General features: G+C 36.3%; 2 protein-coding genes, 6 non-coding genes and 2 pseudogenes across 8 annotated transcripts; all 10 read left to right on the forward strand.

Moving 5' to 3' along the window:
* The first annotated feature begins 8595 nt into the window (after positions 1-8595).
* LOC111787831 (cellulose synthase A catalytic subunit 2 [UDP-forming]) lies at positions 8596-14823 on the forward strand. Its single transcript, XM_023667890.2, has 14 exons — positions 8596-9292; positions 9742-9937; positions 10034-10254; positions 10345-10447; positions 10574-10751; positions 10972-11238; positions 11330-11675; positions 11760-11897; positions 11984-12109; positions 12186-12398; positions 12512-12779; positions 12854-13050; positions 13135-13485; positions 13587-14823. Exons 1-14 carry the CDS (start codon positions 9212-9214, stop codon positions 14169-14171), a joined length of 3270 nt encoding a protein of 1089 aa, XP_023523658.1. The 5' UTR covers positions 8596-9211; the 3' UTR covers positions 14172-14823.
* A 2450-nt stretch (positions 14824-17273) lies between these two features.
* Positions 17274-20090, forward strand: LOC111788820 (large ribosomal subunit protein uL3). Its single transcript, XM_023669352.2, has 6 exons — positions 17274-17386; positions 17913-18007; positions 18241-18351; positions 18477-18781; positions 19133-19542; positions 19634-20090. Exons 2-6 carry the CDS (start codon positions 17923-17925, stop codon positions 19890-19892), a joined length of 1170 nt encoding a protein of 389 aa, XP_023525120.1. The 5' UTR covers positions 17274-17386; positions 17913-17922; the 3' UTR covers positions 19893-20090.
* A 1222-nt stretch (positions 20091-21312) lies between these two features.
* On the forward strand, positions 21313-21384 carry TRNAE-UUC (transfer RNA glutamic acid (anticodon UUC)). Its single transcript has one exon. It is a non-coding gene; the product is annotated as a tRNA-Glu (tRNA).
* Positions 21385-21493: 109 nt separating this feature from the next.
* TRNAE-UUC (transfer RNA glutamic acid (anticodon UUC)) lies at positions 21494-21565 on the forward strand. Its single transcript has one exon. It is a non-coding gene; the product is annotated as a tRNA-Glu (tRNA).
* Positions 21566-21674: 109 nt separating this feature from the next.
* On the forward strand, positions 21675-21746 carry TRNAE-UUC (transfer RNA glutamic acid (anticodon UUC)). Its single transcript has one exon. It is a non-coding gene; the product is annotated as a tRNA-Glu (tRNA).
* A 110-nt stretch (positions 21747-21856) lies between these two features.
* TRNAE-UUC (transfer RNA glutamic acid (anticodon UUC)) lies at positions 21857-21928 on the forward strand. The gene has a single exon. It is a non-coding gene; the product is annotated as a tRNA-Glu (tRNA).
* Positions 21929-22035: 107 nt separating this feature from the next.
* Positions 22036-22107, forward strand: TRNAE-UUC (transfer RNA glutamic acid (anticodon UUC)). The gene has a single exon. It is a non-coding gene; the product is annotated as a tRNA-Glu (tRNA).
* A 291-nt stretch (positions 22108-22398) lies between these two features.
* TRNAE-UUC (transfer RNA glutamic acid (anticodon UUC)) lies at positions 22399-22470 on the forward strand. The gene has a single exon. It is a non-coding gene; the product is annotated as a tRNA-Glu (tRNA).
* Positions 22471-43271: 20801 nt separating this feature from the next.
* LOC111802107 (cationic amino acid transporter 1-like) lies at positions 43272-45532 on the forward strand (annotated as a pseudogene).
* Positions 45533-64361: 18829 nt separating this feature from the next.
* On the forward strand, positions 64362-66953 carry LOC147793616 (cationic amino acid transporter 1-like; annotated as a pseudogene).
* Positions 66954-72089: the final 5136 nt, after the last annotated feature.

Raw genomic sequence — 72089 nt, forward strand, 5'->3', positions numbered from 1 at the left:
CTTTTCACTAAAATATATTTAACAGGTTATTTATATGCACCATAGAATCAATATGAAAAATAAATGTAACGCCTCGACTTTTTTAAATCTTAGATCAATTTGAGTATATTATTAAATGCATCATTACGTTATTTAAAGGTGAAAGAAACGAAAAAACGTGCAAGCAAATTTATACCATTTTCAAAAAGTTCAGTCACACAAAAATTTCATAAATAAATAAATATCTTTGAAAAGTCTAAATAAATCAAATGATGTGAAAGTACAATTAAAAACATGAGAGTCGTCTCCTTGGCAATCCTTTTGGCAATCCTTTTTCATCATGACCCTTGTGCGGTCGGCCTCTTGCCTAAAATATATTTTAGAAATGTTGAATATTGGAATTAGATGTGCATACATACACTACAAACGTAAAGTCAAAAGACCTAAAACTGTTAAATTTTATCGACTTCAATTACACAAATGAGTAGTTGCCCCAAGTTAAAATTGAAAGCCGATGGTAGAATAGTAATTCCCATAAAGTGGTACGATTCACATGCATACAAATAAATAAGTACTACAATTTTTATGAACCGGTAACTCTAGAGTTTGAAGAATGCATTTCTCTTGAATTTGTAAGACCCTGTTTTTAGCTTTGAAATGAAGCTACTGCGAGCACTACTTAATTATGAAACATGCATAAAAACCTTTTAAAATAATGTCAAGACTTGGTCTATACTTTCAATCGGTGGAGAATTGAATGTGGAGTACTTCTCTACACACGCCCAAGTACCTGCACATGGACCCTCAAGCGAACTCGTATATATACCCCTAGATCTGGCCTTCGACTAGCGTACACTCATGCAGCCAAAATGCCATGGAGGGAAGCGAGCACATATAGTATTATGGTGTGCACAATACCGTAACGTAACATCATAGTATTCACATCTGTACTAATCATAGTGGGGAAGTATCTCGATGCAAGTGAATATACAAGATGCATGAGGTCCCCATAACTTAAAATCATGGCATGTATCTATGATACAAGTTATACCTTCGTTCATTCCATACATAACTTAATCGTTTCATGTCATCTCATAATGTAATGTATAACATAGAATAACACTTTCCATAACATAGAACAATTTCACATAGCATAACATAACCTATCAAGTTTCATTGCATAACATAGCATACTCACATCACAACAATACCATAATAAACAAGCATTAACAATCACAAAGTACGGTACGTGTAGGTCTCACAGGGAACACGACGTTCGTTCTTTAAACAATTGTTCCAACTAAGTCAATAGTAAAGCCACCTACCTTAGTAGTTTACCTATGTGAGTCCATGACACCGGGTTAGAACATGTTGAACTGTTTAATCTACCTAATGCTCATAGTGAAGCCCTGAATTTAGGTAGACACCTTAAATTATACATTTATTTATAAATATTAACTTATTTATTTAAAAAATTTAGGGTTTATAATAAATTATTTGTTTATATAAAATAGACATGTTCATAATTGCATTATCTAAATTTAGATTTTTGTGGGAAATATTTTTCCTATTATAAACTATTAGGCCAGACCAAACACACGATTAAATAATAGCACCTCCAAAGTAGATGTTCCATCACTTTCATTTTATAAAATATGCTCTCATAATCCATCCTAATTTCAAACGCAAATTACTTTTGGTTACACGTTGTGTCATCTCAAAATTAGATACATTTAATAATTTTAAAAGTAGATTAAGTTATAATTGTATTTTCGAGTTAGTGAGATTGATCGGACCGAAAACATGTAAACTCGCGAACCGATCTGAATTTTTTATTTTAAAAAATTTTATCTCAATTCAAAATGGAAAAAAACAACCGAGTTGAACTTTTATGATTTGAGTTGGAGGGTCTGATATGAATTTTAATATTCTTTTTATAAAAAAAAATTGGTTTAAATTATTGAAGTTGTAATAATAAAATAGCATAACAAAGGTTTTTCAAAAAAGAAAAAAAAAAGCAAACAAAAAAAGAAAAAGAAAGCATTTGTTGCAAATGCCTAACTTTTGGACATATTGGAAATAAATAAATAAATAAATAAATAAATAAATAAATATTTATTGAACTTCTTATTGTTTTTTGTTTGGTGAAAGTGAGTAAAGACAAATTAAAATATGGTTTCAATTTCTTCATCATTAAGAGATGGATCTAAATCCCTTTCCTCCTCAACATTACACCTTCATTTTACTTCCATACCTTTAACTATTTTAATTTTAAAATCATCTCTCGAAAATGACTTCTAACAATTTAAAGTTCGTCCTTTAATAGCGTTATCTTATGTATTAAAAACTCGTCTTAAAAGTACCATTCATTTAAAAATTCAAATTTCATTAACCAAATTTTTGTAATATTTTGTTGTTTCAAGACAAAGAATAAAAATTTTATTTTATTTTTTAATTGTTTCATCTAACACATCTATAAATTATTAGAAAATATTTAATATGTAAAACATATTATACGGTAGTGAATGTGTTAAAAATCCCATACGAGTATTCATATGACTCGATAACCTTACTAACTTAGACTATCCAACCGAAACCATAAAATTTGAATTGGTTTTAGATTGTTTTTTGTTTCGGTATAGATTAAATTTTTCATAAACTAAAAAATTCATTTGAATTTGTGAGTTAGACAATTTTTTATCAAGTCAACTCAACCAACCCAAAAATAAAGTTACAATCGAACTCAACACGAATATAGAGAGTTGGGTTGTGAACATTATTCAAATTACTCAAGTCACTAATCCAATCAACTCATTGGTATACACTTATTTTCCTTATTATTCATCCCCGCTTTTGGTCCCCTCCCTTCCTTTTTTTCTCGTGTTGAATATTAATGATTTTTTTTTTTTTTATAGAAAAATTTGGTTGACTTTTTTTTTTTTTATATATTTATATCTGAAAATGGAGAAAAAAACAATAAAATCGAAACATAAATAATCAAATGACATAAGTTACTTACGCAGTATTTCATATTGATCCACGCTACCTTAATTTTTTCAAATGAAAGTAGATAGCTCGGGTTAAGATCGGGTTAAGACTGAGGTATGATAATGTATGAAATTATTGAGTATGGAATGGGAAGCATTAAATTGGGTGTAAATTTTATTTTTGATTTTAGAAAGAAATTCCGTGCTAATTATGCAATGAAAAAGGCATTAAATAATATAATATAATATAATATTATGAAAGGGAAGGGAGGGATGCTCGGCTACTGCCCACTGCTAGGTGTCGGTAGCAGCTGTAACCCTCACTAACCTTTGTTTTTTCCAATCATTAATTCCAGTCAACTCACCTCCCTTTTCTTATAAATTTATTTTAAAAAATAAAACATTATTTAAAAATAAATAAAAAAAAGTAGCTGAATTTATTTATTTTTCTTTTATTTGGAATTTTGGAAAAAAGAGAAAAAAATTAAAAAATTAAAAAAAATTTTGATTTGTTTGGTAGTAAATAGACATATAGAATGAAATGTTTGGGTATGAGGACAGACTGTCAGTGAATACAGTGCGGCTTTGTTCTACGCAACTTAATTATATAATTTAATTTCATCTAAAAAAAATTAGTAATTTTAATGTTTTTTATTTTAGAGTTTTAATATTACATTTAAAAAATTAAATTTTACAATTAATTTCTTTTTAAAAAAATTAAGCAGATTGGGAATGATTGAACCAGGTTTACTTGATTTTATCTGTTTTATTTATTTATTTATTTATTTATTTATTATTATTATTATTATATTTTTATAATAATAAATTCAGAATCCATTAATGGAGAATTTTGACTATTTTTTTTATTAATCAAGTATCCAACGTGGCTGACAACTAATATGTTTACAGTTTGATTCCCCTCCCCAATTGTTGGGCATTTTGGTATTTTTCTTATATATAAAAATTTATTTAATATTATACCAATTTAAGTATATAATTCATTCAATATTAGTATTTTTGTATTTTATTTCTAAAATATATATATATTATTATAGGAAGTAATTAGAAGATGGGTTAGATGCCAAGAAAATTCCTTTTACTTCACACCCCCATGTGCTTCAATTTAATGATATTCAATCACATCTTCTCACACAATTCAACCAATAATAAATAAATATAATATTAATTAATCATACGTCTTTCACTAATATTTGCTAGAAAACTCTCGTATCTCCTGTCACGTCATCACGTCGTTGGTTTGCTCACGAATTGCTCAACTTCGAAGTAACGAACTACTACCTGTTATTGCATGTCGTGGATACTCTACTGATAGAAAGAACGACCCTCCACATTGATTTGATATTGTCAAATTTGAGCATAAACTCTCGTGGTCTTACTTTTGGTTTTTCCATAAGTCTTCGTACTAATGGAGAGAGTGTTTCGCACTTATATACTCATGATTTTTCGCGTGTAGGAGGAAATATCGTACCGATGAACGTTCAAAATTGTGAAGTAAAAAAAAATGACATCTCACTACAATGGGTCATATTATATAATTTTATTTTATTTTTTATATCCACGTGGAATTACTTTGACTCATTCTTTTTTTTTTTTTTTTTTTTTTTTATCTATTTAATTTTTCACATTTTTTTAAATTTAGATTTACATATCAAATCAATGCAATTGAATAAGATTTCATGTGTTTTTCAAATACTAAAATTTTTCATTTAATTAAATAAATAAATAATTTACTTTATAAATAATATACCTCAAAAATAAATGCACTAAACATCATTAATATAAACAAAAGACATTGCTACACACTAGCCTATTTACCTAACTCATGCGTTAATAAAAAAAAACTTTCATAAATAAAGTTAACTTAACGAATTGATTTCAACCAAGAGTTGGTTAGAAGATGAATAGCTCTTAGATCGACTATGGTAATCTGTATTTAATTAAGTTGGCATTGCATTGCATGCTTAAGTAATGAAAATGCATTTGTTAAGGATATTTAGTAATAAATTATACTTTCTCATATATATTATATTTGATATTTTATTATAAGGCAAATATCTAATATACGTATCTTTCCATTTATTGTTATTTCCATTTATTACTATTTACATATCCTTGTAATTTATTTGATTATAAATAAGATAACTTTCACACCATTTAGGTGTGGTGGATTAATCAATCATTCACCGCATTATTAATTAACACTAATTAATTATATGTTTATCATTGTGAAAACTCATGTTTGTGTCAAATAAAAGTGACTTTAAGAAATAATTATTGAAAAATAAAAAAGGAAAAAAGGGAACTCAATAAAAGCAAATCAACCATCCAAAAAAGAGACGAACTTGCATTATTGGTCACCAAAATAATAATAATATTTCATTTAAACTTTACTAATAATTGAGTAGCTTCACCATTATTTATATTTATAATATATATAATACCCGGTGTTCCGTATTTATATCAAGATTTGAAATTCAAATTCGGCACATGATGACTTTAACATTCTCCAGTAATATAATCATGTTAGCTACTTGTCTTGAAGTGGTTCTACGAGTGTTGCAGACTATCCTCGTATAGTCATTAGTTCTATCAGCATGTTTTGTCCTTACTCATGTTTTCTAGGAAAAACTCCAAAATGTCACTCAACATAAAATCGTTTCAATAAGATTGAACCATCGAAAAAAAAGTTTACCGTGTTAATATAGGTGGTAATTATCAATTTATTTAAGCATTTTTTAATTATCATATTCTCGGGATCACTCTCATTCGAATATGGTCTTGAGTCATTCATGTACCCTCTTCTTTACTTCGGGGTCACATGCCCACTAGCTTCTAGTTTTGTTCCTCCCCAAACTACATCCTATTAGGAGCGGTTTTGCCATAATATCCAATAAATCACTTTAATTTTAAAAGTCAAAATATTACTTGAGACATTTAAGCTTAGTGGGAGGGGTGGAGATCGAACAACGAGACATTTAGGCTTTAGTAGCTACATGGATTGATGGAAGAGAAGTTACTAGGTTGCACTCGGGAAGGGACGCCAACTATAGACTGCAAAGTTAAGAGTCTCGAGAAACAGTACGCAACAATTGTTGAGATGCTTCGACTAACATGTAATAGATTTGTCTGGAACGAAGAGTTCTAATGATCGAGACGGATAAGGAGGTGTTCAATTCATGTGTATGTAAGATTGCAAATTCATACCTAAATTATTATTCTAGTGCACTATACTAACATTTCCACCTGTTTGACAAAAATCGTGCTACAAGGTTGAGTGCAGAAGCCTCTACTTAGATGATATCAAATGCTTTTGAGCAGGTAAAAGAATTGTATCGTTGAACCACAATCACCGAGAGGTATCGGAAAATGAGACGTTGGAAACGGCTTAAAAGATAACCATTACAATTTCGTATAAGACTTGAGTATTTTTAAAAAATAATAAGTAAGTGACCCCATTATAGTATTGCGGAATGAAAACACATGCAGAATAATGGGACCTATCATTTAAAATCGTCTTCTCTTACGTGGCTTTCCAATCGAGACAAATTGAATGTGTAATACTTATTTACACACGACCCACACGTACAAGCCTGGGCTACTGATCGGCTTAACTCCTCTAGGCTGCAGCTGAACACCTGGAGGTAACAACGACTATTGTTGCACTATGCTAAGCACGATGATCATTTCTGTCTCATAGTGTACGTGTTCGTACTCATCATAAAAGGGAAGTACCTTGATGCACGTGAACATACAAATATATATGAAGTCTCATATTTTCATGGTGGCGTAACAAATCATGCAAGACAACTCCGGTTCTTTCATCACATATCACTCATTAATATGTATAAATAAACTTTCATAAATCATTCCATTCCTATTATAACTTTCAAATCATGACATTGAGTTGTGCCGTGTAGTTTTTTTTCCTTTATTTCAAAACATTTCATATATGGCTTAATACAACATATCATTGTACATCGTGATATTTTATACATAACATTTCATTAATACCATCATATCAGTTGGCATATTATATAATGGCACATTCATAAAATCACGTCATGTCACATCACATCACAAGGCATATCGTTTGACACGTTCAACTTACTTAGTTTGTCTAGGCTGGAATTACTAACTATTCTTTGTACCGGCCTGAATTTACTCATCAAGTTTCAATTCAATCTCATATCCATCGTCTCGATGACATTAATTAAAAAAAAATGACAGCAATAATTAGCCACCTTGTAGTCTAATTATTGAGGATAAATAAATATTTTGATATATATACTCTATCTTTTTTTTTTCTTTTCCAAATCGGTCTATTGTTTCGTATTTAAAATTATTGAAATTAGAGATCATGTGTAATTGGTTTCGTATAATTATTGATTAGTCTAGAAAATTAGATTCATATTTATAATTAGCCTAATAATTCATTCCCGATTTGAAGTAGATTATTAAATTTTATTAAGTATTTAATAAATTTTTTAATTTTCAATTTAGATTTAATGTTTCTCCAAATATAAATACAACTAACAAATACAATGCTTATTGACATCTCTCCTATCGAAAAATTTAAAACTTTTTTTTGTTTTTTTTTTTGCAGTAATTACTAATACAACTTACTAGGTTTGAGAAAGGGTTGGTCGAGGCATTGGGAAGGGGTAATGAGAGGTCGGTGTAAAGATGAGAAGTCAAATGTTTATTTAATTAATTAATTAATTAATTAAGTGATTTTGTTTTATTTTATCATTCTATTTGTTTTAACCGTTGTTACATGAACAAACTGACCCGAGAAAGGTTAACCCAATCGTTTAACCCATAGGAAATTCATTCCATACATGATTAGGGAAAGACCAAACTTGGCAAAGGAGGTAAGGCGAAGCTAACTCACTTATGGATCCCAAGGTGCGGTTAGTCTTTTTTGTTTGTGAGAATGACTTATAAGACGACCCACCGATAGACCTAGGCTCGAACCGATAGAATTATACTACCGTTTCTAGTTTCATATTTTGTTATACGGTAAAAGGATAAAAATGTGAAAAGAATTTAGATTTTGGTTTAAAATATGAAGAATTAATTAAGAACGAAGAGACAAAATAGTAAAAAATAGAAAAAGGGGTTAAAAAAGAATTAAATATTTGAGCTAATAAAGAACATCCTATATTCATTTAAATTATATTTCCAATTCTTAATTTTGTTTTAACATTAAAAATAAAATAAAACAAAATAAAAAAAGAGTCGACCGACAAAACGAAAAATAAAATAAAATAAAAAGAATATAAACGTTAAAAAGAGAAGGGTATTTATGTCATTTCGCAGGAAAGTGGCAGCAGTAGGGACATCCCATCTATTCCATTTAAGTCCAGTCAGTTTAAAGATTCAAAATCTCGCGATATATCGCACGACCGTCGGCAGACTCGTCGCACGTGCCCCCACGTGACCCTTGCCCTACTCTGCCCCCCCGAACTCTCAATCATCTCGAATTTTTTCTCCACTCTCTCTAATTTTGTATTAAGTTTTACCCCAAATCGGTACTGTTTTCGGCCGGAACAGGCAAAACCCACGACGGCGCCGCTTGTCCGCCGCCGGCAACGGCAGATCTGGGTCCCATCCCAAAGGGGTTGCTGATAATTGGATTGGTGGAGAGTGTATTTTTTTAATGAAGAGGATTGATGGGTTTGTTTTTGGGTATCGTCGTTTAGTGATTTACGCGTTGAAATTGTGGTTTTAAGAAACCCCCAATTAGATAATCTCTGTAACTGGGGATTCTGTGTGTAAAACTTGGAGTGTTTGTCACAGATCGAGAATCCACTATGTAATGCACAGACTCCAGCTGGGACGATACTGGGTCTCACAAGAAAAGAATCATTCATTGCACAAACATCCAATTTCTTTACCTTTTTCTTTCAAATTTTTATGGACTTTCTATTTTTCTTCAATTCATTATTTTTATTCCCTTTATTTCTTGTATATCTAAACCCCCCCCACCTCTTTCTCACTCTCTTCTTCTCTCATAAACACCTGTTTAGGGGTCTACTTCTTGTTCTTATTCCTTTTTTCCATTTGGGTTTTTGATGGCTATGCAAATGGGTGCTTGAGAAACTGAGTTGAAACTTCAAACTCTGTTGAAGTTTGGGGATTTTGTTGTGAGAGTGATGATAGAACTTGAAGGGTTTCTTTAAGATTCTGAGTTCTTTCATTCTTTTCTTTTGATTTCAACTCTAATGGATACCAAAGGCCGACTCATTGCTGGTTCTCACAACAGAAATGAGTTCGTTCTAATCAATGCTGATGAGGTTGCAAGAGTAAGTCATTTTCTTTTGATTTCTACTCAAAATGCTGCATTTTCCACTCAATTTGTGATGTTTCTCGCTTCTTTTGCCTCTGAATCTCTCCTTTTTATGCCCCTCATCTTGTTCATAATCCCAGTGTGGATCTTGATGTTTCAATTGCAGATTGTGGGTGATGAACATTTTTCTTTGATACCCTTTATCATCTGAAGTTTCAATCTTCTATTACATATTTTCTTTGATTATTTGGTGTCTACGTTCTAGGGAAATTCAGCTTCATAGAACAGATCTTGTCTAAGTTTATAGATTTCAGAGCTAGTCAATGCATCCGAGTTATGAAGTTTTGATTCTTATTTTGTGCTGATTTCTCATAGATCCTTCTCAAGTCAGTTAAATGAGTAACCAGTCTAGTTTGTGGAAGAAAGTTGTTCTTGTAAATCCCTTTAATTTTTTTTGGGTTGCAGGTGACATCTGTGAAAGAGTTGAGCGGGCAAATTTGTCAGATCTGTGGGGATGAGGTAGAAGTCACCGTTGATGGAGAGCCATTTGTTGCGTGTAATGAATGTGCCTTTCCAGTTTGTAGACCTTGCTATGAATATGAAAGAAGAGAGGGCAATCAAGCTTGTCCTCAGTGCAAAACTAGATACAAGCGTCTCAAAGGTGAACGAACGATCGAACGAACGAATATAAGTTAAAGTCCATTGATGATACTTCATTCTTTTGACTTACAAAGAATTTATATTGATTCAATTCCAGGTAGTCCTCGGGTTGAAGGCGATGAAGAAGAAGATGATATTGATGATCTTGAGAATGAGTTTGACATTGCAAACAAGGATCCCAACAGTTTATCTGAGGCAATGCTCTATCCTCACCTCGCTGTCGGTCGTGGTTCTCATGCTAATGGTTATGGAAATACGGGTTCCGACCTCGACTCATCCGTTCCGACTGATATCCCTCTCCTCACCTATGGCCAAGAGGTGAATCTCTTCTTCTTTACAGTTATACCATCAACCATTTTCGTTCTCTTTAAATTTTATTAATCTTTGATTGTGCTATTTGATCTGAAGGATGCTGGAATTTCCTCCGATAAGCACGCTCTAATTATTCCTCCTTTTATTAGCCGTGGGAAAAAGGTCCATCCAGTGCCATTCACTGATTCACCCATGTCCGGTAAGCTCGGTGAATTCTTACGCGTAATGAAGTCTGTTAGGAGTGAATCTAGCATCTATCATTGTTTCTTCTGGGTATGTTTATGTTTACTTTGTAGTGACTGATATTTAAACCGTGATGTTGCAGCCAATCCAAGGCCTATGGATCCGAAAAAGGATTTAGCTGTGTATGGATATGGAACTGTTGCGTGGAAGGAACGAATGGAGGACTGGCGGAAGAAACAAAATGAAAGGCTTCAAGTAATTAAGCATGAAGGTGGAGGTGGAAAAGGCGACGACGAGTTCGACGATACAGATTTGCCTATGTATGTCCCTTTCTTAGGCTTATATATATATATTTTAAGATGTGTATGTCTATCTGCTGAAGTATAATTGATTCGAATATCTGCTGAAGTATAGTTTTTAGTCATTGCTAAACGTGCCATTATAAGGGTTCGCAATTTGGAACTCTAGCTACTACTTAAGGCATAATGTCATCGAAATAGTTTGCTTTAGCTTATGGATTTTTTAATATTGTTTGTGTAGGATGGATGAAGGGAGGCAACCACTTTCTCGAAAACTGCCTATCTCCTCGAGCAAGATAAATCCATACAGAATGATAATTGTACTTCGTATTGTCATCCTTTGCCTCTTTTTCCACTATCGTATCCTCCACCCTGTCTACGAGGCGTATGGTCTGTGGTTAACATCAGTAATATGTGAGATATGGTTTGCTGCATCATGGATATTGGATCAGTTTCCGAAATGGTGCCCCATTGTCCGAGAAACTTACCTTGATCGTTTATCGTTAAGGTACATCCCCTGTCTCCTTCTGCTCCGTCCTCGATCTCCCCTTCCCTTTCTCTCCCATATCTTAGTTTTCTTTTGTTACATGTTGGTTCAGATATGAAAAAGATGGCAAGCCATCTGAGTTGGCTTCTATAGACATTTACGTCAGTACGGTGGATCCATTGAAGGAGCCTCCTCTCATCACAGCGAACACCGTCCTGTCTATCCTTGCTGTCGATTATCCGGTAGACAAGGTTTCATGCTACGTTTCAGATGATGGTGCTGCCATGCTTACTTTTGAAGCCCTTTCGGAAACTTCTGAGTTTGCAAGAAAATGGGTTCCTTTCTGCAAGAAGTTCAATATCGAACCTCGAGCCCCAGAGTGGTATTTTGCCCAGAAGGTCGACTATCTGAAAAACAAAGTTGATCCGACGTTCGTCAGGGAACGACGTGCAATGAAGGTTTGAAAATTTTACAAATGCGTGCATGATTGACTTAGTATTGAAATAGTTTCTGGACCTTAAGTTCGACATGGCTTTATGCAGAGGGACTATGAAGAATTTAAAGTTCGAATCAATGGGCTTGTTGCCATGGCTCAAAAAGTTCCCGAAGATGGATGGACAATGCAGGATGGAACTCCATGGCCCGGGAACAACGTCAGGGATCATCCTGGAATGATTCAGGTAAGAGGATGTTTCTTGATCCGATCAGCCATTATACATACTCGGCGTATTGTTTTGTAAGCAATTTCTGTAATTATCTTCTGCAGGTATTTCTTGGTCAAAACGGGGTTCGTGACTTGGAGGGAAATGAATTACCTCGTCTTGTATATGTATCTCGTGAGAAGAGGCCGGGATTCGATCACCACAAGAAAGCCGGTGCCATGAATGCTCTGGTTTATATCTGTCTCTATCTCTCTGTATATAACATTCATTCACCATTTACTAATACATACCATTTGGTTCTTCAAGGTGCGTGTCTCGGCAATCATCTCCAACGCTCCATACATTTTGAATGTCGATTGTGATCACTACATCAACAACAGCAAGGCACTTAGAGAAGCTATGTGCTTCATGATGGACCCAATTTCTGGAAAAAGAATATGCTATGTGCAGTTTCCACAAAGATTTGATGGGATTGATAGGCACGATCGATACTCAAATCGCAACGTTGTATTCTTCGATGTAAGTAAACATTACATATTCTTGGACTCGTATATTCTCGAGAAGATATTCTATCCCCCATCATAACAACCAATGAAATGCTAAGCTCTCTTACGTTATGAACGCGATTTCAGATCAACATGAAAGGATTAGATGGCATTCAAGGGCCGATTTATGTCGGAACTGGGTGTGTCTTCAGGAGGCAAGCTCTTTATGGGTATGATGCCCCTGCCAAGAAGAAAGCACCAAGAAGGACTTGTAATTGTCTGCCAAAATGGTGCTGCTGTTGCTGTGGAACTAGAAAGAAGACTAAACCAAAGACCAGTGATAAAAAGAAGTTAAAGACCAAAGATACGTCGAAGCAGATTCACGCACTTGAAAATATCGAGGAAGGTATTGAAGGTATGTACACGTTTCGAAACTTGAACACGAGCATATTTCAAAAACTTTGCTCACAACATGTGGGTCCAATGCAGGAATAGATAATGAGAAATCATCACTGATGCCCCAAGTTAAGTTTGAGAAGAAGTTTGGGCAATCACCAGCATTCATTGCTTCCACCCTTATGGAAGACGGTGGCGTGCCTGGAGGCGGGACATCTGCTTCGTTGTTGAAAGAAGCCATCCACGTAATCAGTTGTGGTTATGAAGATAAATCCGAGTGGGGTAAAGAGGTATGAAGCCAACTCTCCCGAACTTGAGAAGTGTATCGGTTTTTGAACACGCCTTTAATATTGTTATTTCCTGTATCATTGCAGGTAGGGTGGATCTATGGGTCTGTTACAGAGGATATTTTAACAGGTTTCAAGATGCATTGTCATGGATGGAGATCAGTTTATTGCATTCCTAAAAGGCCAGCATTCAAGGGTTCAGCTCCTATTAACTTGTCCGATCGTCTACACCAAGTTCTTCGGTGGGCTCTTGGATCTGTCGAAATTCTTTTAAGCAGGCACTGCCCAATATGGTACGGATACGGATGTGGTTTGAAATGGCTCGAGCGTTTCTCGTACATAAACTCCGTTGTTTATCCATTGACATCGATTCCATTGATCGCTTATTGTACCCTGCCCGCTGTCTGTCTGCTTACCGGGCAATTTATCGTCCCTGAGGTAACATACTGAGTTTTTGAAAGCGTTCAATTGTTCGTTCCTTTTGTTGGGTTCGTTCTTCGTTCACATGAGTGAGACGTGTTTTTTTGTTTGATGTGCAGCTAAGCAACTATGCGAGTATCATTTTCATGGCCCTTTTCATATCTATAGCAGCAACCGGTATACTAGAAATGCAGTGGGGAGGTGTTGGGATTCACGATTGGTGGAGAAACGAGCAGTTCTGGGTTATCGGTGGTGCATCGTCCCATCTTTTTGCGCTTTTCCAGGGTCTGCTAAAGGTTTTGGCTGGTGTTAACACAAATTTCACGGTCACGTCGAAGGGAGGAGACGATGGGGAGTTTTCGGAGCTTTACCTCTTCAAATGGACATCGTTGTTGGTCCCTCCCTTGACCTTATTGATCATAAACATCATCGGAGTAGTCGTCGGAATTTCAGATGCCATCAACAATGGTTACGACTCATGGGGTCCGCTCATCGGTAAGCTTTTCTTTGCATTCTGGGTTATTGTCCATCTGTATCCATTCCTCAAGGGTTTGATGGGGAAGCAAGACAAGGTACCAACCATTATCATTGTGTGGTCAATTCTTCTATCATCCATCCTGTCACTTTTATGGGTCCGAATCAACCCGTTCCTCGACAAGGGTGGCATTGTATTGGAAGTCTGTGGGTTAAACTGTGACGACTAAGATAATGCCAAAACATACACGAAAATGAACGGTTGAGCGTGGGGACTATAAACTGGTCTCGAACATGCGTCGAATAGAATACGGTAATGGTACTCGTACTGGTACTGGGGCCGAGATTGTGAAGTATGAGTGTGGAGTGAAGAAAGATGAGTTGCAAAAGGGTGCCTGCTTGTCCTGGATTATTATTGTAGATATGGAGGGGATTCGCATATCACACATCATCAAAATATTTGTTGTCTCTGCAAACTTTTTTTTGTCATTCATTCTTTTTTTGTTCTATACAAGGGTTTTTTTTTTTTTTTTTTTTTTTTTTTTTTTTTTTTTTTTTTTTTTTTTGTGTGGAAGAGACTGTAATTTATATATCTTTGTGTCTGTGAAATCCAAGAGAGCACATAAACATAAGAACAAGGGACTTCTTCCTGTTCATCATAAATTTTATCCCTTTCCCAATAAGGGACTTTTCGTTCCCTTTTTGCTGGTTTTCTCGAAGATTATTGTTGTTGTCGTTGTTGTATCCTTTGTTGTTTGTAAATCTCTCTTAGGGTTCTGTTCTTTCTTTGTGGTTTCATTTTTAAGCTCTCCAATTCTGCGTTCTTGTAATCACAATAATTTTGGTTGCCATTTTAATGCAATAATGAAGGACTTCCTTGCACATCCTTTCTTGCACATCCTTTCTCCACTTTTCTTGTTTTATTATTGGTTGAATTAGGAACTCCTCAATTAAAAAATTAACATCTCATACAAAATTTTGATCAATAAGAGATAAGAATAACCCCTCCACTTTCAAACAAAACAAACTTGATCAAAGCTTGATTATAAAATAAGTTTTGATTGAATGGGTCAAGTGTAATATATTTCAACAATAGTTATAGAACAAGTTGGTCGTTTTGTGGGATAACTTTGCCCTCGAGCTCGAGGTTTTAATTGTTTCACATATTTGGTTGACTTTTGCTTTACATGCTCGATAAGGAATGAGTTTGAGTATAACACAAGAATTGCTTGAAAAGTTAGAAATGATGCTCAAATTTTCAAGAGGGAAAGTCTCGACTCAATTTAATTCATAAAAAATCTGCCTTTTATAGTGATTAATGTAACTTTGTTTCTTGAATGTAACTTTGTTTTCCTTTAAGACGAGGATCACTCATTGTAAAAATGTATCCAAATTCAGTCATCGAGTTGAAAAACGAGTTCCTCCCATCCCTTGTTAATGCTTGAAACAAGTTTAAAATTTTATTGTCTACCTTGTCTCTTTATGCATGGACTTGATCAAGTCTACCTTACTTGTCTCTTTATGCATGAACTTGTCAAGTCTACTTTACTTGTCTCTTTATGCATGAATTTGATCAAGTCTACCAAATAGAAAGCAAATCAAGAGGGGTTAGTAGATTAAATCTATAAACAACTTAAAAATGGAAAACAATGAAACTACGGTGAATTACTCTACTATTATATATGCAAACTCTACCAATGACAAATATTCACCCCACGATCTCAATGTTCTATTAACCACTTCAATTTATTCCACAATATTTTCCAATATAGGAATTCCATGTAATCATCTTAAAATACATTAATGAATAGACCCTAATGCTAGAGTATCGTACACCAAAAATCTAAAAAAGACATAAATTGAAATTTAAGTTTATATTAAAAGGTAATTTGAACAACATTTTTTTCAATGTTTACTCAAGTTCATTATTGAGATATACTCAAGTTGATTATTGAGATATCTTTGTTCATATCTATATCTCAAAATTAATTTTGAAGTATATAAGAACCAAATATTCCTATCAAGAATCTCAGTCTAATACTAAATCTCTAGATTTTAGATTAGACAAATACCCTGTTATAACATTAAACTTTAATTTAATTGTTAAAAATTATATATAATATTAAAATTTAAATTTTAGAAATATATATATATATATATTTGTTTTATATAATTTATTATGATTTTTTAAATAATTTTTAATAAAAATTATATTGAAAAATAAATACTTTAAATTGAGGAGGAATCGCCTCAATTCTCCATCATAATTTAACCTAAAATTCTCATTAGAAATCCCACAAAATAAACGAATTATTTACTTTTTGAAGAGAATAGGTGGCCCATCTTCAACCGTGGATATCTCTAATTGAGACATGAAATAGTATTTGGATTCTCCCTCTGGGCTTATGGGCTTCATACTGTTCACTTATGTGAGTATGTATCTTTGACGTGTTCGTAGAACTGCTTCCAACATAGTATGTGAGTATGGGTCTTTCATGTGTTCGAGTCCGTCAACAACATTAGAGTGAGGAGGATATTTGTTATTTGTGTCATTGAGGGTTGGTTCAACAACACGAACTTCCTCGGCAATTAATGTTCATTTCTTTTCATGTTGGATTCTAATTCAAAATTTATAACTATTTTATAAAATTCAAACTTTGGCTTGGGATTCCTTGCTAGCTTAAACTAATTTCTTTCCCTAAGATCGATAAGTTTGATGTTAAAAAATAGGAGTTTTTGCTCCTAAAAAGTTCTTCATTCTTCGTAGAGTGCAACTCTTCTTAACAGGGCATTGTGCCATCTAAATCGAGTTTAGATCCAACAAATGCTGGAAAAGCTTTAACGAAAACAAATTCGAAGAGAAACACATGCTGGAAAAGTTCAATAATCAAACTAGAATTCTTACCAGAAAAATCCAAAAACAAGCACTAAATTTCAAGCTTAAACGCCATTTTCTCACCTCGATTCCAAGCATCCAAACAGATTCCACAGAAGAAAATCATGAACAGAACAAAAACAAAGAACTAAAAAGTTTAAAGAGAAGAGAGTCAGAAATCTCGTGTGGAATAGGTGCAGGCACATCGCAACCAAATCATTCAGCTGCTTTGCTCTCGCACTGAGAATTTCTCATCATTCCCTCGGAAGAAAAATTGACCCAAAACTCTAAAAACCCTAACCCTAAAACAATATCAATTCTACGGACAACGCTCCGAGTCAAGTCCTTTTATATTCGCGCTGCCCTAAAATCACGGTTCGGGTGGGCTTTTATAATGGGCCGCCATTTAGGCCCATTAAAGCTTATTTTGCCAAATAGGCCCAACAAACTTTTTAAAGCTTAGTTGTGGGGCTGGTCACACATTTTGTTTATCTATATATTACAATATCTAGGGTTTCTCATCCGCCTAGTGCAGTTGCAGTAGCCGCAGTTGGAGTAGCACCAGTTGGGGTACGGGTTCCTTCCTTCCTTCTTCCCCTTCTTCTTCGCTCTTTGTTTCTCTCCTTCAACCCTAATTACTGTCTTTGCTTCGGAGATTTGTTATATTGAACTAGTTTGGACTTTGTTCTATGTCGTTGTCTGATTCTCTCGTATCTGGGTTTTTGTGAGAGTGAAGTTATTTGTTTATTTATGTGAAGAACACGTCTCTTTGTTTCTAGCCATTTTCAAATTTTGTTTCTGTCAAGGTTTCTAGGACTCATCTATGTTCCTTTTCTGAACAATCTATAGTTCCATTATTTTGTGCTATCAAGTTTTTGTTTTCTTTTTCTGAAAATGGTGATTTTGTTACCCTTTGGATTTTAAGCGCTGGTTTTAACTTCTATTTCGTTTTCAGCTTACAATAAATTTACTTTGGATTGTTTTGAAGTAATTGTTCCTGTTTGTTTAGGATTTTAACCGGTGGTTTTTACATATTGTTTGTCGTTGATGAAATATAATTCGTATTATTGATTAAATGGTTGTTTCTTATGTGAAGGAAGAAGAGAATGTCTCACAGGAAATTTGAGCATCCAAGGCACGGCTCCCTTGGATTTCTTCCAAGGAAAAGAGCAGCTCGTCACCGCGGAAAAGGTATTATTATTGGGTTTTGACTAGGTTATAACATTCTTAGTGAACATAAGTCTCTCTTGGTAAGAACAACTAATGAGCCATATAACCACACCTTAGCGCTTTGTTCTGTTTAGTTTTTCCATATCTCATCGGTCATTTGTGTTGAGAATTACTCAACATTTGTGTTGTTTTGTTTCAGTTTTCTTTTTGTAATCCGTAGCTGAGTTAACTGTGTTTTGTTTTCCAACCTGCAGTGAAGGCTTTTCCCAAGGATGACGCCAGCAAGCCATGCAGGTTGACTGCCTTTTTGGGTTACAAGGCTGGAATGACACACATTGTCAGAGAGGTCGAGAAGCCAGGATCTAGTATGTATTGCTTTGAATTTACTAATCTATTGAGAGTAGTTCCTTCTTTGCATGAATTTCATTAACTCGTGTTAAGGTTACATCAAGGTCTTACTTTGTGCTTGTTTTCTGTATTTACTCTGTAGAACTTCACAAGAAGGAAACATGTGAGCCTGTGACCATCATTGAGACTCCTCCAATGGTAATTGTTGGTGTTGTTGGATATGTGAAGACCCCACGTGGTCTCCGCACTCTGGGCACTGTATGGGCACAGCATTTGAGTGAGGAATTAAGGAGGAGATTCTATAAGAACTGGTGCAAGTCAAAGAAGAAGGCTTTCACTAAATACTCGAAGCAATATGAAACTGATGAGGGAAAGAAGAGCATCCAGGAGAAGCTTGAGAAGCTTAAGAAATATGCATCTGTGATCCGTGTCTTGGCCCATACTCAGGTAATGTCATGGAAGTGAAAAGAGCTATTATGCTGTATTTATGTACGTTAATGAAACAAAAAGTCAATATTTTTAGAGTCAGTATGTTCATTTATTTTCTCCATTGTTGGTAAATATCAATTCTTATGTTTTTGAATTTGTTGGTTAACTCAAATAGTTCTGCTCATGGGCACCTGATTTCCGTTGAATTGTCAGACTATTGATGAACTATTTCTCTTGCCTTTGTAAATGAACCTGTTTGCTCCTTTTGTTCTCATTTTATTTATCAATTGCAACTGACTGTACTTTGTGATGTTTTATGGTTTATTACTACTTATTTATCAATGTTAATTGGAATTCCTTGTATTGTAGATTACCAAGATGAAGGGATTGAAGCAAAAGAAAGCACACATGATGGAGATCCAGGTCAATGGTGGTACAATTGCTCAGAAGGTGGACTATGCATATGGGTTCTTTGAGAAGCAAGTTCCAGTAGAAGCTGTATTCCAGAAGGATGAGATGATTGACCTTATCGGTGTGACCAAGGGTAAAGGTTATGAAGGTGTTGTCACTCGTTGGGGTGTTACCCGTTTGCCCCGTAAGACTCACAGGGGTCTTAGGAAGGTGGCTTGTATCGGTGCATGGCATCCTGCTAGAGTGTCGTTCACTGTTGCCAGGGCTGGTCAGAATGGATATCACCACCGAACTGAAATGAACAAAAAGATCTACAGAGTTGGAAAGACAGGACAGGAAACACATACCGCTATCACTGAATTTGACAGGTTAAATCTAGTGGAGTCCAAATTTTAATTTAAAATTGTATCTTCCATCTAAAAATGTGGTCTCTTATCCGCTGCACTGTGTTTGAAACAGGACTGAGAAGGAAATTACTCCTATGGGTGGCTTCCCTCACTACGGTATTGTTAAGAGTGACTACTTGATGATCAAGGGAGGCTGTGTTGGACCCAAGAAGAGGGTGATTACCCTTCGTCAATCTCTTCTCAAACAAACTTCCCGTGTGGCTCTTGAAGAGATCAAACTTAAGTTCATTGATACATCCTCCAAGTTTGGTCATGGACGTTTCCAGACTACCCAGGAGAAACAGAAGTTCTATGGTCGTGTCAAGGCCTAAGTTTATTATATCTATCATCCTGGTTCTGGTCATTTATATCGTCCGTGGATTTTTGTTCTTTATTTCTGTTGTTCAAGGATTTCGAGTAGCTGAGGTGTTTTGTTACTGAAACTTAAATTTTGAACTATAGCTTGCTAGTAATCGAACATGATTTCTCTTGCTACCGTGTTGAAATTTCATTTATTATTGTTCTTGTTATTTGAGCTTCTAGCTACTTGCACTCACTGCTGTGGTCTTTTTAAAATTCCAACAATACAACCAATGGAGCTTCTTTTATTTAATTGTCTTTAAAACTGAATTTGAAGTAGATTGTGCTTGTTATATTTGATGCGTTTGAACCCGAAATTGAATTTTCAGTTTTTGGGAAATTGATTTTTCATTTCTAAAACATACAGTATATTAGCTGACCTGAAAATTGGGCACCGATTTGATAGTGATTTCATTGGGCACCGATTTGATAGTGATTTCAAGTGAACTTCGGTCTCACCATCCAAACTGCTCGCTTGTTGTGTAAGGTCGGTCCATTTAGAAAGGGAACAAAGAAGACAGAGGACATTGCAATGCAATTGGTATGGTTCACCAATTTGATTCAACCATGTCAATTCGTTGGATTTGTTTCATTAAAAATGTACATGTGCTTGCTCTCACTCAGGACACATAGGTTTGTAGGGTATTTTGATTTTATCCTTAATAAGTTGAGAGGCTTTGATGATAAAAAAAACATCTATGGAAAACCCAATAGCCATCTTGTTTGTATTTGGTTCAATTTTCCGGCAATCGAAAACTTGGTACCATCTTGAATGATATCATTAATCCATATCCTTTGTATTTTGGATATCTATATAACCATCGACAATTTTAGAGGCGTTGAGGATAAATAAATATTCGTTGTCGTCCAACAGTTAGGATATGTTGCTTTTGCCCAAGAGATTTGGGTTCAATTCTTGGATATGGAAAACATGGTATATTTTTGTACGATATTTAGATTTTATCCTTAATCGTTTGTATTTTATATATATTTATAACCATTGAAAAGTTTAGAGGTGTTGAAGACAAATAAATATCCATTGTCAGTCCAATGGTTAGGATATATGGTTTTCACCCAGGAGGCTCGGGTTTAGTTCTCGACAATGGTAAATTTTTTTACTTTTTTGTAGAGTATTTAGATTTGTCCTTAATCCATATCGTGTGTATTTTAGATATCGAACATCGAGAAGTCTAGAGGCGTTTAGGACAAAGAAATATCCATTGTCGTCCATCGGTTGGATATCTGGCTTTCACCCGAAGAATCGATTTAAATTCCCGGCAATGGAAAACTTGTTATCTTTTTGTAGATATTTAGATTTATCCTTAATACATATCGTGTGTATTTTAGATATCGACCATTGAGAAGTTTAGAGGCGTTGAGGACAAAGAAATATCCATTGTCGTCCAGTGGTTAGGATATTTGGCTTTCACCCAGGAGACCCGGGTTCAATTCCCGGCAATGGAAAACTTTGTAACCTTTTTTGTTGAGTATTTAGATTTATCCTTAATCCATATCGTGTGTATTTTGGATATCGACCATCGAGAAGTTTAGAGGCGTTGAGGACAAAGAAATATCCATTGTCGTCCAGTGGTTAGGATATCTGGCTTTCACCCAGGAGACCCGGGTTCAATTCCCGGCAATGGAAAACTTTGTAACCTTTTTTGTTGAGTATTTAGATTTATCCTTAATCCATATCGTGTGTATTTTGGATATCGACCATCGAGAAGTTTAGAGGCGTTGAGGACAAAGAAATATCCATTGTCGTCTAGTGGTTAGGATATCTGGCTTTCACCCAGGAGACCCGGGTTCAATTCCCGGCAATGGAAAACTTTGTAACCTTTTTTTGTTGAGTATTTAGATTTATCCTTAATTCATATCGTGTATATTTTGGATATCGATCATCGAGAAGTTTAAAGGCGTTAAGGACAAAGAAATATCCATTGTCGTCCAGCGGTTAGGATATCTGGCTTTCACCCAGGAGACCCGGGTTCAATTCCCGGCAATGGAAAACTTGTTATCTTTTTGTATAGTATTTAAATTTATCCTTAATACATATCGTGTGTATTTTAGATATCGACCATTGAGAAGTTTAGAGGCGTTGAGTACAAAGAAATATCCATTGTCGTCCAGTGGTTAGGATATTTGGCTTTCACCCAGGAGACCCGGGTTTAATTCCCGGCAATGGAAAACTTTGTAACCTTTTTTGTTGAGTATTTAGATTTATCCTTAATCCATATCGTGTGTATTTTGGATATCGACCATCGAGAAGTTTAGAGGCGTTGAGGACAAAGAAATATCCATTGTCGTCTAGTGGTTAGGATATCTGGCTTTCACCTAGGAGACCCAGGTTCAATTCCCGGCAATGGAAAACTTTGTAACCTTTTTTTGTTGAGTATTTAGATTTATCCTTAATCCATATCGTGTATATTTTGGATATCGACCATCGAGAAGTTTAAAGGCGTTAAGGACAAAGAAATATCCATTGTCGTCCAGCGGTTAGGATATCTGGCTTTCACCCAGGAGACCCGGGTTCAATTCTCGGCAATGGAAAACTTGTTATCTTTTTGTATAGTATTTAGATTTATCCTTAGTTCTCATTTGTATTTTGGATATCGAGAAGTTTGGAGGTATTGAGGATGACTTTCACCTAGGAGACTCGGATTTAGTTGATATAAAGTGGAATTGATTTCCAACACTAAGCTTAATACAATTAGGAGAAAATAAGACTATATTAAATATAATCATATATTAAAAAAAGAAAAAAAAAAAAGAAAAAAAAAAGAAAAAGAAAAGAGAATTGTATGTCATTAGTGAACTCTTGTTAGGATATGTCATAGGGATTACATAGTGAACATGATTGTATTCAAAATTGTCTATGAGACAATTTTTGTGATTTTGGTGTTGGATCGGTATGGCAACCCTACGGGGTGAATTAGAGTTTTAATGATAAAAGTATTTAAACGTGATTAATTTTTCTAATTATGAAACTTTTTACAAATGAATAGAAGATGATAATTACTCGAACAAAATAATCAAAGTCAAAACGATAATCAGATAAATTACAATAATAATTTTGAAATTAAATAGGGAAGAGTTAGAAAATATGACACCGTAGTTTTATAGTAGTTCGGTCAAACTTAACCTACTCCACTCCCCAAGCGCTTCTTGAGAATTTGAATAAAGAACTTTCTCGACTCTTTCCACGGATTAGAGCCAAACTGTTACACTGCTTTTTTTACGAGTTCAAGAGCAAACTCAATCCTTCAACGGTGCAGGATCAAACCGGTACAAGTATTTATGGTAGTAACACACCACAACTCTCTCAATGAGTAGATTTAAATTTGGAGCGCTCGCAACTATTTCTTCACAATACAATAAAAAATCATAAAATAAAATTGGAAGCTTGGAGAGAGCAACCATAGAGCTTTAGAAAATTGAAGAGGAAGAATATGGAAGTTGTGTGTGAAAAATGTGGGGAAGTAATGGATTTAAATAGAGAAAAGGTGACAAAAGGTAAGAATTAATATTGATCATTGAATTGTGTTAAAAGAGAAATGGAAGGTGGAGATTAAAAATAAATAATAAGAAAGTTTTTCAAATTTATTATTATTATTATTATTTTAAAATATGATAATATAATAATAATATAATATAAAAATGATAAAAATCGATAAAGTAACGATCGAATGACAAATTTAAAATTTATTATATATATAATCATATAATAATATAATAATAATAAAGAGTAATGTGAGTAATGGATAAGTTAAAATTTCAAAATTTATTATAAATATAATAATATAATAATATAATATAGTAATAATAAAAATGGATGTGAGTAACGGTTAGATTGAAATTTATATTATGTATAAATAATTTCATTATTTTAATTTAGGTACTACATCATCACGTCAGGTATGTTGTCTCGACTGTAATTTCTTCGTTTTAGCTCTGATTTGAGTGATTGAAAAGTCGTTGAAATCGTTATTCCCAATTGTGGACAATTAAAAATACTGAAAATGGTTAATAATTAGAAGTTTTTTATCATCCAAACATCACTCAATTAATTAATTAAAATTAATTAATATGGTATTAAGGACCAAAAAGTCAACATTTGGAAGTGTAGCAAACTTAGTTTACAAACACTTCAATAATTGGAATTAAGCATATATGCTGAGACATATTTAGATTTATCCTTAATCCATATCATTTGTATTTTGGATATGGACCATAGAAAAGTTTAGAGGCTTTAAACATAAAGAAATATTCATAGTTGTCAGCTGCTAGGATATTTGGCTTTCACCTAAGAGATCTAGATTCTATTTTTAGCGTGGAAAACTTAGTATCTTTTTGTTGGATGATATTTAGATTTTATCCTTAAATATGTTTGTTTGTTTTGTTTTTTTTTTTTTTTTGAGATATTTGTATAACTATCCAAAAGTTTAGTGGCATTGAGGACAAAAACAAATATTCATTGTCGTCTAGATATTCACTGTCTTCTAGTGTTAGGATATCTAGCTTTCACCAAGGAGACCTAGGTTCAATTTTCGACCATGGAAATCTTGTTATCTTTTTGTAGGATATTTAGATTTTATCCATAATCCATATTGTTTATATTTTGGATATTGAGAAGTTTAGAGGTGTTGAGGATTCAAATTAAAGAAATATCCATTGTCATTATGTGGTTATGTCATTTGGTTTTCACCTACTATACTCTAGTTCAATTCTTGGTAATTGAAAACTTGGTACCATCCGTCTAGTATAGATGCCCCTTCACCCTACTTAGTTCATCATCCCAAGAAATCCCAAGTAATACAAAGCAGTGGTTTCGACTCGATTGGTCTTAATAAAATATGCGTGACAATCTGGTATCTCATCTTTTGGAATTCTCAGTCTGCTCTGTGGTTATTTGGTACAACATGTATGATGTCCTATTTACAAGGACTGATCTTTTGGAATTCTTAGTATGCTCTGTAGTTGTTTGGTACAACACGTGGGCATGGGCTGCAAGAGATGGAGATGGAGGAGGAATGGGATGTAGAGCTATATGCCATAGAAGAAGATGAGCTAGCACTCATGGCGATGATGGGAGATCATATCGATTATGAGAATGATTGGATCGTTGATTCAGGATACTCAAACCACATGACTGGCGATCAGAGGAAATTGCAAGATAAGAAAGAGTACAAAGGAAGTTGTATGGTATGCACAACAAATAACACACAGTTGTCAATTGCTCATTTCGGCAATACGACAATTATGTCTGGCAATAAATCTGATGTAGTGTCACTACATAATGTCTATCATGTACCAGGAATAAAGAAGAATTTGTTGGCTAGCACTCATGGCGATGATGGGAGATCATTCGATTATGAGAATGATTGGATCGTTGATTCAGGATACTCAAACCACATGACTGGCAATCAGAGGAAATTACAAGATAAGAAAGATTACAAAGGAAGTTGTATGGTATGCACAACAAATAACACACAATTGTCAATTGCTCATTTCGGCAATACGACAATCATGCCTGACAATAAATCTGATGTAGTGTCATTACATAATGTCTATCATATGCCAGGAATAAAGAAGAATTTGTTGTCAGTATCACAACTAACAACATCAGGAAACTATGTCTTGTTTGGGCCAGAAGATGTAAAAGTCTGTGAAGATATTAAGATAACAGGAAAGCTGACAATAGAAGAACGAAGAGTGGATTCCGTTTACGTTCTATCTGCAGAGTCTGCCTATGTTGACAAGACTCGGAAGAATGAGACAACAGATCTATGACATGCAAGATTGGGACATGTTGACTACCACAAGTTGAAGTTGATTATGGAAAAATCCATGCTCAAGGGTCTACCTCAACTTGAAGTCAAAACAGATGTTGTTTGTGCTGGATGTCAATATGGTAAAGCTCATCAATTACCATACAAAGAGTCCGGTTTCAAAGTAAAGAAACCATTAGAGTTAATTCACTCTGATTTGTTTGGTCCAGTCAAACAAGCATCGATCAGCAGAATGCCGTATATGGTGACGTTCATTGGCGATTACTTAAGATATGTGTGGATTTTCTTTATGAAAGAAAAGTCTGACATGTCCTCAAAATTTCAAGAATTCAAGATGATGATCGAAAGAGAAGTAGGAGTGAAGATCTGTTGCCTACGTTTAAACAACGGCGGAGAATACACGTCAAATGAGTTCGATCAATATTTACACGAGTGTTGGATACGACGTCAGTTTACATGTGCCAACACGCCACAACAAAATGGTGTAGCAGAAAGAAAGAATCGACATCTTGCAGAAATCTGTCGAAGCATGTTACATGCAAATAATGTTCCAAGAAGATTTTGGGCTGAAGCTATGCGAACAGCTGCCCATGCGATCGACAAGCTTCTCCAGCCAAGGCTAGGGTTTGTCTCACCATTTGAGATACTATGAGACATGAAACCTACAGTTAGCTACTTCCGAGTATTTGGTTGTGTTTGCTATGTATTTGTGCCTGACCATCTACGTAGCAAGTTTGACAAGAAAGCAGTCAAGTGCATATTTGTTGGATATGACAATCAATGGAAAGGGTGGAAGTGTTGTGATCCAACAAGTGGAAAGTACTATACATCAAAAGATGTAGTTTTCGATGAAGCATCTTCATGGTGGTCCTTAGAGAAGAAAGACTTACCCAATTCAAACAAAATCGAAGAAATTTTACAGCAGAAGATGGGGAGCAAACTACGTACATTCATTTAAATGTTGATGTGCCTGAAGATCCAAGTGACATTGATGTTGACGAACAAAAAGTGATTCAATCAAGAGAATCTGATAAAAATGAAACGACACATCAACAACTTAAGCGATCAAATAGAATCCAAAGGTCAAATCCTAAGTATGCAAACACAACTATTGTAGAAGATGGAGATAATAAGTCAGAGACATGAAGAAGCTTGGCAGAAAGCGATGAAGGAAGAATACGAATGACCAAGTAGCAAATGTGTTTACAAAAGAGCTAACATGAGAGCTTTCGTTGTTAGCTCAACATGGTGTAACGAATGAGGACTAGTGCTGAGGGGGAGTGTTAAAATATCATCACTAGCCCAATAGAGTTAAACGCAACCTTGTATGTTACGAAAATGATTTAGAAATTTTAGGAATAAATTTAGGAAGATGATTTAGGAATTTTAGGAATAAATTTAGGAAAATGATTTACATACTTTAGGAAACACGTTGAGAAATTTTAAAGTAGTGGTTATCTCTTCACCCTACGTTCATCATCCCAAGAAATCCCAAGCAATACAAAGCAGTGGGTTTGACAGAGTTTAAATCTCTTCTCGATTGGTCTTAATAAAGTGTGCGAGTGTTTCCCACAGAGAGTTGTGTTCAACATTGAGGACAAAGAAATATAGACGCGTTGAGGACAAAGCAATATCCATTTTTGTCTAGCGGTTAGGATATTTGGCTTTCACTCAAAATGCTCGGGTTCAATTCTTGGTAATGAAAAACCTAGTATCAATATTTTGATTTTTTTCCTTAATCAATCTCGTTTGTATTTTGGATATCTATATAACCACCGAGAAAGAAGTTTAGAGGCATTGAGAATAAAGAAATATCCATTGTTGTTGTCCAGCGAGTTCTCTGCAATAAAACTGTATAATCATCCAGAAGTTTAGAGGTGTTAAGGACAAAGAAATATCGTTCTCTGCAATGGAACTGTATAATCATCAAGAAGTTTAGAGGTGTTAAGGACAAAGAAATATCCATTGTCGTTCTACAGTCAGGATATCCCAAGAGACCCGAGTTTAATTCTCGACAATGGATATTTAGTTAGAGGTGTTTACAGGCGTTGAGGATAAAGAACTGTATAATAGGCGTTGTTCTATAATCATCAAGAAGTTTAGTTAGAGGTGTTTACCGGCGTTGAGGATAAAGAAATATCCAGTTCTCTATAATGGAATTGTATAATCATCCAGAAGTTTAGAGGTGTTAGGACAAACAAATATCCTGTGGTATTCACTGAAGAGACCTGAGTTCAATTCTCGGCAATGGGAAACTCGTATCATTTTCTAAGTATAAGCAGTACTTAGAAGAAGATACCATTTTGTAGGATTTTTTATTTCTATTTCATTCTTAATACATGTCGTTTGTATTTTGGACATCTGTATAACCATCGAGAAGTTTAGAGGCGTAGGACAAAGAAACATTCATTGTTGTTCAATTGTTCTTCAGCGATTAGGATATTTGGCTTTCGCTCAAGAGGAGTTCAATTCATGGCCATGGAAAATTTAGTATTAATATTTGGACTTTATCCTTAATAATCTCGTTTTTATTCGGTATATTTGTATAATCATTAAGAAGTTTAGAAGCATTACCTAGTACCTAGGAGATACCATTTTGTAGGATTTTTTTATTTTATCCTTAATCCAGATCGTTTGTATTTTGGATATTTGTATTAACCATCGAGAAGTTTAAAGGCGTTGAAGACAAAAAAATATCCATTCTAGTCCAGCGGTTAGGATATCTGGCAAGAGACTCGAGTTCCATTCCCGATAATGGAAAATTTGGACATTTGTATAACCATCGCCATCGAGAAGTTTAGAGGTGTTGATGACAAAGAAATATCCATTGTCGTCCAACGAGACAAAGAAATATCCATTGTCGTCCAACGATGAGGATATCTAGCTTTCACCTAGGAGAGATTTGGGTTCAATTCTTGGCAATGGAAAACTTGGTTAGGATATTTATATTTTATCCTTAATCCATATCGTTTGTATTTTGGATATTTGAATAACCATCGAGAAGTTTAGAGGTGTTAATGATAAAGAAATATCCATTGTTGTCCAACGGTTAGAATATTTGGTTCTCACCCAGGAGGCTTTGGTTCAATTCTCGGTAATGGAAAACTTGGTACTGTTGTGTACCATTTTATAGGATATTTACATTTTATCTTTAGTCCATATCGTTTATATTTTGGATATCTGTCTAACAATTTGGAAGTTTAGAGGCATTATTAACAAACAAATATCCATTGTCGTGGTTAGGATATTTGGCTTTCAGTTAGGAGACTCAAGTTTAATTCCCAGCAATGGGAAAAGAGGATATTTAGATTTTATCCTTAATCCTATTTTTCACCTAGGAGACCCGGTTCAATTCCTGGCAATAGAATACTTGGTTAGAATATTCATATTTTATCCTTCATCCATATAGTTGATATTTTGGATCTCTCTCTATAGAAGTTTAGAGGGTTGAAGACAAAGAAACAACAATAATTGTTGCCATTTGTGGTACCTAGGAGATACCATTTTGTAGGATTTTTTTATTTTATTTTATCCTTACTCCACTTCGTTTGTATTTTAGACATTTGTATAATCATCGAAAAGTTTAGAGGCATTTATGAAAAAGAAATATCCATTGTTGTCTAATGGTTAGGATATTTGGATTTCACTCGGGAGACCCAGGTTCAATTCTTGGCAATGGAAAACTAGGTTATAGGTATTTTGGATATTGGAAAACGTGCCTCCTTAATTTAATTCATCTTGTTTGTGTTTTGGATATTTGTATAAGTATTTTGGATATTTGAATAACCATCGAGAAGTTTAGAGGTGCTGAGGACAAAAAAATATCCATTGTCATCCAGGATATGGATTTTATCTGAGTCTTCTTGGTCTGTCATTGCCTAAAATTCTAGGAATTTGTTGATAGTTAGAATAGATTGGGAGACCAAGTTTACTGATCCCTTTTAAATTTAAAATCGTTTTATATGGTCCTTTCCTACTTCTTCTATGTTGTAGGGTTAAAACCCAAAAATCCTTGTTGCTTTCCCTATGTTTCCTTATGTTTTCAATAAAACCTTCTTGTAAAAGTATTTTAACAATGAGGACAATAACTTGGTGCCATTTTGTAATACTTTTTTGATTTTATCCTTAATCAATCTCGTTCGTATTTTAGATATATGTATAACCATCGGATTAGTTTAGAGGTGTTGAGGACAAAGAAACATCCATTGTTGTTCCGTGGTTAAGATATTTGGCTTTCACCGAAGAGATTTGTGTTCAATTCATGGCCATGAAAAACTTAGTATCAATATGCAAACTTTATCCTTAATCATCTCGTTTGTATTGTGTATATTTGTATAACCATTAAGAAGTTTATAAGTGGTATCTAGGAGATACCATTTTGTAGGATTTTATGATTTTATCCTTAATCCATCTTATTTGTATTTTGGACATCTGTATAACCATTGAGAAGTTTAGCGTGTTGATGACAAAAAAATATTCATTGTCGTCCAGCAGTTAGGATATCTGGCTTTCACCCAGAGACTCGGGTTCAATTCTCATCAATGGAAAACTTGGTTAGGATATTTAGATTTTATCTTTAATCCATATTGTTTGTATCTTGGATATTGGTATAACCATCAATAAGTTTAGAGGCATTGAGGACAAAAAAATGTTCATTGTCTTCTAGCAGTTAGGATATCTGGCTTTCACCGAGGAGACCTAAACTAGGCTTTGAGGACAATGAAACATCCATTCTTGTTGAGGCTTTGAGGACAATGAAACATCCATTCTTGTTCGGTGATTAGGATATTTGGCTTTCACCCAAGAGACCTGAGTTTAATTCATGACCATGGAAAACTTAGTATCAATATTTGGACTTTATCCTTAATCATCTCATCTCATTTGTATTTTATATATTTGTATAAGAAGCAAGAAACCATTTTGTAGGATTTTAAACTTAATCCATAGAGAAGTTAAGAGGCGTTGATGTAAAAAAAATATCGATTCACTTGGAAGGCCTAGGTTCAATTCCTAACCATGGAAAACTTGGTTAGGTTATTTACATTTTATCCTTAATCCATATGGTTTTTTTTTTGATATCTATATAACCATCAAGAAGTTTAGAGGCGTTAATGACAGAAATATCCATTGTTTGGTTAGGATATCTGGCTTTCACCTAGGAGACGGAAAACTTGGTTAGGTTATTTACATTTTATCCTTAATCCATATGGTTTTTTTTCTTGGATATCTATATAACCATCGAGAAGTTTAGAGGCGTTAATAACAGAAATATCCATTGTTTGGTTAGGATATCTGGCTTTCACCTAGGAGACTGCCATTTTGTAAGATTTTTTGATTTTATCCTTAATCCATCTCGATATTTGGCTTTTACCCAAGAGACTTGAAGCCAATTCATGGCCATGAAAAACTGAGTATCAATATTTGGACTTTATCCTTAATCCATCTCGTTTATATTTCGGATATTTGTATAACCATCGAGAAGTTTAGAGGCGTTAATGAGAAAGAAATATCCATTATCATCCAACGATTAGGATATCTGGCTTTCACCCAGGAGACTCGGTTGGATCGATGTATAAATTTAGAAGCTAGTGGAAAAGTGAAAGGCCAAGAGTTGTTATAGGAGATAATGATGTTTTTATGGCTATAATTACAGAGAAGTAATAGGAAAGTGGTATCAGAGCCAATGGCGAATGTGACGGGTCAAATGCCGCTATCGCGACTAACAAAGACAACTACGAGAATTGGAGCATTGAAATGAAAGCTCTTCTCGGTTCTCAAGATGCATGGGAGGTGGTCTAAGAAGGTTTTGAAGAACCAAAAGATATCATGGGTTATACGGTGGCACAAAACAAGACGTTGAAAGAGGTGCGATCAAAGGATAAGGCGACACTATACATGTTGTGTTCCGAGCCGTTGATGAGTCGAGCTTTAAGAAGATTGCCAGTGCAACTACTTCAAAAGAAGCATGAGACATTTTAGGAAAAGTGTTCAAAGGAGCCAACCGAGTCAAGTAAGTGCGTCTCCAAACTCTTTGTTGTGAGTTGGAGAGCATGAAGATAAAGGAGTTGGAAAGTATATCTGACTACATCACGCGTGTACAGACTTTAGTAAACCAACTCAACTGAAACAGAGAAATGTTAATCGAGACGCGCGTTGTGGAGAATATTTTGAGATCATTAACCAAGAATTTTGAGAACGCTGTATGCGCGATAGAAGAGTCAAAGGACCTAGCGACGTTCACATTCAACGAGCTCGCCGGTTCTCTCAAGGCATACGAGCAACGTAAGAAGAAGAAGGAGGAAACACTCGATCAGGCACTTCAAACCAAGGCGTCATTCAAAGATGAAAAGGTACTCTATTCTCAAAATTTTCAAGGTAGAGGTCGTGGTCGTGGAAGTCGTGGAAATGGTCATGGTGGTCAAGGTAGCAGTCATGAAGGATACTATAAGGAGAAGAGACAGTTGAGCCAAGAAAATTGGCGTGGAAGAGGACGTGGTCGAGGAAGCGGCGGCCAATCAAATTATTCCAACATTAAGTGCTCCAAATGTCACAATTTTGGTCACTACGTGAATGATTGTAACTCCGACAAATGTTATAATTGTGGTAAAGTGGGGCATTTTGCAAAAGATTGTCGAGCCGATAAAAAGGTGGAAGAAACAACCAACCTAGCATTGGAAGACGTAACAAATGAAAGTCTTCTCTTGATGTCTCAAAATGAAGACAACATCAACAATGACACTCTGTGGTACCTCGACTCAGGGCAAGCAACTATATGTGTGGTCACGAGTACCTAGACAAAGAGATGCAAAAGTTTGAAAATGCTCATGTGTCATTTGGAGATGCTTTAAAGGTGGAGGTCAAAGGTCGAGGTATGGTTCATTACTTGCCAAAAGATAGCTTAATAGGGTCAATCCAAGATGTTTATTACATACCAGATCTCAAGACCAACATATTGAGTATGGGGCAACTCACAGAGAAAGGTTACTAAATATTCTTAAAAGACTGGCTGCTACACTTGAAGGACAAGCAAAGGCGTTTGGTTGCTCGAGTTGAGAGAAAGAAATCGGATGTACAAACTGAATTTAAGAAGCATACGAGAAAAATGTTTGCGAGTCGATGTAGAAACAAGGCATCGCTGTGGCATCTCCACTTTGGTCACCTACATCATGGCGGCCTAAAAGAGTTAGCAAAGAAGAATATGGTGCACGGGCTACCCAACATGGACTACGATGGAAAATTTTGTGAAGAATGTGTTCTCAGCAAGCATGTGAGAACCTCATTTCAAAAGAATGCTGAATTTTGGGCTAAACAACCTCTCGAGTTGATTCATACAGACATACGTGGACCAATCACCCCCGAATCTTTCAATGGTAAAAGGTATTTCATTCCTTTATCGATGATTACTTGCGAAAACCTTGGGTTTATTTTCTGAAAGAAAAATTTGAGGCATTCGAGGTGTTCAAAAAGTTCAAAGTGATGGTGGAGAAGGCAACTGGTAGACACATCAAAGCTGTACAATTCGATAGAGGTGGCGAGTATACTTCGACTACTTTCATGGAGTATTGCAAGGAGCAAGGCATAAGGCATTTTCTAATCGCACCGTACACTCTTCAACAAAATGGTGTGGTCGAGAGAAAAAATCGGATCATTCTTGATATGGTTCGGTCACTGCTCAAGAGCAAAAGGTTGCCAAAGGAATTTTGGGTAGAAGCCCTGCAATGCGCCATCTATGTGCAAAATCGATGTCCAAATGCGAAGTTAGATGATCAAACACCACAAGAGGCATGGAGCGGACAAAAGCCTACAATTTCTCATCTCAAAGTGTTCGGTAGTATGACTAATGCTCACATACCAGATCAACGAAGAACGGAGCTCAAAAACAAAAACAAAAGGTCTATTTTTATTGGGTATGATGAGAAGACAAAAGGATACAAGCTACTTGACCCAATAAACAAGAAGGTGATGGTGAGTCGTGATGTGCGAGTAAATGAAGTAAGCGAATGAGACTGGAACAATCCGACAGAAGTTAATATCAAAGTTGGAGAATCATCAGTCGTTGCACCAACAAGTATACTAACAAACTTAGGAATTTTCGATGATGAAGATGAACCACAACAACTCAAAATGCGAAATTTGCAAGATTTGTATGATTCAACAAATGAGGTACACCTTGTATGTCTTATTGCAGATGCTGAAAATAACATCTTTGAAGAGGCGGTGCGAGACCAGAAGTGGCAAACTGCCATGGATGTGGAGATTAAAATGATTGTTCGCAACAATACATGGGAGTTAACAGAATTACTGGAAGGAAGTCAGCCCATTGGTGTCAAGAAAAAGATGAATGCTCAAGGCAAAATAGAGCGGTACAAGGTGCGACTTGTTGCGAAGGGATACAAGCAAAAGGCGCAAATCGACTATGAAGAAGTTTTGCTCTCGTTGCAAGAATGGAGACAATCCGATTGCTCATTTCCCAAGCGGCTCAATTCAAATGGCCAATTTTTCAAATGGATGTCAAGTCGGCATTCTTGAATGGTGTGCTTGAAGAAGAAGTCTACATCGAACAACCACTCGGGTACATGAAAATTGGAGAAGAGAAGAAGGTACTAAAATTGAAGAATGCACTTTACGGGTTGAAGTAGGCACCGCGAGCATGAAATACTCGTATCAATACATATTTCAAGGAGAACGGGTACAAGCAATGTCCCTACGTGCATGCACTTTACATAAAGAAGAGTGGAGGTAATGTGATATTTGTTGCTCTTTATGCGGTGACCTCATTTTTTTGGGTAACAATGATGAGATGATAGAAGAGTTTAAGGGCACAATGACACGAGAATTTGAGATGACAGATTTGAGCTTGTTGAAGTTTTTCCTTGGTTTGGAGGTTAAACAAGGAGAGACGGGTATTTTTATATCACAGTAGACATATGCAAAAGAGATTTTGAAGAAGTACAAGATGACAAATTGCAACTCGGTATCAATACTAATGGAACCAGGTGCAAAACTCTCGAACTACGATGAAGGAGAACGAGTAGATGCAAATAGGTACCAAAGTTTGGTAAGAAGCCTTCGCTATCTTACATGCACAATGCCAGATCTTTCATTAAGTGTCTACATTATAAGTTGGTTCATGGAGGAGCCGATTTATTCACATTGGAGGGTGTTGAAGCGAGTCATATGGTACATCCAAGGAACGGTGTCACTTGGGTTGTTCTACTCGAAAGTAGAAGATTACAAGTTGGTTGGTTGGTTATTCTAACAGCGATTTGTGCGGAGACATGTAATGGATCCGGCTTTAGTCGGTTAAAAAGAGGAGAGGTGTGTGTGGCCGGGCTTCTTTCTTTATAGTGGTGCTGCCCGCCCCCTTATTAATCCATTTGACTAGGAACACGTGGATCCAGGGAACCAGGCTCGGGAACTCTTTCTTAATAGTAGGGTCCTTACTTAATAGTAGGGGAAGAGAGTCCAATCTCTGAAATAGAGCTTAGTCTCTCCATAGTAGTATACTAGTCTCAGGCGGAGGTTATGACTTAATCCAATAAATAGAGTCAGGTTGAGAGATCAAAGAAAATGGTGCTCGATGAAAGGATCCTTCACACTATGCTGTGGGCTTCATCTTTCCTTTCGTCTTTACTTGATGAATAAGGAGGTAATCAAATAAAGCCTATTTACCGAGTTCTCAATCAGGTTCAGGAGCCGGACCATTTCTTATTAAATGGATGTTTTCCCGGGATTTTAGTCTATTTTTGAGGTAATTCCATTGGAAGGAAAGAGACTGAACTCCGTAACCTATCCCACTAATAGCCTTTACAGTTCAAGAATCAATGAATTAGCAGCCAAGACTCAAAGACAAAAGATTAATTCGACTTAACTACTGAACTTATCCCTTCTTTCTTTAACTGTCTGTAAACTGGGAATCTTAGCTCAAATCTTGATCCTTACTTAATTCTTGTTATGTATGGTTTGTTATTCAACAAAGGCTATTCTTTCACTCTTGGGCTCTCCTGTAAGTAAGATAGACGATCGGAAAAGTACATCGGGTTATGTATTCTTTATGGGCAACACACATTTACTTGACTTTCAAAGAAACAACCGATCGTGAAGCTCTCGACGTGTGAAGTTGAATATGTGGAAACATCTTGGTGTGTATGTCACATGATATGACTTAGAACTTTGTTGAGCAAGATGAGATAAAGAAACTAGGTGCAATTGTGATTCAAGTTGACAACAGATCAACAACTGAGTTGGCAAAAAACCAAGTGAACCATAAAAGAAGCAAACACATTGATGTTCGTTTTCACATTATCCGAGATCATGTGAAGAAGGAAGTGTGAAATTTCTGCATATGGTAAGTTAGGATCAAGTTGCGGATATTTTTACAAAACCGCTACCAAAAGTACTTTTCGACAAATATAAAAAGATGATTGACATGACGGATAACAGAAACAGTTAAGTTTATGGGGGAGTTTTGTTAACCTTATATGTTATTTTGGGTTTTCAATTTAGAAGTTAGTGGAAATGTGAAGTCCAACCGTCTTGTAGATGAAAGGCAAGAGTTGTATATGATACAACTAGATTTTTATGGCTATAATTAGTTTTTTAGTTGTCACATGAGAAAATGAAGTTTTTATGGCTATAATGAGTTTTTTTTTATTATTTTAGCTTCCGAAGAACATGTGAATTCTTATAAAGAGATGTAGAGAAAATGACATAAAACAGAGGAGTAATAGAAGAGTGTTTTTTTTTTTTTTCAAAAAAAAAAAATAGTGTTTTGTCTCTCCATTCACAATTTTTTTTTTTTTTTTTTTTGCTTTTTTACAAGTTATAGGTATTTTGGATATTGGTATAACTATCGAGAAGTTTAGAGGCGTTCAACATAAAGAAATATTCATTGTCGTCCAGCGGTTAGGATATTTGGCTTTCATCCTAAGAGACTTGGGTTCAATTCTCGCCACTTGTGAAAACTTGCATTTTGGATATTGGTATAACTATCGAGAAGTTTAGAGGCGTTGAGCATAAAGAAATATTCATTGTCGTCCAGCGCGGTTAGGATATTTGGGTTTCATCCTAAGAGACTTGGGTTCAATTCTCACCAATTGTGAAAACTTGCATCCTTAATCCATCTCGTTTGTATAGAGTGTTGAGGACAAAGAAAACTTGCATCTTGCATCCTTAATCCATCTCGTTTGTAAGATTTTTTTAAATCTTATTTTGAATATTTGCATAACCATCGAGAAGTTTAGAGATGAGTTGTTCAGTGGTTAGGATAAGGCTTGCACACAACAAACCTGAGTTCAATTCATGGTCATGAAAAACTTACTATCGGTGTTTGTAAGGACTTTATCCTTTATCATCTCATTTGTATTCTGTATATGGAAAACTTGGTACCATTTTGTATATTTAATTCATATCCTTTGTATTTACTATTGAGAAGTTTAGAAGCGTTTTGGACAAAAAAACAACAATAACTTGGTGCCATTTTGTAAGATTTTTGTATTTTGGACATTTGTATAACGATCGAAAAATTTAGAGGCGTTGATGATAAAGAAATATCAATTGCGGTCTGATTAAGATATTTGGCTTTCATCCAATTGCCCCAGGTTCAATGTTGGAAAATACTTGGTTTCACTCATTATTCAACAAACTTGTTCCTTCCCTCACCCTAAAGTTTTCTCCACCAAAAGTAGTGTGTACATGATCTTCAGGTTGGGTTTGGGTTGTTAAAAAAAAAAACAAACACTCGGTGCACGTTAAAATAGTTATATGTTAATTTAATATATTTAATTGGCATCGAAATCAAGTTAGTGTGAGAGTTTTAAGTTAGGACACATACCACACCCTCGCAAACCATCATTAATGTAAATCTCTTTGTATATTTTATATATTTTTATTTGGCTCAAGTCAATCGGAAGGTTTTGTCCCATGAACCCAAACCAACCTGAAAAGCTAATCCGACCCAACTCAACCCTTATAGTTCAAGTTGGGTTGGTCCGGGTTGTCGGGTTGAATGTTCTTATAAACTTTCGAGCCTTTTACCAAAAATGCTACTTACACTTTCAAAAGCGCGATGGAATAAGTCTTAGTTAAATGAATTAAGGTTTAAGGCTCGAATGGAAAATCTAAACTTTTGTTCAAAACTTACCTTTGAGAACTCGATTGGGCACGGTGTTCCAAGCACTTTCAAACTTGGAGCCCTTCTCCAAAAGTGTAGTCGTAGGCAATCGAGCCATTTTATCCAAACTCTTTTCTAGAATATTTTATTTTTTTTTATTTTATAATTTTTTTTTCTTATTTTGGAGAATTTTCCTTTTAATAACTGGTGGAAATTCTTGTACTATAATTAATTAAGAACAAAACAACTTCATTAAAATTACAAAATTATATTTTTGCCATTTTTTTTTTAAAATTCATCTCGGGTGTTAAGAATTCTATAGCCAACTCGGAAACTTTTGTTCCGCCAACTTAACTAGTCTTGAAAATGTTTGAGGTACAACTCTCTCATCTCTTTCTTTTTGTTTTTTTTTTTCGCTTCCTTGGCTTGATGATTCTTCCATGGGACCTTGACTAGAGTGATAACCTTCGTACTTAGTTCCTTAACATCTATTTGGAGTATTTTTATGAGTTTCTCTTCATAGGTTAAGTTTCTCACGGGGGAAGTTCTCATGCTTTATGACATGTGAGGGGTCCAGGGTGTACTTGGTCAACATCGAAAATGAAATACGTTTACCCACGGTAGCAAGGTTGGGTGGTTCATGCCAATTTGTTGGCTGCAATGTCGATCGGCTCCAATATCTCAAACAAACGATAAATCTTGAGTTCATTTTGTGGACTTGACAAAATAGGGAGCTGGGACCGTAAATTCACAAGAGAAATACTTTCTATCTCCTCATAAAGAAAAAAAAAAAAAAGTAAATGAGTGGTTTCTTGTTAACTTCAAGACTTAAACAATGGGGTCTCACCCTTTCACTAGCCGGAGAGAGATTTAGCATGGTTAGATTATAAACTAATTATTCATTAAAGTATTAACTTTACTTAAAAAACAAGATATAATTATAGGCATAACAAAAACTTTTGACTCAAATGAAATTACAAATAATTTATATATGATGAAGTTGCATGTAATAGTTACATCCATAGACGTAACTAGTCCTATAGAACATACAATTGTAACTCAATGTTAATAGTGAAGTGACTTCAAATTATTGTTTAATATATCTAAATTTAAAATAAAAAAATATATAAATGTTGAACGTTCAAATTAATAATTAATATATTAATTATATTAATATAAAATGAGTAAATTATGTTTAAGGTAAAGTATTTCTCCTATTTTGAAAATTATATCCTGGAGACTAATTCCATGTTTACTTCAAATTTTGATTTCATTTTTAATGACACATTTACTACCCAACTACTTTATTATTATTTTTATTTAATAACAAAATAACAAAATATATAATAAATCAAATGTGAAATAAAAATACTTTTAATTTTAATAAAAAAGAGCCATTGAAAATGGTTTGAAATGAAATTGAAACTATTTTCAATTGTTTATTAAAAAAAAATTATTAAGGGTTTAGATAGAAAAACTAGAAAAAATAAAATGGTGTTGTACTAAGCAGCTTTGTCCAAAGGGTATATTCATATATTCGGATAAATCGATTAACTTAAACTACTCAATTCAAATTATTAAGATTGAGTTGGGTTAAAAGAATTTAGATCCGTTGTAAGTTAACATTTTTTTTTTGTTGGATCAATATGAGTCCAACCAACTAAAAATAGGTTACAATTCAATCATATCCTATCTTGAGGTTGTAGGTATTAGCGGCAATGAGTCATCTTCTCGTAATGTAATTACACCATCTCTTTTTTAAATTTGAACAGTCGAAGCAGATATTGTCCTCTTTGAATTTTTTCGGACTCCCCCTTTAGGCTTTAACATGGTTAAGGAAAGGTTTTCATACCTTATAAAGAATGTTTTGTTCTCCACCCCAGTCAATGTGAGGTTCTCACATCGACATGGTTGAAAAGGTAGGCTTTTGCACAGAATTACAGACTTTCATTTACATTGCTGAGTGACATGGTTGAAAATGTAGGTTTTTGCAAAGAAATACAGACTTCCATTTACATTGCTAAGTGATGAGGGTAACAAAGTGAGGAAAGAATGGGGAATTCCTGCCGATCTTTTGGGAACATTGCCTGGACGACAGACTTATGTTCTTGATAAGAATGGGATTGTACAGCTCATTTAGAGCCTTTAAATCTATATATTCCTCTATGTATTCCGGGTAGAATTAGGAAGGTGCTATTTGTTGGCATCAGATAATTATCTGGTTCTAGTTGATATCAAGCGGTTATGTGTATCAAAAAACCATAAATAAATTTGAAGAACTCTATTGTTTTAGGTAGAAGAGTTTAGGTAAAAGCCATCACATCGAGTTCTTTTTTACCAAGTCTCATTTAGGTACGAACAACCCATTTATCTTAATCGAAATAAATATATAAGCGACTATAAATATTCACTTTTTGTTCGAGACCTTGTGTTGGGTAATATAGGGAGTAAGCACAACTTTGTAATATGTATCCTTGTCCAACACTTCATATTGTTTGCTTTCTTTAAACTTAAATTTAATTGTCAATCTAAAGTTGTTACAATAGCTTACTAAAAATAATGATATCGCATACTTTTTATAGTATTTTTCACGAGTCTTAACAGCTCATGCTATAATAGAATATGAATAGATGACTTGTATATGATTCTATAAAAACATTTATTAGTGTTTTTTTTTTAAAATTAAAGTTATGATATGTTAATTCAAGCTACTTGAAGACTCATGCTTGCACATGCGTAGGAAAGTGCTACACATCCAATTTTGTCCTGAAGTCATCCAATTTTATCATATCTTTCATGCGTTTATTAGAGTTGTATTTCATGCTAGTTTGTCGTTTTGCATGTCAATCACATCATATCAATCATTTTACATACATATGCCATATCATAACGTTTCCATATTTCCAAACATAAAAATTTTCATCATATACATATCATACCATAACATATCGTATCACAATATACCATAACATAAACATATCAATTTATTACATACATCGTACCAGAACATATATCATATCATTTTCATATCGTATTATATATATATATATATATATATATATATATATATATTCGTCATTCATATGTCATATCATAATCGTATCATTTCGTAAACATTTCATAGGCATATTGTTTCCATATGCATATCTAGTCATATCGTATTTTTAATCTTGTCATAACCTTATTGTCCTTATACATCTCATAGTCGTATCATTTCATGGACATACCTTAGTCATATTGTTTTCCAAATGTACCCTAACCATATAGTTTTATCAATCTATCATAATCATATCATTTTCTATACATAACCTAACCGTGTCGTTATATTAATAATATTTTAGTCATATCATTACATTACATTCAACGCATCATTCTCGTATTCTATATCATAATGTAAGAGTTATCATACCATTCATATATTATAACATATCATATCATAGTCATATCGATTCATAAACAATTCACACATATCAAATATATGACTATGAATATTGAGGGAAAAGTGGGCGTGTGAGAGGTTCGAGAAGAGATGAGATTAGTTGATTTGTTTAATTATTATTTTTTTTATTGGCATGCCCTAACATAAATTTTATGTGGAAACCTTCTTTAAAATAATAAATAATGTTATGAACTTATACGTCTTCATTAAGAGTCTTAAAACAAAAACAACGAAAAATATTCAATATGAAATATAAATAAAATCAAAGAAAAAATTAAAACGATGCCCTAATCTAACCTAATATCTAAGAAGTGAAAATGCAACTACACTAACACAGGTTCCATAATCGTCAACCACACATGAATGTGTTGCCTTTACTTGAAATTTAAGAATAACACAAGACCTCAGTATTTTAAGAAATACTCATCAAGTGATCTCACTATTGGTGTTGGTGAATGCAAACACATGCATAACGGTGAGACCTATCATTTTAAATCGTATTCTCTAAATCTACATTCCAGACTTGCAAGTGGGATATATGGTACTTCTCTGCACACTACACACATGTGCGAGCATGGGCTCACTAGGCAGGCTCGCGCACCCTCTAGATTGATTGGTCGGGCTAGCTCCTCTAGACTATTGTCGAACACCCAGAGGGAATAGCGAATATCGTTGAACTATGGTAAGCATGATAATCATTTTTGTCTCATAGTGTACGCGTCCGTACTCGTCATACGGAGAAGTATCCCGATGCACGTAAATATACAAATATGCATGAGGTTCCCTTATTCTTCTTTGTGGCATAATAAATCATGCAGGACAACCCACATTCTCTCATCACATATCACACTCTTAATGTAACGCCCTTAATATTCTTGCTTAAATTAGAAGCATCACCACATGAATTCCATAAATAACATAGGTGGTAGTTTGAATACAATATTTGCAAATGAAGTCATGAACTTACACGTTTAATTTAAGACAAGAGAATAGAAATAACATATCTCAAACATATCGTTAAACACATGGTACCATAACATATATTATATCATTCACGTAACACATTTCAAACATATCGTCAAACGCATCACATCATTTCATAAACATTTCACACATATCAAGCACATGACACGTGCGAACTATGGGGCATGTGTCATCATACAACATCAGTTTTTAACCATGCAGATAGTACAACCACTTACCTGATTAGCTTAGATTGGTGTCACCAATTTATCCTTAATAAAAGTTCGATTTTGTTCTATGTATCCAAGTCAACTATGGGAACCCATGACAACAATTTCAAGTTCAATTCTCTACATTGTACAATATCCATGTGTTAGACTTCATGCAAGTAGAGTATTAGAATATTAGAATATTATAAAATCCTCACGATTAATATTGACCGTAGAGACTATTTTGTAGAGTTTTATTAAACTACATACTAATTATAATATTTAAATGACTGAGTAAAGTAATTATAAAGTTAAATAAATATTTTTATATATAATTGTACCCTAAGTAAAACGGTATTGTTTGAAATTAACCCTCGGTCCATTTAACCAAATCTAGTTTTAGGAGAATAGTTTTAAAATTCAGCTTTAATTGAAATATAATTACGATTCTTCTGATGGGACAACACTAAATCAGCAAAATGATTGAGGATCCAATTGAGAATGATTTGGAGTTAAGAAGTGTGTATAAGCCTTTAGCAGTTTGAGATGATTAAATTTAGAAACCACATCTTGGTTGAGATGATTAAATTTAGAAACCACATCTTGATACCACAAATGTGACTGCCAAATTAACCTCCACATGTCAGTTTCCTCTCATATTCAAACAACTGTGTCTATTGGCTGTCATATTCAAACAACTGTGTCTACTGGCTGTCACGGGTGGTCTCTGTTTCCTTTATAAACCCCATTTTCCTTTCTTATTCTCCCTTCTTGTCTTAAGTTACTTGATTCTCTCGATTAGTTTCTTTTTTGGTTGACTGTTTTAGTGTGAATTCATAATGGGTCAACCAAACGGTGACGCTGGTGGTGGAGAAGGGATCAGAAGAAAATCTTGTGGTTGTTCGAAGCAAGATTTTCTACCAGAGGAGCCGTTTAAGAGTTGGAGAAATTACACTAAAGCGTTGAAGGCGACGCCGGCCTGGCTCTTGGATCGGCTCACGGCCAGGTCCGGGGAGCACATTGAGCTCGTCGAGATGAAGGCTTGCAGCCAGCACGAGATGAAGAAGAGCCTCACATGGTGGGACCTTATGTGGTTCGGTATCGGCGCCGAAATATTCGTCCTCACCGATCTTGAGACTAAGAAACACGCCGGCCCAGCTGTCGTCTTGTCTTATGTCGTCTCCGGCGTCTCCGCCATATTTTAAGTCTTCTGTTACACTGAATTTGCGTGGAGATCCCAACAGCTAGTACATGCATTTTTCTATTTGGTCTCTATTTGTCGTCAAATATTATATATTTTTTAAATTAATTTCTATTTCGGCTCTATACATTTATTCTTGTATTTTTTCTATGATATATTAAGTTTCTATTAATTATTTTATTCTTTTAAATTAATGAATTAAGGTTTACTAATTTTTTTCTATCTCGACTATAAAAAAATATGTTTAAATTTCATTAGAGATTCTCCTCGTCTTTTGAAAAGAATTATACCTTTTAACTTTTATAAAACAAATTCAAAAATATTCTTAAACTCAATATAGAAATGGAGACCGTTTATCTATTTCTTATAGATCATCTCCCTTTTTAATTGTAAGAGTACCAATAATAGTTTATATATATATATTTTAATTACTTTTGAAAGTGTATGAGTATTTTTAAATTGTGTACTAACAGTAATAGTATTTTGAATATTTAAAAAAACATTTAAAAAGTTCTCTGACATGTGCTCTTGTTATCTTGTTCTTTATTTATTTATTTATTTATTTCTTTTCATTTCTTTAAAAAAGTGGGTCTTATTTTTGTGGTAGAGATAATGACATGAGCTCGTTGTAATTACTTGTTCAGGTGGATCATTCGCTTACCTAAGGGTAGAACTAGGAGACTTCGTGGCATTCATCGTAGCGGGCAACATCCTCCTTAGATATATAATTGGCAGCGCTGCTGTGGCCCGTTTATGGACTTCATACTTTGCCACTTTGTACAATCACCATCCGAACGATTTTCGCATCCATGTTTCGTCTTTCCCCGACTCCTACAACCAGCTCGACCCCACCGCCATCATTGTGATCATCGTCATTTGCATCTTGGCTGTAGCCAGCACCAAAGGCTCCTCCCACTTCAACTACATTGCTTCCATTTTCAATGTTGCCATCATCCTCTTCATTGTCATTGCCGGCCTCACCAAGGCCAACCCGAAAAACTTCACTCCTTTTGCCCCCTATGGCCCTCGTGGCATCTTCGTAGCCTCTGCCGTTTTGTTCTTTGCATACATTGGATTCGACACCGTTTCGACAATGGCTGAGCAAACTAAGAACCCTGATAAAGATATACCTATTGGCCTTGTTGGATTAATGGTGATCACCACACTAGCCTATTGCATTCTTGCAGTTACCTTGTCCTTGATGCAGCCGTACCAACAAATTGATGAGGACGCGCCGTTTTTAGTGGCTTTTGAGGCTGTTGGATGGGGTTGGGCTAAGTACATTGTGGCTGCTAGTGCTATTAAAGGCATGACCAACGTGTTGTTGGTTAATGCTGTTGGACAGGCACGCTATCTCACCCACATTGCCAGAACCCACATGATCTCACCATGGTTCGCCAAAGTGCATGAAAGGACTGGCACTCCTCTCTATCTCCACCCTCTTCATCTTCATGCTGGTAGCCATCGGCTTGATCGTTCGACGCTACTACGTCAGCTGTGAAACGACCCCATCCGACCGAAAAGAAGCTCATAATCTGCCTGGTTCTAATCGTGGGATCTTCAATAGCAACTGCCCGTGTACTGGGGCTCAAGCGACGGCTGGATCGGCTTGGTGGTGTCCAATTCCATATGGTTTCTCTCAACTCTGGCCCTATGGCTCGGTGCCCCACAGGCCAAAAAGCCTCGTGTGTGGGGCGTGCCGCTCGTCCCGTGGCTGCCTTCACTGTCGATCGCCATCAACCTTTTCCTTTTGGCTCCATCGACAAAGTTTCATTCGAAAGGTTCGGAATCTGGACTGGGATTCTGTTGATTTACTATATCTTGATTGGATTACATGCTTCTTATGACTTGGTCTTGGAGTCCAAGACTACAACAGGAGAAGTTAATAGCAGTTTGTGAATGGATCTATTTATAATGATTGGCTTAGTGCTTTGATTACGTGATTTGTGGTTTATGCTTTTTATTGTGTTAGCTACCATTCATGTTGGCAAGGATGGTGGTTTGTTTGTATATGTTTGAGCTTTCTCTCTACTTTGTTTGTACAAACAAAACGCTATAGTATATTGTTTATAATATTTTTTTTTTAAGATTTTGATGGTTGACGTTATTACAAGTTCAAGACTTTTTATTATTATTTTTTGTGTAATTATAATAGATGCTATAAAAAAATACGAAAAATTGCTAAAGTAAAGTATTGGATAATTTGAGAGAGAAGTTATTCAATTGATACCAGATAAATTGTTCACCTTATATAATTATCAACAACATTGATTATTTAGAAAAAAATACAAAAACTCACAAGTGTTTTAAGAGTGTAGTAACATGTAGTTGAACTAGCATTTTTTTTTTTAAATTTTTGTGTACATTACTATTTCGTTCACCTAGATTGTAATGTTCGAGCTTGGTAGGTATGTAAGTTTCCCTAATTTCTGTGTCCGTTACCATTTCATTCACTTACACTCTTCATTTAATGCTACTACGCTCTTCATTTTTGTGTTCGAGCCTGCTTCTTTTATCCGGCATTTTCCTCGTTTCTCTATTATGTATTAGCCGAGTGATTGTTAATGTGTTCTTTAATTTCACCTCTTTTGTAGGGTATTTCTTCCCCACTTCTCAATTTTATTACTTGACATTGTTCCTTGCCCTCTCTTTTTGGTGTTTTGATGTTTGCTTGCTACTTTCCAAGATGTCTATTTCGTAACTCAGTTGCTAATTGACTCAATTGAACTTCCTTCATTACGCTCTCAAAAGATGTTCCCGATTTGTGTTGAGCTTGGCTAAGTCTAAGAATATAAATGGGGATACCCTATGCGCATGTGTCATGATCTCGAGTTGTGATATCGTCGTAAGCCGTTCAGGGATGCCTTGCATTTACCTGGAATAGAAGTAGCACGTGGCTTGAGTATTTTAAAAAATACTAAGTAAGTGACCCCATTATAGGGGTTAAATGATAACACATACAATTTCATGAAAGAGACCTATCATAACAGTCTATTTTCCTGCGATGGCCATCCTAACGGGCAATTGGAATGTGTACTTAATTTTTCTACACACGGTTCATACGTGCAAGTATTGACCCACCAGTCAGTTCGCACGCCTCCTAGGCCCCCTTTTTTATGGGGCGAGAATTCTCTAGTGGTTGTTGATGTTAGACACCCGTTACGAATAGTGATCATCACGACAACATTATGTTAACATAATGATCGTTCCCCTGTCTTGTAGCGTACGCGTCTATACTATTGAGAAGGATAAGGGGTATCCCCCAATGCATGAGCACACAATAATGTATAAGGTCCCAACGTTTTTTCAATTTTCATTATCATTTAATACAATCTCGCTAGCGTCTTCCTTCATAACATATCTTTCATGTCTATGTCGGGGTGGTATCTCATGCTAGTTCATCGGTTTGCATGTCAATCATATTACATACATATGCCATATCATAACATTTCCATATTTCTAGACATAACAATTCGAATTTTATACATATCATACCATAACATATCGTATCACATATATCGTACCATAACATATATCATTTCATTTTCATATCGTATCACAACATTTCATACTCATATCGTTTCCATATGCATATCCCTGTCATTTAATACAATCTCGCTAGCGTCTTCCTTCATAACATATCTTTCATGTCTATGTCGGGGTGGTACTCATGCTAGTTCATTGGTTTGCATGTCAATCATATTACATACATATGCCATATCATAACATTTCCATATTTCTAGACATAACAATTCGAATCGTATACATATCATACCATAACATATCGTATCACATATATCGTACCATAACATATATCATATCATTTTCATATCGTATCACAACATTTCATACTCATATGGTTTCCATATGCGTATCCCTGTCATATCGTTTTGTTAATCTTGTCATAGCCTTATCGTCTTTATACATCTCATAGTCGTATCATTTCATGGACATACCTTAGTCATATTATGGTCAGCATGATAATCATTTTCGTCTAATAGTGTACGCGTCCATACTTCATCATAAAGGAGAAGTATCCCGGTGCACGTGAACATACAAATATGCATGAGGTCCCCATATTTTTTTTTCGTGGCGTAATAAATCATGCAGGACAACCCTCATTCTTTGATCACATATCACACTCGTAATGTAACAACCCTAATATTCTTGCTTAAATTAGAGGCATCATCACATGAATGCCATAAGTAACATACGTGGAAGTTTGAAATAAAATATTTGCAAATGAAGCCATGAACTTACATGTTGAATTTAAAACAAGAAAATAGAACTAACATAGTCTTTGAACATGAAAAATGAAATAATCATCCTATCAACTACTAAATGAAAATCAATGTATATCACTTCTCTATCATGATTTCTTCCATGGTCATTTTAGAATTCATGTCATCTATGCAGGGGCGTTTTACCTTTACATGAAAAATAAGGGTAGCATGTGGCTTGAATATTTTAAGAAATACTAAATAAGTTACCCCATTTTTGGGATTAGTAATGCAATACACACATTTAATGATGGGACATATTCTTTAAAACCGTGACTTGACCTTGAACTCTTTCCAATTCCAGACATGGTTGGATGCGTAAAGCCCAAATTCTGGGCCCAAGGCTCAATACATTAAAATAAACCCGAGGGTTCATCTACATAAACCCTAGGCCAAAGCCCAATACATCAAAAAAATAAATCCTAGGGTTCAGCTATGTAAAGCCACCAAACCAGCCACCCATGTAATAGAGCACAAAGCCTGAGACGAGTGAGCACGAAGCCTGAGACGAGCATTCCGCATCGTCACCGCACGTCGAACGACCACCGCCAATCGCCGTCGCGCATCAAATTGTCGTCGTCATCACGAATTGAACACTGTCGTCATCGCCAGAACCACTATTTGGAGGAGTAGATGTAACCAAGGTACAATGCGCCAACCAACGAAGTTACAATGTGGTTTCTTTTCTGAATAGTTCAGATTTGACCCACCCTCTACGTAGGAAGAAGGAAAGCAATAAAACCCTATGATTTGTAGGAGTCGTTGTAACACTCAAGTTGGGTTGGTTAAACTTGGGTGTTTAAGTGTAGGTTCGATCTAAGTCGAAGTTGGACCAATAAGAGGTCTTCCTATTGAAACTCAACTGTTTTGTTTTTCTACAAGGGTTGAATATGTTTTGTATTGTATGGTTGAGTGTTGTGTGATAAGATGTATGTTGACTATAAAAATAAATGTTTTGAAACCTATTACATGCATAATTATGTTTGATGATTGAGAATTTCTCTGATGTGAATTGCGTGTCATAATGTATGGTTGCTCATGAAAATAAACCGTTTGGGACGTAATGCATGCATGTTACCTTTGATGATTAAGGAGGTTGCGGTTAGGGTTGCACGCTGTGTGTTTTGGGTAATCAGCCACCAATGGTCACTCTACGAGGTGATTTATGAAAATGGTTATCAAGGTTAGGGTTATACGCTATGTGTTTCGGGTAACCAACCATTGATAATCATTTTAAGGAGTTAGGATGGATGTTTATTTTCATGTGGTAAGATTACACGCTGTGTGTATCGGGTAACCTAGCACTAATGGTCACTCTACGGAGTGATTGCAGTAAATGATTTCCAAGGCAAGGATTACACGCTATGTGTTTCGGGTAACCAGCCATTGATAGTCATTTTAAGGAGTAAAGATAGATGTTAATTTTCATGTGGTAAAAATTTCGCGTTGTGAGTTTAGGGTAATTAACCACTAAGATCACTCAATTTTGTTTGATTGTCATGTGACAGTTTATGTGTTTGATCTCAAGTGGGGTCACTTACTGGTATTTCTTAAAATACTAAAGTCGTGTGCTACATTTATTTCAGGTAAAGGCAAGACGCCTCTATACGGTTGATGATGACATTGCAAGTAAAGACCGTGGCACATGCATAGGATAGTGGTATTTCATTTCTTAGACTTTGGGTTAGTATAAGATGTTTTTAATTTTAATATTTTATTGGTATTACTTGTTTTTTTATGTTGCTTTAAATATTTTTTCAAGCATGTAAGTTTATGGTAGTGTTTTATGATAAAGTTTTAAATGTTTATTTTCGCACAAGAGAGTATGTTAGGATGACATTAGCCACTTTAGGTTAGTATAAATCTAGGGTCATTACAGAAAAAGTGCCACTGCACGGATGACGATGAATGTTAGAATGGCCATGGAAGTCAAGACAGGATAGTAGTATGAATTGACTTCATTTAGTAGTTGATAGGTGACTTTTCATTTTTGTATTCAAATACTATGTTATTTTTTGTAACACTTTTACTTTGGAGGTATCAACGACCTTTGTTTTCCTACTTAAGATCCAAATATATGCATGATAATTAGGTCGTGATTTTTTATTGTAGGCAGAAGAGACCGAGGCTCGAGTCGACGAAGAAGGAAACTATGGTCGAGATGGTTGTAAGATTAAAAAAAACAGACGAGATCAACATAGGGACAAGGTCATTTTGCAAGAAAGGGAAAGAAAGAAGAGGAGTCTGGATAGTTGAGTCATAACAAGAAAGCGAAAGAAAGGAGAGGAAAAGAAGAAGGGATAAGAAGAAGGTAGGATTTTGAAAGAAAAGAAGAACAGAGAAATCGGCTGCCTCAAATCTACCCTTGGAGATCGAATCCAAGACAAGAAACTTCGAATCAAGACTCCTCTTGGTGCTAGAGGAGGAGTTTGGGTGGTGGATTCGCCCATTCCAGGCAGAAAATCCGAGAATGAACAAGGTAAGACTATGACCTTTTCGTTTCAATTTTGCCTAGATTTAAGGAGTTTTGAGGTGTGTAATTAAAAGAGGATTCACACAGGTTTCTTGATGGAATCCCGAACCAAAATTAGAGCTTAATCGGAGTTCGGGTGAAATGGTCAAGAATAGAAAACGTGAGTTTTCTCGTATCTTTGAATGGATTTAATTCATTCTATATTCAAGAAAAATACGTCGATGTAGGTGAATAAAAAATCTACGACTTTGGTGAAGAAACCGAGTCAATCCAAGTTATGTGCGAAAAGTTACGAAAATATGAAGCAAATGGTTTGAACACACAAAACAGATGAAATCTGGAAAATTGAAAACATGCATGAGAGAGAAAATTGCTGCCACACGTTGCCTAATTTACAAAGGTGCGCGCAGAGCCGGTGAGTGACACGTGGCAGCATTTCACTAGAGAAATGCATTTAGCCAACCTGTTGACACGCGTTAATACGCTCGTATTCGGGTCAAACCGAAATAAAAATGCTCACGTGAATCGAACAGCGTCTGGAACCACCAAATTGACACGTGACCGATCTGGCGACCCACAGTCCAACCTAACGATCTCGCCACTCCCTATGCGCCATATGTGACGCCCAAAAAATTTGAAGGGTAAGTTTGTGCTGTTAGGGTTCGATGTGCACCACTGCTCGCGCGATGCCCGAGCTGACCGCCTGTGTTCATTGCGCGTGGGGGGTGTCACGGTCATGCTCGTCCAGGGCGTGTTGCCCATGGCCGCATGCCCATGACAAGCCAAACCCTTGTCATGTCTTTTCATTCTAGTGTTTTTCCTTTTGTAGTTCTAGGGCGTATGACGCCTAAAAAATATCATGTCTAGGTCTGCCAGACATAAAATGGCTCATAATGTACTATAGGGAGATATGACTAGTTGTCAACTTCTCCCTACCCAAGGTTATATATGCTAAGCCGTTGTTATCTTTCTCTTGCTTGCTTATATAACGTCTCTTTCCAAAATCTCTCTTTCTAAAATCTCTCTCTCTCCTCGTTTTCTAAAACCTTCTTTTAAAACCGAGGCTAGAGGCTCGATCATACATCGCTTGGCCGTAGGCAACGCAAGAACAAATTGGCTTAGCTCACTTGTCATTGGAAAGTGAGTGCCGTACAATCGCTAGTCCGCTGCCTTCGAAAGTGTGATTGTGTCAAGTGGTATTAGAGCTTTGTTAGCTCTGTAACATCATAAAGACCGAAATCATGTCGGCGACAAAGTCGACAACCAAACCACAAGCCGACCGGCTTACGCTAATAGAGGAGGAAATGTTGATCCTCAAAGAAGTCCCTGACACCCTCCGCTTCCTGGAAGCACGGGTGACCGAATTGAGTGGGAAAGTCGTAGAAATCGATGCAATGGGCAACCGCCTAGATGGGTTGCCAATCGCTGAACTGATATTTCAAGTGACCTCGCTCGAAGAAAGAGTTGCTCCTACGAGCATCTCAAAACCGTCTAGTAGTCCGGATAGCTCTGTCGCGCACAAAGAGGGACGTGGCGAAGAGTTCGACGTGCTACAAAATACAATGATGAGTTTGTTCAATGTATTAGCTGATGAATTCAGAACAATAATCGACGACATCCAAGAAAGGATGGCCTCCATGAGCACTCGAATTGAAGTGACCATGAAAGCCGTGGAGAGCGTCACGGCTGGGAAAACTAATGCAGGATCCAACAAACTAAGGTTCCCAGACCCTAGAGCCTTCAAAGGGAATCGGGACGACAAGAAGTTGGAAAATTTCATATTTGATGTCGAATAGTACTTCAAAGCCACAACGGCTTGTACTGACGACAAGAAGGTGACTGTAGCCTCGATGTATCTCATAGACGACGCCAAATTGTGGTGGCGTACGAAGGTGCAAGACATCGAGGATGGATTGTTCACCATCGACTCATGAGAGGACCTCAAGAAAGAGTTGAGGGAACAATTCCTCCTCGAAAACGTAGGACATATAGCAATGGAGAAACTAGTAGCCCTGAAACATACTGGAAACATACGAGACTATGTCAGACAGTTCTCAACCCTGATGCTGGATATCAGGGGCACAGCGGAGAAGGACAAGGTGTTCTTCTTTATAAATGGGTTACAGCCGTGGGCCAAAACAAAGTTACATGAGAACAAGGTCCAAACCCTAGCTACCGCAATGGCCTGCGTCGAGAGACTCCTAGACTGTGGGAACGAAGCGGGATCCCAAAGAAGAATGACACCGGCCCCAAACACTGGGGGCAAAACATACAAGTCACCAGGTCATCGAAATGGAAGCCTCAACAGACCGAACGGAGGTAACGACAGACTATGCGGATGGACGGATAGACCTCCTCAGAACAATCAAGCGGGGACATCTCGAGGACCTTACCATCAAAGGAACCACCCGACGACACCTTTACAATGCATGCTGTGTAAAGGTCCCCACAAAGTATCCTACTGTCCTAATCGGGCCTCTCTCACTACACTCCAAGTGTCCATTCAAGAGAGAAATGATGCAAGGGTCGAGACTATGCTAGACAAGAAGTAAGATCACGACAATTCCCGAATGGGCGCACTTAAATTCTTGTCAGCCCTCCAACGAAAAGTCGAACCGAAGGAGAGAATAGAGAAAGGGCTCATGTTTGTAGATGCGACAATAAATTCTTGACCGAGCAAGAGCACTCTGATAGACTCAGGAGCGACCCATAACTTCATTGCCGATCAGGAGGCCCGAAGATTGGGACTCAGCATAGGAAAGAACCCGGGGAAAATGAAAGCTGTCAACTCCGAGGCCTTGCCTATTGTGGGAGTTTCCAAAGGAGTCTCCTTCAAAATAGGGGATTGGACAGGAGAGCTAGACCTTGTCGTGGTTCGCAAGGACGACTTCGACGTGGTACTTGGGATGGAGTTCCTCCTAGAACACAAAGTCATCCCAATGCCACTGGCGAAATGATTGGTGATCACCGACCGCAACCCCACAGTAATATCTGCAAGCATCAAGCAACCCGGTAATCTTCGAATAATCTCGGCCATACAACTGAAAAGGGGACTCGCACGAGAGGAACCTACATTCATGGCTATATCACTGATGGAAGAAGCGGCCACCAAAAAAACTGATCCAGAGGAAATCAAGGAAGTACTAAACAGCTATGCCGACATAATGCCAGAGAGTCTACCCCAAACACTACCACCTCGTCGAGGCATTGACCATGAAATCGAACTCCTCCCCGGGGTTAAACCGCCAGTGAAGAACGCATACCGGATGGCTCCGCCCGAGCTAGCCGAATTGAGGAAACAACTTGATGAGTTGCTGAAGGCGGGATTCATTCGCCCGGCAAAGGCACCTTACGGAGCCCCCGTACTGTTCTAGAAGAAGAAGGATGGGACGTTGCGTCTGTGCATAGACTATAGAGCCTTAAACAAGGTGACGGTATGCAACAAATATCCGCTGCCGATAATATCCGACTTATTCGACCAACTTCACAGGGCCAAGTACTTCACGAAGTTGGACTTACGATCAGGGGACGAACCCAAGATGATGTGCGTAACAAGATATGGGGTCTTCGAATCCCTAGTAATGCCCTTTGGCTTGACAAACGCCCTAGCTACTTTCTGCACGTTGATGAACCAAGTTTTCTACAAATACTTGGATCAGCTCGTCATAGTATACCTCGACGACATAGTTGTTTACAGCACAACCCTAGAGGAACACAAAGTGCACTTGAAGCTGGTGTTTGACAAGCACGGCAGAACCAACTGTATGTGAAGAAAGAGAAATGTGCATTCGCACAAACATGCATCAACTTCCTTGGACATGTCGTCAAATGTGGACAAATTAGTATGGATAGCGACAAGATAAAAGCTATCCAAGAATGGAAAGTCCCTACTTCCGTATCCGAGGTGCGGTCCTTCTTAGGATTAGCCAACTACTATAGGCGGTTCGTCGAAGGGTTTTCACGACGAGCCGCCCCATTGACAGAACTGTTGAAGAAAGACCACCCTTGGTCGTGGTCGAATGATTGTCAAATGGTCTTTGAAAATCTGAAAACAACCATGACAAGGGGTTCTGTCCTCGGGTTGGTAGATGTTACAAAGCCATTTGAAATAGAAACAGATGCTTCCTACTTTGCTCTAGGTGGGGTCCTTATTCAGGAAGGCCACCCCATCGCTTACGAAAGTCGAAAGCTCAACGATGCCGAACGGAGATACACTGTCTCCGAGAAAGAAATGCTGGCTGTAGTCCACTGCCTTCGAGTCTGGAGACAGTATCTCTTGGGATCACAGTTCGTAGTGAAGACGGATAACAGCGCCATTTGCCACTTCTTTGATCAACCAAAATTAACGGCAGAACAAGCCCGGTGGCAGGAATCGTTGGCCGAATTCGACTTCAAGTTCAAACACAAAGCAGGAATTAGTAATCAAGCAGCCGACGCACTGAGTCGGAAGGGCGAACATGTGGCCCTGTGCATGTTAGCCCATATTCATTCAAGTAAGATCGATGGATCGATGCGCGACATCATCAAGGAACATTTACATAAAGACCCATCGGCCAAAGCCGTCGTCGAACTAGCTAAAGTTGGGAAAACACGACAGTTTTGGGTTGAGGGAGACCTCCTGATGACCAGAGGAAACAGATTGTATGTCCCAAGAACGGGGAAACTGAGGAGGAAGCTCATTCAGGAATGTCATGATACCTTATGGGCCGGACACCCTGGGTGGCAAAGAACATATGCCCTAATAAAGAAGGGGTACTTCTGGTCAAACATGCGAGAAGACATCATGCAATACACCAAGACGTGCCTCATCTGTCAACAGGACAAAGTCGAGAAAGCCAAAGTCTCAGGACTCTTGGAACCTCTACCTGTGCCAACAAGACCCTGGGAAAGTGTATCTCCGGACTTCATAACACACCTCCCAAAAGTCGGGGAATACGACGCCATCTTGGTTATCGTAGACCGATTCTCAAAATATGCGACATTCATCCCCACTCCCAAATTAGGCTCGGCGGAACTCACAGCCCAACTATTTTTCAAACACGTTGTAAAGTTATGGGGCATTTCGTCGAGCATCATCAGTGATAGGGATGGCAGATTCATTGGGACATTCTGGACGGAGTTATTCGCCTTCTTGGGAACAACCTTAAACATCTCCTCGAGTTATCACCCTCAAACTGATGGACAGACAGAACGGTTCAATTGCTTGCTTGAAGAATACTTACGTCACTTCGTCGATGCTCGCCAGAAGAACTGGATACAACTGTTAGATGTCGCCCAATTTTGCTTCAATTGCCAAACAAGCTCGTCTACGGGAAAGAGTCCCTTCGGAATTGTTAGTGGACAACAACCGGTCTTACCCCATATTATTGATCATCTTTATGCAGGAAAAAACCCTCAAGCTCACAACTTTACAAGAGAATGGAAGCAGACGACAGATATAGCCCGGGCATATTTAGAGAAGGCTTCCAAGCATATGAAAAAGTGGGCAGACAAGAAGCGTCGCCCCCTTCATTTCCCAGCAGGAGATCAAGTTCTCATCAAGCTGAGACCAGAACAGATCAGATTTCGCAACCGAAAGGACCAGAGACTAGTTCAAAAATATGAAGGCCCGGTTGAAGTCCTTAAAAAGATCGGGGCTACCTCCTACCGAGTTGCACTACCCGCATGGATGAAAATCCACCCAGTAATTCATGTGAGCAACTTGAAGCCCTACCACCCTGACCCAGACGACGACCAACGAAATGCAATCACAAGACCGAGCATCGATCTGAAGCAAAAAGAAACAAAAGAAGTAGAGGAGATCCTAGCCGACAGGGTTAGGAAGATAGGAAGACCTGTACGGACGATTCGTGAATTCCTTGTCAAATGGAAGAATCTCCCTACAGAGGAAACCAGCTGGGAACGCGCCGAAGATCTGAACTCCGCCGCCACCCACATCGCAAGGTTTGAAAGTAGTCGGTTGACAGGGACGTCAACCAATTAGGTGGTGGAGGATGTCACGGTCATGCTCGTCCAGGGCGTGTTGCCCATAGCCGCATGCCCATGACAAGCCAAACCCTTGTCATGTCTTTTCATTCTAGTGTTTGTCCTTTTATAGTTCTAAGGCGTATGACGCCTCAAAAATATCATGTCTAGGCCTGCCAGACATAAAATGGCTCAGAATGTACTATAGGGGGATATGACTAGTTGTCAACTTCTCCCTACCCAAGGTTATATATGCTAAGCCGTTGTTATCTTTCTCTTGCTTGCTTATATAACGTCTCTTTCCAAAATCTCTCTCTCTAAAATCTCTCTCTCTCCTCGTTTTCTAAAACCTTGTTTTAAAACCGAGGCTAGAGGCTCGATCATACGTCGCTTGGCCGTAGGCGACGCAAGAACAAATTGGCTTAGCTCACTTGTCGTTGGAAAGTGAGTGCGGCACAATCGCTAGTCTGCTGCCTTCGAAAGTGCGATTGTGTCAGGGGGCGCGTGCTAGCGCGTGGGGGAGCTTGCCTGTGTGTGCAGGCACGTGGAGCCCCCTATTCTCACCCGTTTTTCGCCTGTTTAGTTGTTTTTCAGCCCAATTTCAATACTGACCTTATTATTATGTGAATTAGATCCCATAAAGGAAATTTCATAATTTTTGGAACCCTCTCCAGTGAGAGACTCGAGATCGAAAAAACACGCATTAACCAAGTAAGTAACCATTTGGATTCTCACGAGTCGTACTTGTAGAAACTGCTTGGATTAAGCATGCATGCTGTAAAATTTATAAACCTAGCTAGCTAGACCTAACATATTAGCATGTAAGCCATGCAAATAAATTAATTAAGAAAATCAATATGATCTAGATATGATTGACTCTGAAATCATTTTAGAATGAGAATGTGATATTTGTGAAATAGCCCAAAAATAAATAAAGAAATAAACAAATAAAAAAAAAAGTTAAAATAATAATAATTATTTAATTAATTAATTAATTAAAATTAAAAAAAAAAAAAATCTTTCCCCACCTCTTTCCACTGACCTCTCATCCCTTCCCACAATTATCTCTACCCATCTTAAGCTAACTAGAAAAAAAAGAAAAAAAACAGAAAAACAACAACGATCAATTTGAGAAGTAAAATGGCTTTCAAGCGATTGCAGATTTTGAGTTTGTCAGTTATTACGGTAAAATCCTATCTCAGATTTCCTTTTCCTATAGAGTTATGGTTATAAGAAATTAATTTAGTTATGGTTATAAGAAATTAATTTAGGATCAAATCTTCTCTCCTATCTTACCGTATGTAATAATTAGATCCCATATAAAATTATTAGATTTGTGTTAGCATTTTAGTTATACGAAATAAGGTTATAAGGTTAGATTCAGTAAAATTTTAGGTGGCAGATCTATAAACTAGCCTGTACTTCAAATTGGCCAGTAATATCTGTTTACACAATTAAAAAACCTATTTACAGAATGAAAAAAAAAAAGAGAGAGAGGGAGGGAGATTGAGGAAAGATTTGTTAAACAATATTTAACCATAAAAGGAAATATGAGGGAGTGAGCAATAAGGAAATATGAGTGAGCTCCTTTGCCTCCTTTCAATTTTGTCTAACAGAAAAGATGAGAATTTTTATTAGAGGGTAGTGAGTTTCTTTAAATTTTGTCTAATAGAAAAGATCACAATTTTAAGATGGCCAATGTAAATTAGGGAAATAATTTTATAGAGTTCAAACTTGATAAGAACGTTAAGGCTATGGTAAGTTAGAGAACGATATGACTATGAAGTGTTTACGTTATGACTTGTTTATGATATGATGCATTGTATGCTAGATTATTGTGCTTAAGTACGTAGTTATGTGAACGTGAATGTATGCTTTTAGTCTGATGTGATGTGTAATGCATGTAACGATGTGTGGTCCTTGAACGATTATGGCTTGTTTGTATGAATATTTGAATGTAACTGCATGAATTGTATGACATGAAATACGGTAAATTGCATGGAACATAACCCCGTTAGGAATATGTATGATATGTAAAGAAATGAGAATGAGAATGACATGTAAGCATGAAAACGTGACAGGGGGTTATGTTCATTAATGATAACTGTAGGACTAGTGGGACCTCATGCATATTGTGTGCTCATGCATTTGGGGGGATACCCTTATCCCATCACGAGGGTACGGACGCGTACATCCAATGGCAGGACAACGATCGTTATGCTTTGCATAGCGCTGCCGTGACGGTTCTAATTTTAACGGGTCCCGATAGGCTCCCAGAGCATGCCCACCGACTAGGGACAGTGGCCCAGCGGTGTGCGAACTAGCTGGTGAGTCCATACTCGCACGTATGGGCTGCGTGTAGAGTATATGGTACACGTCCACGATTACCTATTAGGATTACACCGTAGGGAAAACGAAACGAAATGAAAGATAGGTCCCATCGTTTCATTGCATGTGATTGTTGCATTTAACCCCAATAGTGGGGTCACTTGCTGAGTATTTCTTTAAATACTCAAGCCATGTGCTACTACATTTTTCAGGTTAAGGCAAGGCATTCCTATACGGCTGACGACGGCATCGCAACTCAAGATCATGGCACATGCATAGCATAGTGGTATTTATTTTCTTAGACTTAGGATAGAATAGGATGTTTTAAACTTAAACGCTTATTTATTTTATTTCGAGTCTTTTGTTGTGTCGTTTTAAAAATGTTTTCGAAACACATAAGTCCATGGCTGTGTTTTAAGTTAAAGGTTATGTTTTATGGAATTTAAATGAAGTCTTCCTCATTCAATGTTTATGGTATGTATACAGTATCGACCTTAAATTAAGTAGAAAATTTCGAGTCGTTACAATTTGCATGTATGCATGATAAAGGAGGAAGGAAACTATGTGAAATCTGCGCTACGGATGAAGATGGACGTTATCTTCCCGTTGAGCATGTTTGTTAATATTGCATGAACTGTTGCATGTTAACTCAAATGCATATTATGGTATGTTAAGACTATATATGAAATTTGGTGGTCATTGGATAAGGTTAAGTAGGTAAACAAAGAAATGATATAAAATGACCATAATACCCATAAGTTAATTTAGCTTCGGTTCATGAACTAAATAACCTCCAAATATTATGAAACTCTTTCAATTGGAACACATGAAACCTTGGATAAAAGTTGTCAGGTTCATGAATAGTACCGTAAATCTTAGGGGAGTGTCTTGGAGAACGAAGCTGAGAATGTTTGCTAAACCACCCCACCTGAATGGTGTGTCAATGTTCTCTATTTATAATCAAATAAATTAAAAGGATATAGAAACATAAATAAATTGAAATAACAATACATGAAAAGATACCTATGGTAAAAAGATATTTGCTTATAATAAAATATCAAATATGATATATAGGGTAAAGTATAATTTAGTACTAGATATCCTTGAAAGAGCAAAACAAGAACCTAGAAATTACCAAGAACAAAGTGTAATTTAGTACTAGATATCCTTGAAAGAGCAAAAAAGGAACCTAGAAATTACCAAGAACAAGACAAAGATCAATGACTAGAACATGGATCAAGATCTAAGTTCTAAGACTAAGAATCAAGACCTAAGAACCATAGTACTAAGGCCCTTGGATTAGAACTAAAGTTTAAGGATCCAAGGACCAAGGTTCTCAGGATAGATTGAGATATGAACCCACAAATCAAGGATAAGAACTAAAGAGCGCAAGTACTTACAACCAGAACAAGAAAAAGAAAAGAAAGAGTGTGATACTCTAGCATATCAAGGACACGATTAAGAGCCTACAAGTAGGCTACTTACTGAGTCTTTGTAATAAGGAGCTTTTTGAGGTCTGGAGGGGACTTTGGAGTAGGTGCAGTAGACAAGTTTCACCCGTCGTCCTCAAACTTTTTATTTTAAAACGTTTTGTGTCCATTCGATATTTTGTGTCTCAAATATGTTGGGTTGTGTTTTAAAAACTTATGTATGAACTTTATTTTGATATAATGTATATTATGTTTTAAATTTTCTTGTTTTATTTCGCTAAAAAAATTTCGTTCTTTTATGAAGCCAACGAGTCAGCCCGGTCCTTACAACTTGTATCTTTCCAAAAGAAAAAAAAAAAATTATATATATATATATATATATATATATATATATATATATATATATATATATATATATATATATATATATATATATATATATATATATATATAACTATATCATGTTTTATTTTTATTATCATCGGTATACATTTTAGCTCAACAAGTACAAAATAATTGACCTTCAATCTCCAAAACAGAAAAGCAATAAGGGTTTTCTTGTGTCTAGATCAAGAATAACTCAATGAAACTCAACATCCTTGGAAGTTGTGTTTAAATCAACCCAATGAAACTCAACGATCATATCCAAGGGTACTCTAATAGATATGATTCTTTAGAACCAAGACGTAAGGAAATGCCATTGTCTTCTGCTGCCCAAGTACAAATACTATTATAACATTGATCGCTAAACCAATTTTCCATTTCTGGCCAAAATACTTCACCAGAAGCATGTCCGTGTTTGCTGCTAAAATTGCACCAAAATCGTGCTGATTGCCAAAAAATTTCTTTGAAGGTCCAAGAGTATTTCGCTCTAAGGTCGATTTCCTGTTTGCCTAAATCGTTGTCTTTAGACTTGCAATGAGCCAAGAGAATTGAATCCTTCATATGATTCCAAATTGCTTCCCACGGGGAGAATGGGCGTTGTATCTTTGAGTCGGATTCTGCAAAACATGAGCTAATAATCATATTTGATTTAAAAGCAAACAATATGACGAGAAAGAATATGTTTATGTTTTGAGGCTTCATTTTTTTTTTTTTTTTTGTGGGAGTTTAAGTTGGTAACTTTTTGCTTTGTTCACAAATCCATTGTTTTGTTTCTTTCATATATATATATAGTCATATCAAATTGGTATACAACAAATATTTACTCCGTTGTAGCATCTAAATCTCACTACTTTTCTAACCTTATTTTTCTAAATATATACCATCCATGTAACAATTAATAGGGTGTATTATATATAGCAAGTTATTACAACGTTAAAATATGTTATATTTGGACGAGAGTTTGAATCCAACAAAACCTACCCTATAATGCATATCCTAGTCATATAGTATTTTTAATCTTGTCATAACCTTATTGTCCTTATACATCTCATAGTCGTATCATTTCATGGACATACCTTAGTCATATTGTTTTCCAAACGCACCCTAACCATATAGTTTTATCAATCTATCATTTTCTACACATAACCTATATATATATATCGTTTTTTCAATCTATCATAACCATATCAATTTCTATACATAACCTAACCGTGTCGTTATATTAATAATATCTTAGTCATATCATTACATTACGTTCATTGCATCATTCTCGTATTCTACTCAAACATATCATAACGTAAGAGTTATCATGCCATTCACATATTATAACATATACATATCATATCGTAGTCATATCGATTCATAAACGATTTACACTTATCAAATATATGACATGTGCATAACCACGGGGCACGTGTCAGTAATTTACTTGATTGGCCGACATTCTATTTTATTTTTAAGATTGGCTTGACTTGTCCCTCGAAGCTTATAACCATCCTGTAGAATTGATTCATGTTGTAATTGTAAGAGAAAGATTTCCATTTTTGATGATGGGAGATAGTGGTGTTAGGACAAATGTGCACATAATGTAATGAGAATCGGAAGAAAGGGAGAGAGCACGGGGAGTTGGTTGAGTATTGAGGGGAAAGTGGGCGTGTGAGAGGATGGAAGAGAGATGAGATTAGTTGATTTGTTTAATTATTTTTTTTTACCCGCATGACCTAACATAAATTTTTTTACCGGCATGACCTAACATCAGGGGGACATAAGGAACAAGAAGCAACTTCAGGGGTAAAACGACTAATTGACCCAGCTTTAGCTACGAACAACCTGTGAAGGATCGACTTACTAATCATGGTTATATCAAATGGACAGAAATATATCTATAGTGAGGGGAGTGCAACTACTAGACTATAGTGGAGTGTCCTAGTAGTTAACGAGTTGTTGATTAACAAGGTTAATGAGTTTAACTGGTTAATCTTGGATCGTTGGAGCCCATGATCTATAGGTCCATTAGGTCCCTCTGCTAGCTCACATCGGACTAAACAATAGAACAGTGTGACGAGTGAGTTCGAAGTGTTCGAATTCAAATTAGGGAATATGCGCTACATATATACGATATATTTAACCGCATTTTTTGTTTTATTTATGAATTAAATAAAAAGAGAGAATTTGAGATATTTAAATAAGTTTTAAATATTTTAATCGTTGGAATTGATTGAGATTGATTTTTGAGTTAATATTAAATATTAATTAAATAGTTTAATTAATAATTTAATATTATTTTAATTTGAAATTAATTATTCAAATTAATTGTTGAATTAAAATGAAGAAAGTCAAAAGGTTACTTGTTAGTGGAATTTTGAGGCGTTAAAATTTGGTTTAACAAAACTTACATGCTTGCCATATAAACCTCACAAGTTCCAGTAGAATTACTTACATTCTTGCCCTATAAACCCCACAAGTTCCAGTGGAATTTTGAGTGTCAAAATTTGGTTAACTCAAACATGCATGCTTGCCACATAATCCCAAACATTTGAGTGTCAAAATTTGGTGATCTCAAATTTACATGAACATCCAAACATGACTCTGTAAATAGAGTGATCATGGTACTGAAAGGTCTTCCTTTGGAAAAAAAAACATTGAGAAAAACCTCTCAAAAACTCTCTTTTCATATATACTAAATCCCTCCCAAGTTTAGTCACTCACCGGATTCCACAATCCCGTTCTAAGGCCGGAGAATAGTGGAGAAGACACTAGTAGTGGTTCGAAACCAGTTCGTGAAGAAACTTGAGCGACAAAAGGTTAGTATTCAAACTCATTGAGTTTTAATGTTTTTGAACATGCAAGCTAATTTACTATAATTGATGTACTTAGAGTGCTTAAGATCCAAATTGCTTCCGCATGTGTTATATTAACACCATCAATTCTCTCATCACATATCACACTCAGTAATGTAACGTCCTTAATATTCTTGCTTAAATTAGAAGCATCACCACATGAATTCCATAAATAACATAGGTGGTAGTTCGAAATACAATATTTGCAAATGAAGCCATGAACTTACACTTTTAATTTAAGACAAGAAAATAGAAATAACATATCTTAAACATATCGTTAAACACATGGTACCATAACATATATTATATCATTCACGTAACACATCTCAAACATATCGTCAAACGCATCACATCATTTCATAAACATTTCACGCATATCAAGCATATGACACGTGCAGAACTATGGGGCATGTGTCATCATACAACATCGGTTTCTAACCATACGAATAGTACAGCCACTTACCTGATTAGCTTAGACTGGTGTCACCAATTTATCCTTAATAAAAGTTCGATTTTGTCCTTTGTATCCAAGTCAACTATGTGAACCATGACAATAATTTCAAGTTCAATTCTCTCCCTTTTACAATGGTCCACGTGTTAGACTTCAGGCAAGTAGAGTATTAGAATATTAGAATATTATAAAATTCTCACGATTAATCTCGACCGTAAAGACTATTTTGTAGAGTTTTATTAAACTACATACTAATTATAATACTTAAATTTGTGAGTAAAGTAATTATGAAGTTAAATAAATATTTTTATATATAATTGTACCCTAAGTAAAACGGTTGTTTGAAGTTAACCATCCGTTCATTTAACTAAATCTAGTTTTAAGAGAATAGTTTTAAAATTCAGCTTTAATTGGAATATGATTGAGAATCCAGTTGAGAATGATTTGGAGTTAAGAAGTGTGGTACAAGCCCTTTTCCTTTATAAACCCCCTTTTCCTTTCTTATTCTCCCGTCTTGTCTTAAGTTACTTGATTCTCTCCATTAGTTTCTTTTTTGGTTGACTGTTTCAGTGTGAATTCATAATGGGTCAACCAAACGGTGATGCCGGTGGTGGAGAAGGGATCAGAAGAAGATCTTGTGGTTGTTCGAAGCAAGATTTTCTACCAGAGGAGTCGTTTAAGAGTTGGGGAAATTACACTAAAGCGTTGAAGGCGACGCCAGCCCGGCTCTTGGATCGGCTCACGGCCAGGTCCGGGGAGCACATTGAGCTCGTCGAGATGAAGGCTCGCAGCCAGCACGAGATGAAGAAGAGCCTCACATGGTGGGACCTTATGTGGTTCGGTATCGGCTCTGTCATCGGCGCCGGAATATTCGTCCTCACCGGTCTTGAGACTAAGAAACACGCCGGCCCAGCTGTCGTCTTGTCTTATGTCGTCTCCGGTGTCTCCGCCATGCTTTAAGTCTTCTGTTACACTGAATTTGCCGTGGAGATCCCAACAGCTGGTACATGCCTTTTTCTATTTGGTTTATGTTTGTCGTCAAAATATTATATATTTTATTATTTATTTTCAAATTAATTTCTATTTCGACAGTGTTTTAAAATTTTATACACTTATTCTTGTATTTTTTCTATTAATTTTCTATTAATTATTTTATTCTTTACTAATTCTTTTCCACCTCTTGACTATATATAAAAAAAAAGTGTTTAAATTTTATTAGAGAGTCTCTTCAACTTTGGAAAAGAATTATACCTTTAACTTTTATAAAAAAAATTTAAAAATATTTTTAAACTCTAATATAGAAATGGAGACGGTTTATCTATTTCTTATACATCATCTCCCTTTTTAATTGTAAGGGTACCAATAGTAATTTATATATATATTTTTTCTAAAATTAAGAATATTATTGTTACTCTTGAAAGTTCATGTGTACCAACTGTAATAGTATTTTGAATATTAAAAAAAAAAAAATTAAAAAGTTGTCTAACATGTGCTCTTGTTTTTTTTTTTTTTTTTTTCTTTTCTTTTCTTTAATGAAATGGGTCTTATTTTTGTGTTAGAGATAACGACCCTCAAGTGATATTGTATTGAAATTTTTATTATAACATCTTAATTGGTTGAAACAAAATTTAGATTTTGAATGCAAGAAGTATAAAATATCTATAAATATAAATGGTAAAAATATTTTGAATTCAACAATACTTTTACAATAATCCAAATTTAAAATTATTCTAGATTCCCTTTTAGTTTTTTCTAAATTACTAACCACAGGAGCTCGTTGTAATTATTTGTTCAGGTGGATCATTCGCCTACCTAAGGGTAGAACTAGGAGACTTCGTGGCATTCATCGCAGCGGGCAACATTCTCCTCGAATATATAATTGGCAGCGCTGCTGTGGCCCGTTCATGGACTTCATACTTTGCCACTTTGTGCAATCACCATCCGAACGATTTTCGCATCCACGTTTCGTCTTTCCCCGACTCCTACAACCAACTCGACCCCATCGCCATCATTGTGATCATCGTCATTTGCACCTTGGCTGTAGCCAGCACCAAAGGCTCCTCCCGCTTCAACTACATTGCTTCCATTTTCCACGTTGCCATCATCCTCTTCATTGTCATTGCCGGCCTCACCAAGGCCAACCCGAAAAACTTCACTCCCTTTGCCCCCTATGGCCCTCGTGGCATCTTCGTAGCCTCTGCCGTTTTGTTCTTTGCATACGTTGGATTCGACGCCGTTTCGACAATGGCTGAGGAAACTAAGAACCCTGCTAAAGATATACCTATTGGTCTTGTTGGATCAATGGTGATCACCACATTAGCCTATTGCATTCTTGCGGTTACCTTGTGCTTGATGCAGCCGTACCAACAAATTGATGAGGACGCGCCGTTTTCAATGGCTTTTGAGGCTGTGGGATGGGGTTGGGCTAAGTACATTGTGGCTGCTGGTGCTATTAAAGGCATGACCACCGTGTTGTTGGTTAATGCGGTTGGACAGGCACGCTATCTCACCCACATTGCCAGAACCCACATGATCTCACCATGGTTCGCCAAAGTGCATGAAAGGACGGGCACTCCAGTGAATGCAACAGCCACAATGCTCGCTGCTACAGCAATAATCGCCTTCTTTACAAGCTTGGGAATCCTCTCGAACCTCCTCTCTATCTCCACCCTCTTCATCTTCATGCTGGTAGCCATCGGCCTGATCGTCTGACGCTACTACGTCAGCGGTGAAACGACACCATCCGACCGAAACAAGCTCATAATCTGCCTGGTTCTAATCGTGGGATCTTCAATAGCAACTGCCGTGTACTGGGGCTCAAGCGACGGCTGGATCGGCTTGGTGGTGTCCAATTCCATATGGTTTCTCTCAACTCTGGCCCTATGGCTCGGTGTCCCACAGGCCAAAAAGCCTCGCGTGTGGGGCGTGCCGCTCGTCCCGTGGCTGCCTTCACTGTCGATCGCCATCAACCTTTTCCTTCTTGGCTCCATCGACAAAGCTTCATTTGAAAGGTTCGGAATCTGGACTGGGATTCTGTTGATTTACTATATCTTGATTGGATTACATGCTTCTTATGACTCGGTCATGGAGTCCAAGACTACAGCAGGAGAAGTTAATAGCAGTTTGTGAATGGATCTTTTAAATTTATAATGATTGGCTTAGTGCTTTGATTACCGGATTTGTGGTTTATGTTTGTTATTGTGTTAGCTACCATTCATGTGGGCAAGGACAGTGGTTTGTTTCTATATGTTTGAGCTTCCTCTCTACTTTGTTTGTACATGTAAAAATTATAGCTAAACAAAACGCTATAATATGTTTTTTTTTTTAAAGATCTTGATGGTTGACGTTATTACAAGTTCGAGACTTATTATTATTATTTTTGTGTAATTATAATAGATGCTATAAAAAAAATACGAAAAATTGCTAAAGTAAAGTATTGAATAATTTGAGAGAGAAGTTATTCAATTGATACAAGATAAATGGTTCACCTTATATAATTATCAATCACATTAATTAATTAGAAAAAATACAAAAATTCACAAGTGTTCAAGATTGTAGTAACATGTAGTTGAACTAGCATTTTTTATTTTTTTATTTTTGTGTACGTTATTATTTCCTTCACCTACATTGTAATGTTCGAGCCTCGTAGGTATATAAGTTTCCCTAATTTTTGTGTATGTTACCATTTCATTCACCTACACTCTTCATTTAATGCTACTACCTTAATGCTACTACGCTATTCATTTTTGTGTTCGAGCCTGCTTCTTTTGTCCGGCATTTTCCTCCTTTCTCTATTATGTATTAGCCGAGTGATTGTTAATGTGTTCTTTAATTTCACCTCTTCTGTTGGGTATTTCTTCCCCACTTCTCAATTTTATTGCTTGACATTGTTCCTTGCCCTCTCTTTTTGGCGTTTTGATGTCTGCTTGCTACTTTCCAAGATGTCTATTTCGTAACTCAGTTGTTAATTGACTCAATTGAACTTCCTTCATTACGCTCTCAAAAGATGTTCCCGATATGTGTTGAGCTTGGCTAAGTCTAAGAAAATAAATGGGGCTACCCTATGCGCATGTGTCATGGTCTCGAGTTGTGATGTCGTCGTCAGCCGTTCAGGGATGCCTTGCATTTACCTAAAATAGAAGTAGCACGTGGCTTGAGTATTTTAAGAAATACTCAGTAAGTGACCCCACTATTGGGGTTAAATGATAACACATACAATTTCATGAAAGAGACCTATCATAACAATTTATTTTCCTGCGACGGCCATCATAACGGGCAATTGGGATGTGTACTTAATTTTTCTACACACGGTTCACACGTGCGAGTATTGACCCACCCATCAGTTCGCACGCCTCCTAGGCCCCCTTTTTTATGGGGCGAGAATTCTCTGGTGGTTGTTGATGTTAGACACCCGTTACGAATAGCGATCATTACGACAGCATTATGTTAACATAATGATCGTTCTCCTGTCTCGTAGCGTACGCGTCTGTACTATTGAGAAGGGTAAGGGGTATCCCCCAATGCATGAGCACACAATAATGTATAAGGTCCCAACGTTTTTCAATTTTCATTATCATTTAATACAATCTCACTAGAATCTTCCTTCATAACATATCTTTCATGTCTATGTCGGGGTGGTATCTCATGCTAGTTCATCGGTTTGCATGTCAATCATATTACATACATATGCCATATCATAACATTTCCATATTTCCAGACATAACAATTCGAATCGTATACATATCATACCATAACATATAGTATCACAATATTTCATAACATAAACATATCAATTTATCACATATATCGTACCATAACATATATCATATCATTTTCATATCGTATCACAACATTTCATACTCATATCGTTTCCATATGCGTATCCCTGTCATATCGTTTTGTTAATCTTGTCATGGCCTTATCGTCTTTATACATCTCATAGTCGGATCATTTTATGGACATACCTTAGTCATATTATGGTCAGCATGATAATCATTTTCGTCTCATAGTGTACGCGTCCATACTTCATCATAAAGGAGAAGTATCCCGGTGCACGTGAACATACAAATATGCATGAGGTTCCCATATTTTTTTTCGTGGCGTAATAAATCATGCAGGACAACCCTCATTCTTTGATCACATATCACACTCGTAATGTAACACCCCTAATATTCTTGCTTAAATTAGAGGCATCGTCACATGAATGCCATAAGTAACATACGTGGAAGTTTGAAATAAAATATTTGCAAATGAAGCCGTGAACTTACACGTTGAATTTAAAACAAGAAAATAGAACTAACATAGTCTTTGAACATGAAAAATGAAATAATCATCCTATCAAGTACTAAATGAAAATCAATGCATACCACTTCTCTATCATGATTTCTTCTAGGGTCATTTTAGAATTCATGTCATCTATGCAGGGGCGCTTTACCTTTACGTGAAAAAATAAGGGTAGCATGTGACTTGAATATTTTAAGAAATACTAAATAAGTCACCCCATTGTTGGGATTAGTAATGCAATACACACATTTAATGATGGGACATATCCTTTAAAACCGTGACTTGACCTTGGACTCTTTCCAATTCCAGACATGGTTGGATGCGTAAAGCCCAAGTTCTGGCCCAAGGCTCAATACATTAAAAAAAAAAAAACCCTAGGGTTCACCTACAATAACCCTAGGCCCAAGCCCAATACATTAAAAAAAAAAAAAAAAAAATCCTAGGGTTCAGCTACATAAAGCCACCAAACTAGCCACCCATGTAATAGAGCACGAAGCTTGAGACAAGCGAGCACGAAGCCTGAGACGAGCATCCCGCACCGTCACCGCACGTCGGACGACCACCGCCAATCGCCGTCGCGCATCAAATTGTCGTCGTCATCACGAATTGAACACTGTCGTCATCGCCAGAACCACTATTTGGAGGAGTAAACGTAACCAAGGTACAATGCGCCAACCAACGAAGTTACAATGTGGTTTTTTTTCTGAATGGTTAGGATTTGACCCAACCTCTACGTAGGAAGAAGGCAAGAAATAAAACCCTATGATTTGTAGGATTCGTTGTACCACTCAAGTTGGGTTGGTTAAACTTGGGTGTTTAAGTGTAGGTTCGATCTAAGTCGAAGTTGGACCAATATCTATAGGGACAATTAGAAAAGAAGCTCTCCAAGTAAGAGGTCTTCCTATTGAAACTTCACTGTTTTGTTTTTCTACAAGGGTTGAATATGTTTTGTATTGTATGGTTGAGTGTTGTGTGATACGATGTATGTTGACTATAAAAATAAATGTTTTGAAACCTATCGCATGCATAATTATGTTTGATGATTGAGAATATCTTTGATGTGAGTTGTGTGACATAATGTATGGTTGCTCATGAAAATAAACCATTTGGGACGTAATGCATGCATGTTACCTTTGTTGATTAAGGAGGTTGCGGTTAGGGTTGCACGCTGTGTGTTTTGGGTAATCAGCCACCAATGGTCACTCTACGAGGTGATTTAAGAAAATGGTTATCAAGGTAAGGGTTACACGCTATGTGTTTCGGGTAACCAACCATTGATAATCATTTTAAGGAGTTAGGATGGATGTTGATTTTCATGTGGTAAGGTTACACGCTGTGTGTATCGGGTAACCAAGCACTAATCGTCACTCTACGGGGTGATTGCAGTAAATGATTTCCAAGGTAAGGATTACACGCTATGTGTTTCGGGTAACCAGCCATTGATAGTCATTTTAAGGAGTAAAGGTAGATGTTGATCTTCATGTGGTAAAATTACCCGTTGTGAGTTTTGGGTAATTAACCACTAAGATCCCTGAATTTTTGTTTCATTGTCGTGTGCTTCATTTATTTCAGGTAAAGGCAAGACGCCTCTATACGGTTGATGATGACATTGCAAGCAAAGACCGTGGCACATGCATAGAATAGTGGTATTTCATTTCCTAGACTTTGGGTTAATATAGGATGTTTTTAATTTTAATATTTTATTGGTTTTATTTAGTTTTTTTTATGTTGCTTTAAATATTTTTTCAAGCATGTAAGTTTATGGCAGTGTTTTATGATGAAGTTTTAAATGTTTATTTTCGCATAAGAGAGTATGTTATGATGACATTAGCCACTTTAGGTTAGTATAAATCTAGGGTCATTAAAGAGAAAGTGCCACTGCACGGGATGACGATGAATGTTAGAATGGCCATGGAAGTCATGACAGGATAGAGGTATGCATTGACTTCATTTGGTAGTTGATAGGTGGCTTTTCATTTTTGTATTCAAATACTATGTTATTTTTTGTAACACTTGAACTTAGGAGGTATCAACGACCTTTGTTTTCCTACTTAAGATCCAAATATATGCATGATAATTAGGAGGTAATTTTTTATTGTAGGCTGAAGAGACCGAGGCTCGAGTCGACGAAGAAGGAAACTATGGTCGAGATGGTTGTAAGATTAAAAAAAACAGACAAGATCAACATAGGGACAAGGTCATTTTGCCCCTACTCCTACCTGAGGAGCCTGTATAGTTGAGTCGTAACAAGAAAGCGAAAGAAAGGAGAGGAAAAGAAGAAGGGATAAGAAGAAGGTAGGATTTTGAAAGAAAAGAAGAACAGAGAAATCGACTGCCTCAAATCCACCGTTGGAGATCGAATCCAAGGCAAGAAACATCGAATCAAGACTCTTCTTAGTGCTAGAGGAAGAGTTTGCGTGATGGATTTGCCCATTCCGGCTGGAAAATCTAAGAATGGAAAAGGTAAGACTATGACCTTTTCGTTTCGATTTTGCCTAGATCTAAGGAGTTTCTTGAATGATAGATATGGAGTTTTGAGGTGTGTAATTAAAAGAGGATTCACACAGGTTTCTTGAAGGAATCCCGAACCAATATTAATGCTTAATCGGAGTTCGGGTGAAATGGTCAAGAATAGAAAACGTGAGTTTTCCCGTATCTTTGAATGGATTTAATTCATTCTATATTCAAGAAAAATACGTCGATGTAGGTGAATAAAAAATCTACGACTTTGGTGAAGAAACCGAGTCAATCCAAGTTATCTGCGAAAAGTTACGAAAATATGAAGCAAATGGTTTGAACACACAAAACAGATGAAATCTGGAAAATTGAAAACACGCATGAGAGAGAAAATTGCTGCCACACGTCGCGTAATTTGCAAAGGAGCGCGCGGAGCCGGTGAGTGACACGTGGCAGAATTTCACTAGAGAAATGCATTTAGCCAACCTGTTGACACGCGTCAATACGCTCGTATTCAGGTCAAACTAAAATAGAAATGCTCACGTGAATCGAACAGCGTCTGGAAC

This window comes from Cucurbita pepo, chromosome 2, assembly GCF_057944985.1.
Source record: "Cucurbita pepo subsp. pepo isolate OVF chromosome 2, ASM5794498v1, whole genome shotgun sequence".
In the NCBI taxonomy this organism is placed as follows: Eukaryota; Viridiplantae; Streptophyta; class Magnoliopsida; order Cucurbitales; family Cucurbitaceae; genus Cucurbita; species Cucurbita pepo.

Coding starts and splice junctions, on each gene's coding strand:
- LOC111787831 (XM_023667890.2), top strand. CDS start 9,212: ATGGATACCAAAGGCCGACTCATTGCTGGTTCTCACAACAGAAATGAG. Junction 9,938..10,033: donor TAGATACAAGCGTCTCAAAG/GTGAACGAACGA, acceptor ATTCAATTCCAG/GTAGTCCTCGGGTTGAAGGC. Junction 10,255..10,344: donor TCCTCACCTATGGCCAAGAG/GTGAATCTCTTC, acceptor TTTGATCTGAAG/GATGCTGGAATTTCCTCCGA.
- LOC111788820 (XM_023669352.2), top strand. CDS start 17,923: ATGTCTCACAGGAAATTTGAGCATCCAAGGCACGGCTCCCTTGGATTT. Junction 18,352..18,476: donor GGTCGAGAAGCCAGGATCTA/GTATGTATTGCT, acceptor TTTACTCTGTAG/AACTTCACAAGAAGGAAACA. Junction 19,543..19,633: donor GCTATCACTGAATTTGACAG/GTTAAATCTAGT, acceptor TGTTTGAAACAG/GACTGAGAAGGAAATTACTC.